The sequence below is a fragment of the Netta rufina genome (genome assembly GCF_964035555.1).
Source record: "Netta rufina genome assembly, chromosome: 1".
In the NCBI taxonomy this organism is placed as follows: Eukaryota; Metazoa; Chordata; class Aves; order Anseriformes; family Anatidae; genus Netta; species Netta rufina.
Window position 1 is genome coordinate 179,066,546 of NC_140123.1, and position 72,089 is coordinate 179,138,634.

Genomic DNA, 72,089 nt, shown 5'->3' on the forward strand with positions numbered 1-72,089 from the left:
TTCCAAAGTAATAATGGACCCAATTATTTATTTGATTTTGTTGATTGGATAATACTTTTAGTACATATATATATATATATATATATATTTGTGTTGTCAAAATAACGATACTGTAGATTCCCACCCTAATCTTAGTGTCATATTTGTCTATCTTTGCAGTTGATACCTTGATACTGAAAAAGCTTGCAGAGACATTATGTAGACATGTTGCTTTTGTCCTCATCAAATGAGTTTTCCTTACAAAGTGTTTTCTAAAATCAGTATATTTTCTATTTATCTACCTATTGAGAGGACAAGGGGTAAGAAAAAGAAAAAAAGAGGGCAGGTTTGCATTAGATATAAGGAAGAAATTATTCACTATAAGGTTGGTCACGCACTGGAACAGGTTGTCCAGATAAGTTGTGGATACCCCTTCCCTGGAAGTGTTCAAAGTCAGGTCAGCCAGCCCCACCCAGTGCTTCGAGCAATCTGGTCTAGTGGAAAGCGTCCCTGCCCACGTAAGGGAGTTAGTTGAAAGTAGATGATCTTCAAGGTGCTTCCCAACTCAGACCATTCCATGATTCTATGGTCACTTAAAAATTACAAGTGTTTGGGATTTGGGGATGTTTGTTGGTGTTTGGTTGTTGATGTAGTTCAGTTTCTTTAGTATTGACAAATTTCATTATAGTAAGAAGAACTTATACAATCAAAGAAATTTAGGGCAGAGAGTCTGTGGGAAGAGTGGCTGAAAAGTTGTGCAAAGGAAAAGGATGTTGGTTGATGCTCACCTGAACATGAGCTGGCAGTGTGACCAGGTGGCCAAGAAGGCCAACAGCATCTTGGCTTGTATCAAAAATAGAGTAGCCAGCAGGACCAAGGATGCACCTCAAGTACTGTGTTCGATTTTGGGCTGTGGAGAGAGAGAAGAATTAGTGGAGCAACATGGAATCAGTTCAAGTTCTTCCAGACCAACGCAAAGAAATCTGTCAGGAGCCAGTTTGATTCCACGGGTATCAGCTGGGTTTTGCTATGATGTTTCTTATTGTTCCCAGCTCTAAAAATGCCTAACAGATTTGCATGAGCTCATTATCCTTGGACTCAGCTAGGTTTGTTCATTCTACCTCTGAGCCACATGAAAAGGAGTCAAACCCTTCCTGACCCCCCCAGGCTAGTGCTGGGAAGGGATGCTCTCACATATCTATCACACCTAACCTGTCATCTGCATTTAGGGCATGGACAAACCACATCCAAAATCCTATCGTCATGGATCCAACTATCTCAAAACAATTTATATACCAACATATTTTACTAAGTTGTCCCTTACTGTTTACATCCTGATACACCCAAAAGACTCAGGTGTGATGGCATCACTTGTTTCTATCAGTCTGCTGTTATTTTTCAGGTGGCATTTCTGTGGGATAGAATATAATCTTCTATCTCTGTGGGCCTTCACCTAGGCAAAAATAGGTGCTTCCCCATCAGGAGGGTAAGTTTCTGACCTTTCAAAACACCCATTGCAATCAATCTTTGACTGCTGCGTCTTTGCCTTTATTTACCTCCTACTGTAGTAAGCACTCCTTATCTTGGCCTCTCAGACAGAAATGTTAGAATTTGCAAGCCTCTAAAGGTACGTTTGCAGTGCTGTGCTCACAATGTGTTTAAACAATCTTAGATTCTGTAACACAGGTTTCACTTTTATTCAGGAACATTTAACCCAGGAATCAGTGTGCTTCAAACGTCTACTTTAAATTGGAAACATGATGCATAGGGTGTGACTTTGAAGGTGATTCCAGTTTTTATCAAGTCAGATGTTTAGTTTAGCACTGTATTACTCTCTGTAAGGGAAACCTAATATGGTACTGTGTAAAACAAATTCAGATACAGTGAAAAAGTATATCAGTGTTCCCAAGATAAGGAAAAGTACAGATTCATGTGCAATATTTGTACTCAGACTTATTTTCTGCCCATGAAATAGCAGTGGGTCAAAAGACAGATAAAATCACTTGAAGTGGGTAGGTCACATTTCCCTCATGATTGTTATCTTCTGTGCAGAAACACCAACTAAAGTTCATGTTATAATGTTACATTGTTATTATGTTTTTGCATGAAAATTGTGTTGTATTAGATAAAGCAAAAAGTACTGAAAAAATCCCTTATTGGATTTCTTACTGTCTGTAACAAGTACATACTGAGGAATGGAGTCCCAAAAAATAAAATAGAATTGTACGTTACAGAAAATTGCTTGTCTGAAACCAGTATGCAGTGTGTTATTTCAACAGAGTTTGCATAGTTGCCATGTCACAGCATAACACATTCTGGAAAACATCAGCCAAGCTGCAGTTTGCATTACATCTCTAGGGGATTTTAGAAAAGCAAAATAAAATTAGATATATAATTTTTTTTTCTTTTGATAGGCCTCTTCACATTAGCTGATAAAAGCATTTGAAAGTAACAATGAAACAAAAATAGAATTAAAATAATTATTTTTATTTTTTAGTAATCTTTAAGGGTATTTAATCAGTAAATTGTAGCCTTATTTTATACATATTTTCTGTATCTAAAAGACCTTCAGAATATTTAAAATTGTAATGCAACAAAATAAAGAACTGGACTATAAACATAGTAATGTACACAGGAAATGCTAATATACATGGATTGAGGATACATTAAATTCACCATAAAATATGACTAACCTATTTCCAATAAGAGACATTAGTAACTCACAAGTGTTGATCTCATTAGCGATTTATAGGGGTTTCCATGTGAGTGAGGAAATCATGTATAATAGTTGCTCATTCTATGACTCTTTTATTCATAGAGCACTTTTAGCAAAGGTTTCCTCCCCAGTTAGAATGAGACTAGGAAAGAAAAAATAGTAAACAGAAGATTTCCAAGAACTTCAATTTCATAGAATCATAGGATCATTAGGGTGGGAAAAGACCTCCAAGATTATCTGGTCCAACCATCCCCCTACCATCAATATCACCCACTAGACCATATCCCTAAGCACCATGTCCAACCTTTCCTTGAACATCATCAGGGACAGTGACTCCACCACCATCCTCAGCAACCCATTCCAATGCCTGACTGCTCTTTCTGGGAAAAAATGTCTCCTAATTTCCAACTTAAACCTCCCCTGGCATAACTTAAGGCCATTCCCTCTAGTCCTATCACTAGTTATCTGTGAGAAGAAGCCTACCCCAGCTCCCCAGAACTTCCTTTCAGGTAGTTGTAGAAAGCAAAAAGGTCTCCCCTGAGCCTCCTCTTCTCCAGACTAAACAACTCAAGTTTCCTCAGCCACTCCTCGTAGGACTTCTGTTCCAGGCCCTTCACCAGCTTCACAGCCCTTCTCTAGACACAATCCGGGGCCTTGATGTCCTTCTTGTAGTGAGGGTCCCAAAGCTGAGCACAGTACTTGAGGTGCATCCTCACCAGAGCAGAGTACAGGAGGATGATCACCTCCCTGGTCCTGCTGGTTACACTATTCCTGATACAAGCCAGGATGTTGTTGGTCTTCTTGGCCACCTGGGCACACTGCTGGCTCATGTTCAGGTGAGCATCGACCAACACTCCCAGATCCTTTTCCTCTGCACAGCTTTCCAGCCACTCTTCCCCAAGCCTGTAGCTCTGCATGGCATTGTTATGGCCAAAATGCAGAACCCAGCAGTTAGCCTGTTGAACCTCATCCAATTGGCTTCTGCCCATCAATCCAACCCGTCCAGGTCCCTCTGCAAATCAGAATCAGAAAGCCTAGCTGGACCCAACAGCCTTCTTGCACAGACAGCAGTGTCTATAATCTCTTCAGCTTTGTGATCGGAGTTTTCATACAACACAGCAGTATTAGCTGCCCATTATTTCATAAGTATAGAAAGCTGTTTCTACTCTGATATGCTTTTGGGCTGAATTAATGTTACTGTGCTTTTAAAAGTCTGACTGAATTGCTATGTAATGGCTTAAAAGAGAGAGGGATTCAAGTACAGAAAAACATCCTAGTTTGCCAAGGTGATTGCAGTGAATTGGTGCCAAACGTTTCAGCTTGGAGGAGGAGAATTTATGGGATTCCACAAAATAAAAAGGCCAAATGAAGTCTAAGGTGCAGTGAAATAAGTACTCTGGTCATGACTGAGTCTACATGTGTGTGTGGTTTCCAAAGAAAATGCTGGGCTCTGTGAGTAGGGGGGAGATCTGCAGAATCGGATATCAGACACCTCCTCAGCCAGCAGCCACCATCAGCCAGGAGAAGCAGGATCATCATTACCCTATGATACTTCATTACTGACTACAAAATTAGGGGGGTTGCAAAGAGCTGAAAGTATGACTACCATCATGTCAAAGAAAAGGAGTCCCAGAATAACTCAGGGGGTCAAAACATTCAAAGTACCTGAGGTCTGCTCCATTCAACCACTACAAATGATCCTTCCCTGCTATTTCAGTCCCTGTAGGACTTCAGCTTTAAAAGACCAATGACTTCTGTCTAGAATCAATGCTGAACTGCATAGTGCTACCTAGCTTTCCATCCTGGGTGCAAATCTATTCTTTTGTCTCAGCAGGGATAAGAGCTGGGGGCATGGCATCTGCCTTGTCCTACCGTGTGGATAGAGAAGCTACACACCTCCTCAGGAATGCGTCATGCTCCAGACTGGGGCAGCCAGGGTGTGGAAGCCTAAAAGGGGTCAGGGTGTGGAACGTAAAACATTTTGGTTACAGGGATCAAAGACATGTTATTATGGTTTATTTTTAGACATGGACAGAGTCATTCTTTCAAAACACACTGGATTAAAGCAGCTCATCACTGTTATCATGTGTAAACATTTTTATTCTAACTCTACAATAAATGTAGGAAGGATGGTTGTAATATTGACTCGAAATAAGAGCCATCATCCTGAAAAGATAGAGGAACACTGGCCTGGAACACAAAGAGATTATTAATGCTTTTAAAAAATATACCACTTGAGCTTGAGTCAATAGCCAGTGAAGCAATTAATAAAGAGCAAGACTAACAATATGTTGGTACCCTCTTTGTGTACAAAATGTGACTGAATAGACATAAAATCCATCCTGCCATTGTCTTACTCTTCCTGTGGTTGTGATGGAAAGGAGATGAATGGATTTAAGAGTGGTTTCCTATACAGTGGAATCTTGTACAGTATCCCATTAACATTGCAGAATAGGGTTGGTACTGCAATGAATTATCTAGACAAGAAGCTCTATATTTTCTTCTCTATCACTCATGCAGGGTATGTGACTAGACTTTCATACAAATTCACCAACTTTTCACAGAAATAAAATGTAAATTCTTTCTCTAGGAAAGTTAGAATCTAGAACATTTAATAATAATAATAATAATAATAATAGTGTAATATAATTTCTCTTTAAGGCCTGTTATGCATTTATTTTTAAAATGTTAGTTTATAATGTTACATTACAAGAAATCTTTCAAATTAGATTGTTGGGATACATGCTGACAGTTGATTTTAGAGGAAACTACTACTGGAAAGGTGGGTCGCCTTGTCCCCATAGCCCCATGTGCATGTTTCCTTCCTCTCTTCATATTGGAACATCTTTTTGTACAGTGAACTGGGTTCAGTTAGTTACATCACTTTTTCTGTCATTCTGGGTAGACACTGATCTGAATGACAATTTATGTCAAGTCTAAGCAGATGGATGCAAACCAAATCAAATTTTCTTTATTCATATTCCAAAGTAGGTTATTAGCTCAGGCATATGTAATTATCCTGTTTCCAAGCCAGAGGTATATTTCAGCACAGATATATATCTGTTTGTACAAACCCTGAAACATTCAGTCCCAAGCAAGTTTTAAAGTTGTTTCAGAATAATAAACTTTAGCTTGAGGTGTTTTGCCAAAGTAAACACAAAATCAAACAGAAGCAGATCTTCCTGATAGCCAGTCTGTACAGTACTGTTCAAACAGATGGAGCACCTGCTGCTGTGAGTCCCAACTTAGAAACTCCATGTGGAAAAGCATAAATGCACGGCAATGTGCATTGCAAGGTAAAACATTTTGGTTACAGGGATAAAAAGAAAAGAACTGCAGCAGTCACATGCCTTGCTGTTCCGAGGACCTTGCTGTATAACCTGAGTGGCAGTCACTCCCTCTTTACTGAAAAGATAGAGACAAAAGAAGAAAAAAGAAAAAAAAATATAGGGTGAAAAAAATATTGGGATGCATGAGTAAAGCCATTCTGAGCTGTCTGGCAGTTCTAAGCAGCTTTTCATTGAATTTGGTCTCATGCGTTGACAGTTTCTTTGTTTACGTTCCAGATTTATTATATTGAAAATGTTGTCCAAATGCTGTTTACATTCAAGAACATGCTTTCTGAATGTGAAGCAGCACTTGTATATTGGAAAAAAGAAAACTAAACACAGATAGAGAACAGTTTCCAGAGCAAAAATATTACTAAGAATAAAGAACTACAAGTGACCAAACAACAGATTACAAGAAGACCTATTCAATGAACACTGAGTTTTCCCAGTACAAATTCTTGCTTAATCTTCCATCAAGTTCTTTTCCATATTATTCCCACTTTTCATAAACTTCATTTTGCATGCTTTAAACGTGATCACAAAGAAAAGGAAATCATATTTTAGAATCTCTGGGAGGCAGGATTAATGAGTGGCTTAACCTCAGTTCCTTTGAATGCGTACTTATTGATCCTCAAAATAACATAAAGAAGTGAATGATGGAGAATTCACTTACTCACTTTGTCTAGCTCACTTCTCTGGTGTGGTGGACTAAAAAGGATTGAGACTAATGGTTCTGAGATTGTGCACGCTAAAAAAACTTGTGCCATTTAACACAGCAGGCATTCTTAGTTTCTTCTTACATTCTTACTTTTAGAGTTTGCAACTATAGGTGTACATATGATATTTTAAAATGCAGAATTTGAATAAATTCAGTTAAAAAAAACGTGCTCACTTTACAAAGTAAAAAGCAATTTTTTCCATTGACAGCTCAGCTTTGCCATGTTGGAAATTTGAAATTCAATTTGTGTTCTTTCTGCCAAATCTAGTACATAAGCATCAGCAGTAACGATTTGGAAACCACATATCTGTACAGTTTTAGCTGTTATTCCTAATGTGACCATAACTATAGCATCTAGGTGGAGTACTGATAGCCTTGTTAAAGATTCATGCACTGCCTGGGACACAGCTCCTTTCTATAGCTACATCAGTGCTGCTGAGCTGCCGAATATAGCATTGTTTGTCTCACTGCAGTGTGACTCACAAGCACATCTCACAGTAAAAAGATAATACTTTTATAAAATAAATTAAATGAATTTCTGAGCAATGCAGTATGCAACAACATTTTGGGAAGTAAAAATAACAATAAAAGAAAAATTTAGCATTTAAACTAACCCTCTGTAAATCTCGTTCTCATTTAGCCTGGCTTATTACAGATTTAGTTGTAATTACAAATATCTAACATCAGACTTTGAAATCAGTGATACAAACTTTAATTTATGTTTTTATATCTTAGTGTAAACTATAATTATTGAAGATTTTTATGACAACTATTCAGTACATGATATTATTTGTCCTAATTTTATGCAAGTCAACATCCTAACTCTAGGAAAGGATCACGCTTGACACAGGTGTAAAAGCAGCAATGGGCTCTTCTGTGCATACACTGTAGATGCAAATTCTGTACTGTGTCATGACCCCCAGTGCCCTGTTGAGTACGGTGTGACTACATCATGTGTGAGACATCACAGCTAATATTTCCAAAAGCAGCTCCTGTGCCCATCCAAAGATGCCTGTCCCATATTCTATTTCAGCCAAGCACCCAAAATCACAAGGCACCTTCACTAACGTGCCAAATGGTATGCCCCTTTCATGACATTTCACTTGCGACCTCCCTGATCATTTTTTCCTATTGGCCAGCTTAAAGTCACATCTTCACCTGATGTTTTGCTTGAAGAGCTTGCATTTCAGCTTATCTAAGCTGCCACAGGAGCTGCTTGGATTCACAAAAGAAATATGCCTGGCCCAGCAGGACATATTGCTTACCATGCTGCTGGTTCCCTTCTACCTCCTGAACTGTAAGGAAAGAAGTGAGCTATGCAAATCTTACCAAGTTTGAATGCTGTGCCTTGTATATCAAGATCTGGTTGTAATCCAGAGAAGAAAATTCTGCTCTTCCCTGAGATGTTACAAACTCTCATCGCTAATAATGCATGTGAAGAAAGGAAATGCACACAGATCTTCCACATGAGATATGCTAGTTATCTATATGAGGACATAAGGCAGAGCTTTGGCAAGAAGAGCCATAGTACTAAACAAACACAAACAGCACACCAAATGTGAGTCTCTCCCCAGCCATAGCATGCAGAAGGTGGGGGCTAATGCATCCCATGCCACACTGCTGCCAGCAGATGCATTTCATATCACATTACTCTAGCCTTGTACAGGTTTTAGTCTGAACCACTGACACCATCACCATCAGGTGTGGCTGATCTCCACGCCTGCTTCTGACCCTTAGGCAATGTCCCTGTGAATTACCTCTTTTCCCTGTTCTGGATGCAGCCACGTGGTTCTGCAGACAGCATGCACAAGCAGACAGCACTGCTGCTGCCAAGCACTTGCCAAGAAGGAAGGCAGACTGTGGGGTGGCTGCTGGTGAGCTGTAGGATGGTAGAGGTGGTAGGAGAAAGCAGTGTTTTGGGCCATAGGGAGGGGAGCAGGTGTGTGTAGTGACTCTGTTGAGGCAGAAAAATGGGATGCAATGGCTGTGCAAAAAGAGCACGTGGGTCTTATCCTGTTGTAGCTCCATTTTTTCCCCATTCTTTGAGAAGTGAACCTCACTTTGGCTCTGAGAATAATTTTATTCTGGGGTTGGTTCAGAGTTGTTTATCCCATGCTTAGTGTAGTCCCACTTTGACTGCAGAAGACAATCCTTATGTTATAGGAGTGTTCTTGTAAGAGTTAAGCTGGTAAAAAACACTAACTTAAAATATTGTGTGTGTTTTTTTTTTCACAATTAAAATAAAAGCTAAATTCATTTTATAGAAATAAAAATGTCTTACATCTTTACCTCCTAATTATAGCTTTAAAGTGCCAAATTCTTTCCAAAATCATTACAAGCCAGTTAGAAGGAGAGTTGAAAAACTGTTTTATCATAATTATACTATTGAAAAGTTTTATAATAAAAAAGCATTTCAGAATTTTCATTTGTGTAAAGTGCCTTGTAGATTTCTCCAGTGTTTTAATTGCACAATAAAACCAAACACCTGTTTGAAATTAGCATACATCCAAACAAGAAAAAAAAGACACATGTTTTTGACAGTGAGAATAATTAACCACTGGAACAGATTATCAAAGGACACAATACATTCTCATTCTTCCTCCTTAAATCAAGAATTGGTCCATTTTTAAAAGACACTGTCTCATCCTGGGATCATTATTTGAAGTGCCATGATCTGTGCTATGCAGGAGATGATAATAATGATGGTCATTTTTTGCCAGAGATGTCAAAGAACATTTTGGCTCCTGGGACACTCACATCCCACATCCCTGAGCTCTGGCTCCTGTCAGCTGCCATCAGCCTGCAATTCCTCTTTCCTGCAGATGAAACAGCCAGCAAGTTTTAGAGATATTTTTCCCCATTTGGCCAGCGTCTCTCACGTTGCCCCTATTATACACACTTCCACCTGGTCTTAAAATCTCTTTACTTGTTAGAATAAAAATAATATAATAAATGCTCTGAAAATGTTTTACAAAAGAAAAAGGTATCCCATATCTTTTATTAAGAGGTAAGAGACCAATTAAAAGGTGATTTAACCACCTTTCATTGATTTCACTACCTTAATACCTTTAAAAACACAGCTGTTACTCCTTAGACTCAAAAATTTGGGCCTTGTTATGCCAAGCATTGCTCAAACACTGAGTTAAAAGCTGTCCAAGGCATGAATAGTTTACATACCTGCTGAAAAGAGCCAGACTCCACTCCAGCGCAGACTTTTCCCCATTTCTACCCTCAATATTATCCCCTGCAGCTCTGGTTGTGGGTGCCAACTGGACCTTCTTCTGTCTTAAACAACCAGAGGGCCCAGGAGCCCAGGGGATCCCCACACTAAATGATAAGAGCCAGCCACCTGAGGATTTGGCCCACAAATCCAACCCACCCTAGTCCCATTCTCCAGGCACTGCAGGAGGATAGATCATAAATAGGGGAGCTATTGCCAGCCTAATCAGTGCTTGCAGGACAGGTAGGGATTGCTGTCTGGAAATTCACCCATGCACAAGGGGATTGTGCTACAATGGTTTCTTTCTGTTTTTCCTCTGCCCTCTCATCTGCTTTTTTCTCATTTCATAGCTCAAAGGAGATGTCTACAGCTCCCAGCAAGTAGCCAGGATCCTCAAAAAATGTCCTTGTTGTGTCTGTGATTTTCTATGGTGTTTTTAATTTCCATTAATTTTCAAGGGATGAATATCCAGCTGTGTTTTTAAGTATCTTGTTATGGGAAAATATTTAGCCCAAAATATGCATATAGAGCACCAGTGATAATAACAAGGAGGTGTTGTCAATACTGTGTAATGAAATATATTATTGCTGTAGAATATAATAAAATCTGTAGCCAAAATTACCTAAAAAGTAATACAGTGTGATTTGTTAGACCTACCAGTCTATGGTGGGCAACATAGACAATCTCCACAGGTCATGTCCAAGGCATGCTGCTTTAAGCATTTTTTCTTCAGCACTGTCCAATGCGTAGATTTTTATGGGAAAGTTGTTCCATTAATACTTTAAAGGAATTAATTATCAATGTGAATTTTCATCAACTTCTTGAGCTACAGAATGACACAATGCAACTTATAATTTATACTTCTTTATTATTTATATGAATTCAATAAGATTTTATAAGCAAAAACCAAGTGAAGAATTTGTCTAAAGTTTATATATTCCAGACTGAGATCTGTGAAATAATTTGGTTTGGATGACTTTAAATCCCTCCAGTAACTTTAAGTCTCCCCAGCCACCTTAAGCATTACTCAGTCAATGTATGAACTATTTCCTCCAAGCAGATGTGGGCTAGTTGTCCCATACTTTAAGACAACCAAAAACCACTTTCCCATCTCAGTAGATCAGAATAACTCTTCACAGGGAGGGCTCACTTGTCACACTGGCAGTGTTTAACAATTTTTGCCCTGCAGGTGAGCAGCCTCATGCTGACCAAGCCTTCATCTATCAGTAATGCACTATTTAAACGTATCTACAGTCACAGCACAGCCTCTGCAGGATCCCTCATGCCAAAATTATAGCAGAAATAATATTCTTTACCATGGATGCTAAATTAGGTGAAAAATATTGTGAAGACAACATGGTAGGCACTTGAAGGACTGTAATTTTTTTTTTTTTATATGGTTAGACAAGTTCTCCCTGAAATTTTGAGCATCTGTAGTACTAGAAGAGTTCCTGTCCTTTTAGGAGAGTAGTTGTTCAATAGAATTGCAGGGCCAGGAGTTTTACTTTGCTGCTTTTGCAGTCACTTCTCTTCAGATTCTCCATGGCAGAGCTTTATCTTTTTGACTGCCAGCACCAGCCTATTTGGCATCTGTCTGATTTGGGTCATGATTTGCTTACCAGTAATGTAAAAGTAATAAATTAAATAATCTTTTTATTTGCATATGATTAATACATTTGTTATATCTTTGAATAAATATTTGTCTTTGTCTTTGTGTTCATCAAAAGTATAAAAAGACAAATGCACTAATCATAAGGTTGAATTGAATGAGAGTACTTGTGGAATATGAATGGTTAAAAGGACATAAGTATTAAAGAACAGGGCACTTAATAAGAAAGTTCTCTTAATTATAGTTCTGATACCAAACAGGAGGCAAAATATTGTCAGGAAAGAAAGAAGGTAGGTATCGAAGCGGAATTGTAACTTTTTATTACTAACTTATTTAAGAGTAACATTCCAAAGTTCTATTCCAAATTGCTATCTCTTCTCATGCACTGAATAGGTTGGATAACATTAGCTTATATCCTATAAAGGTCTCAAGTGTTTAAAAGAAGTATTAGGTGCAGTTTAGTTATGTTAATCCAAAATCAAAATGGTTCATGGCAGCTTTTGACTGTGAAGCAGGATCCATGGTCTGCCCTGGTCAACCCTGTTAGGAGACCTCACATATACCTGATATCTCTTCCTCCCTGTGACCTTGGAGAAGGAAATACAAATGTGCAAGTAGTGGTGGGGCAGCCCAATGCCCCACCTGAAGTTCAGAACAGGGAGTTCACAGGGGATAAGACTGCAGAGTATTGATATCTTGGTATCAGTGGGTAAGACATCTTCCCCACTGTGCCCACTGACCTGTGACTTCTATGTTTCAGAATTTGTCTAGACTCTCCAGATGACTTTCTTTTCAAAACAAGAAAATAAACTATAGTCAGGTTTCTAAGATGTCATTCAGAAGTGCTTCATTTTTCATTGCATTGCATAGAGAACACAAAGGTCTTATACAGATGCCTGGGGTTTCACTCCTCGTTGGTAGCCACCTAAGCCCTTTCCTGGGTCCAGCCCTCTGGCCAGTGAAGCAGACTTGCTCACAAAAATATGACTTAAATATTCCACAAATCAAAGAAATATGAAAATTGTGATGTCTTGTACATGGTAAAATGTGTAGCTTTGCATCCACAAAATAGAAATGGTTTAGCACTGTTTTATTAAGATTAGTATTGATGAGAATACAGTTGTCATTAATTTATAACCTGTGTTTAATAAATTTGTAAGTTCTTTACTTTTGCAGAAGTAAAAGGAATATACATTTATTACATGGCAAGTCATGCTATTGCTTTATGCAATTTCAGACAACACACTTCTAAAAAATCATTATGTTTGCTTCTCAGTCGATACATCTATGCTAAAGATGATGTACAGCTGCAGGTGTAAGTTTGTCCAGATCAGCTAGTCTAAAAGGTCGCAGTAGCAGTTCGTAGTGTTGAGTTTCTTGTACTTTATATCTTGCAATGTTTTACAATTTCAAGACAATGAACAGCTTATTTAAATGTTTCTTTATATCAAATTATATATCATGTAATGAATAAAACAGCATATTACTATACTGGAAATTTACCATGCAAATTAAAATAAGATTGAAGACAAGTGTCTGTGCTCCAGGACATAGGTGACTTAAGAGACTGATAATGGTCACGTGAGTGGGTGTACGTGAAACATGGAAGCAGAATCCCAGCAAAGTGGGCAGTTAGCACGTCCTGGCCACTCCATCCAAACGCTCTGCATTTATGGCAGCCTGTCCCTTTCGCCTCTAAGGCCAATAGAGGCATTGCCTTTACAGCCAGGATCACAACCTTAATCAATTAGCCATCTTTTAATTATGTTTTTGTTATTACTAATATGCTGGAAATGAAAATGAAAAGGCACATCTGGTTTTGTGTCCTTTTCCAAAGTGCAGCATGAGAACAGTGATGTGTTGATCACAAACTCAAATGAACTCAGAAGATAATTTACCTATTTCTGAACCTCTTTCCTCCTCTGGAACAGTACAGACAAGCTTGCTTTCTTTCTCTCTGTCACTCTTCCTTTATTGCCTCTGTCCCTGAACCATTCAACAGCCTAGACTATTCTAAGAACTAAGAAATGTACACAAAAGACCTCCTACTCTTGCCACCTGTCAGTCATGGATCTCAGTTGATCCATAATACTCAGAGGGACAGAAAAGCGTTTAGCTTGTATGAAGGAGCTTGACCAGGGCTTTTCCCCAAAGTGATCACTGTTGCTGTATTTAAAGAGTTCAATCTGCTCCTGGTTGCCCTGGAATAAAGAACTTTAATTAGTAAGATGGCTCCTTCACTATCTATCCTTTGGCAGTTCTCATTCCCCCTTTGGAGTTTTTTGGGAAGTATAGCAGTATGGAGCAGTCTTCTGTCTTGGAGAAGACAGTGCCAGGAACACAAGTACTTGGCAAGCTTAGGCCCAGAAGGATTACACTGGTGGAAAGGAGAAGAAATTTCCACAAAAATACAACCTGTATAGAGGCTCATATGAGACTACTTTTCTGTGATCTACTTGCTATAAAAGATAAGAGGATATGCAAGGCATGTTCGTGCCATGTGGTCCCTTGGAATCTGAATGTCTTTTTACAGCCAAAGAACAAAACTAACCAACAAAAACAAATGAAAAGAAAAAAAAAAGCAAACAAAAAAAAAAAAAAAGAGAGGGGGAAAAAAGAGAAAATCCTAGGTGGCTCAGAACTTTACAAGGCCACACAGGAAGTACAGAAGCTTAATTAGTTAAGATATTTTTGTATTTCGTCACTGAATTTCCTTACATTCTTATAGTCTGATGTGTACCATGTGCTCCTTGTTTACTGCTAATACCCATAGGTGCTTGTCATTGGGGACTGAGATGAGAAAAAGGCTATGAGGTAAGTTTCCCACTCCAGCTCAGCTGGCAGCAGTCCCTTCATGGAGGGTACAGCATCCTGAGAAAGTCTTTTTTTCTGGTCCTCAGAGCCATTCTCTGATCTTAAATCACTGAATATTAACTTCAAGGGCAAGATATAATCCACTGCAATGCTATTAAGTAGTAACTGATAACAGTTACCGAAAGAAGTTAGCATATACTTTCATTTTTAGTACTTTAATCTATATAGCTAATACCATATTTGTCTGTCCAACCTACTCAGAACTTATTAAACTCTCATGTTTTTAGAGAGGCTGTTCAGAAACTTTACAATTATCCATGCTGTTTATTATTTCTTCTTCACTCACCCATGAAATCTAGTTCTCACCTTTCCACCCACTTGTCCTAGTGCCACCTACGCATATGCACACACATACCTTGTATGTACCACCAAGTTATACATACCTCACTCATTAAATGACTCAACTCACCTACTTCATGTCTGTTCAGAACTGAGAAACTATCAGTTCCCTTCAGCCTACCTACCCTGTTTCACAAATATTGTCTTCACTCAGATGTATATCTGAGCTTTTAGTTTTGGTCTGAAATTCCCCCCCTATACCTAAAGACCAGAACTCCGGACTACCACCTCAATTCTGAACCCTCAGCGGCTTCAAGACCTCTTAGGTCAGCAAAGTATCATGAGTTCCCTTATTATCTATGTATCTCTATGGTTTGCTTTGCAGACAGTGCTTTCAGAAAAAAAAAAAAAATACAAGTTTTAGAAAACTTAGCAGAGATCCACAAAAGGACATATAATGTCCTGAAGATATAATCCTGTGTTGGGATTTAGGAGGAATCCACAAATTCCACTTATCTTTTGAGACATTTAAGCATTTTACCAGTCCAGTTACTTGGTCCAATCAGAGGCCTAAACTTAGAGTACAGATACCAGCTCAAGGTGTTCAAAAAGCACAATGGGTTCAGCCACTGGTGATGTTACCCCTTTTTCTATGATACCTTCATGACTTGAACAATTCTCCAGCACTGATTCATGAGGCACTGGTGTAGGCCTGGAAGAATGATTTTATAATCTGAGGAAGAAGAGGACCTAGCTGAGGATATATGAAATCTTGGTGTCAGTTTTGTACTTATTACTTATCTTATTAGAATTTCACATAAAATATTTGAGTTTTTCTAGGAACAAGGATTGTATCCATATGTTCCCTCTTACATGAATGTCCTAGTGCATGCTTTAAGGAGTTAAACTTTTCCTATCCTCAGTCCCAAGTCTCTGGGATTGTTTTCTGCAAAGTGTTCTGTTTTTGAAAGTAGCAGTTTAGGTACCTCACTGCACAAGAAGGCTGCAGGATATGAAACCTGATCTGATAAAAACATTCCCCTTCAGCCCAGAATTAAGTACCTAATCCCTCTGACAGGGCAAGGATGTAAGACCCAGCCCTGCTATCAGGTTCTCCTGTTAGATAACTTAGTCTGCTTCCTTTCCAACACAATATCTATTTTGATTCTCTTAGGTTTGATGACTAGAGAGCTTAGGCATTTACTTCAGCAGTGTATATACCACTCAGGTACCAAAAAATTAGTATAGTGACACAGAAAATTACCATACTAACCTTCCTTTATGGTTCTAGTTCATATTTTGCCCACCTTATTTTTCATTTTCAATATTACATTGACCTTTAGAAGCCTATAGCTTGTTTGTGCAGCCTATCTAGTGTCAAGACAAAAATTACTGATGGATAAGAAGCAACAAGCAATTAACATCAAATATTTTTTAAATTAATGATGTAGTTTGTTCTCACTATCTCCTAGCAAGGTATGTGGATACGGACATTCTTCCCACTCCTTTCCCTGCTGCCCCATATTTCTATTTAAGTAAATTCAATAAATTATATATGCCACAATACAAAAATGTGTTTATTTGTTACATGTACAATTCAGATAATAGTCATGGGACATAATTCCCATGGTATGAGATGTATATACCTCATATACATGTAGCAATACAAGCAAGCTTTTTTCCACTGTATTGTATCAGAGTTGAACCTTTCATGGCCATGGGCCTGTCACAGACAGTCATAACTTCTTTCTGTAGTGTAGCCTGAAGAAATAACTAGAAACTACCAGAAATGAAACTATTGACTATAAATATGTTACTGAGGCCTAGTAGGCAAGCAAAATGAATCACAGCAAAAAAAAAAAACCTACACATTTTACTTATTTCTTCCCTGAAATAAGTAAAAGATGAATATTTTGCCAATGTCATAATGGTGTTGTTTTCATACTACAAACAAAAGTAAGAGGATTTTTAAAAGATATCTTATCAAATGACAAATAATTAAAAAAAAAAAAAAAAGATAAAATTACTTGCTTTGTTGTTTTAAGTACATAGGTACTTAAAAGTTCAGGCACCTGTGTTCACAGATCAGTCTAGAGTCCTATTTTGCAATCATAACGTACGATATGCTGACTAAATATCTTAAACATAGAACATAAAAATCCCATTCCAAATCTGAGAAATGCTAACAGTATTCCACTTGTATGTAGGTGAAATATGCTTATTCTAACATTCAAATATTTACCGTAAATTCCAACTCTGAATGACTGTACCTGTTAAAAAGGCATACCCAGACTAATTTGTTGGACACAGGAATACAGCTATTTTGAGCTAGCTTTCTCTAGAAATTGAAGCAACTTAGCTAAACTTTAGCTAATATTTAGCAACTGGTTTAAATGTATTATGACACATTGTTGAAACCCACTAATTTTTAAAGAATGTCTGTACTAGTATATCCTCTCTATTTATCATCTACATTCTTTTTTTTTCAGATCATACTGATTTTCCTGGGCTCTCCAGAATATTTTTCTGCTGTTCTCTAGACACTGATTCAATCAAACAACTTTCCTCTACCCATACTCCTGGACCGATCAGTTATCCCTGACCTCTTTTATTGCTGTCCAATTAGTTGAGCTGAATCTTTGTCAAACAACCAAATAACTTGGGCTGAAATAAATGAGAAACCACTTTCAACTTCCGTACTACAAACAAAGACTACCACACAAGAGTTCCCGTGGCTCCAGGATATCTTGGCTCCCAGGTCAAAGTGCACAAGAGTCCCAAAGTACGTACTCCTTGGATTCCCCAATATTCAACAAAAATCACAAGCAGGCTTGTCCACTTCCATGATGGCTGGGCTGCTCAGCTCTGCTTGCAATAAGGCCTGTGTCCAAAGTGTTCAAGGTTATTTAGGTCTCTCAGGCATTTGTAGGTCTGACTTAGATTTTTCTAAAAATCAGATCTTTCACGTATTACAGATCTCTTTCAGGACAAAAGCTCTGAGAGAATAAAACTCTCTCAGAATGTGGGCTGCAAATTCTCTAGCCTCAAATGGAAAGCCAATGGTAGCTATAATTTTGGCCAGGGAACTACTTTGAGCTAATTAATTTGAAAAAGTAAGAGCCCACCTATGCATATGGATACTTCCAAGCCCTGGGGACCAGATTCCTCTTGAAAACAATAGTAGTCTCATTGTCAAAGTATATCCTGATGGGTGGAAGGCATAAATTTGGTAAAACTGAAGATATTCAAACACGGATTTTAATCCTGCAGTTTAGTAGACTACATTTACCTAACAGGACAGGAAACAGTTTTGGTCCTCACTCTGAATTTTCTGATTTATTTATTTTTTTTAACGTTATAGGGTAAATTAGTTTGAGAAACACTTTGAACTGGGAACTGAAACTAAAGATTCTTTCTTCTGGTCTGTTTTTTAAAACTATTAGACTATGATTTTTCTTGTGTTCTTGGTCTCTCAGGCCCCAGGGGTCTGGTACTCGACTGCAAAGTGACAATTTCAGCATGACAGATGCAGGGTGCTTTCTGCACCTTTTTAACCCTCCAACTGAGAACTTTGACCCTGTCAGAATATATTAGGCACTACCTGAGAGTTCCCAATGTACTGGGAAGTGAAGTAACACCAAAGTTCTCTACCCTAGTGAGGTTTAAATGCTGAACCACTTAGACCAGGGACCTGTCAAACTGCAGAGAGCAACCGCCAAAAGTAAGGGAATGTCATGCTCTTTTAAAAAGTGCCTAGGTTCATCATAAAAAGGCTAGATTCTTTCAGTGTTTGTGGTCTCCAGGTAAAGAAGAGTTTGAGATCATTATTTTGGACTTACACAGATTCAACCTCAATCCTGCTTTAACTCTAAGCCTAAGCTTTTTATTGGATCTAGCTCCTAATACCTATTGAATTAATTTCTTTATCTCAATGAGCATTTGGCTTCTATATGCCTTTGAAGATCTAGACTAGTATTACAGACTTCTGCATACCCCCTCAGTGCCTCCAGCCCATCACTAAAACTCATTTATGGATTGCTATCAAGAGTTGTCAAGGCATCCAGCTGTCAGCATGCACATCAGCAACAGATCACCCACACATTTGCTCACTCCCACTGAATGCATCATTCCCACAAAGTTCCAAAATTTTACTTTGCCTTGAGAACAAGAATGTCAAGGTCCCTCCTGTAACAGAGTGTCCTAACATCCTGAAACATGTCAATAAGTTTTAAACCAACTTTAAAAGATTTGTTGCAGAGCTAACAACTAAATAACTTGATTATTATGGAGCTTCAGCCAAGTATTACAACCAAACCTTTCACAGTCAAAGTGATATTTCACACTGGCAATAATTTCACACTGGCAGTATTGAGCCAAGGAGAAGAAAGAAAAAAAAAAAAAGAAAAAAAAAAAGGGAAAAAAAAAAAAGGCTTAAAACATCCCTTTTCTTCTTAAATTCTAGGTTTCCAGTAACATACAGCCTTGGTGTTTGTTTTAATATAGAGCCTATCATAGCATTTGTGGCCGTCATCTGGAAAATGGCTGTACTGCAACATAACCTGTCCATCCTTTCCTCCCTGACAAACTTTGGGCATGACCCTGTATGAGAGACCAGTGATGTTGGAGCAGTGGAGTCTCTGGCATACCTGCAGTAAACAGGAGCCTACAGGATGCCTGCTGTGTGAGGTCTGTTTCTCTGGGCTCTTCTTAGGGCAGACACCAGGCTTTTAGTCTCACCTAAATCACACTAAACACCAGGGCTGTTTCCTGAATTTTCTCTTGGTGCATGATTATCTTTAGGTAACAAGCCATAGAAAAAAGCAATAAGCCTAATTCAGACATGCTCAGTCATAGCACTCCTTTGTAAAATTTATTTAATGATTTTTAGATATGCTCAAACAACACTGGTGAAAAAAAAATATCATTCAAAGCATTTGCCTGGAATAACACTCAGTTCAGTGAAATTCTCAATTGTGTTACACAATCGTCATTTACAAATAAAACAAAAATATTTGTGCAAGTGCATGAATTGTAAGAGGCCTCTGGCTGTGACCTTCTATCTCTTCAGGGTGGAAAACATGTCCATTCCTCTACACAGGTATATCCAGAAAGTTTCATGATGTAACTAGAGTCTAACTTTACAGTTTTCAAACAGGGGTATCAATGTAGCACTAAGTCAAAAGCACAAAATAAAAATCTGGAAGAAGAAAATAACCTATCAGCAGATGTCATATTTCTTAGAGTATTGCTTAATTACACTAACAGATTATCAGCTGCAATATCAGTAGCAAAATACTGAGTTAGTTATTACACCTTTCCCTGTGTTATGTACTCCTTAGGAAAAAAAAAAAAAATCCCAGAAAAAAACGAAGCTTTACTGCAAAAGAAATTAATGCAAGAAAATGGTGTTTTTAAGTACTAAAGAGATATGAAGCATTGCCTCTTCATAGCCTGCTAAGGAGCAACAGCTGTACTTCATTTTAAGTTGACGTGCTTCAGATCTCATATTCATGTAGGTATTTAATGATCCAAACATAATGGTCCTATATAGTATAATTACTTATATGAAGGCTCAACTTCATATGTAATCTTTTTTAAAAGATGCTTCAGTGGAAACCTTGCTTTGGTTCTAACAATGAATAAGCTCTTTAGCAGTGAAAATGTTTTGGAGGAATTGGAGAATATTGACCATGGATCCTGAGCACAGCTGACAATCAAAGAATGTTATTCTTTCTTGACAGACTCCTTGCTTCTTCCTCCTTCCCAGTATAACCAATACAAGGAGAACAGGTAGAGTGCAAGACAAACCATCAAATCATAGTGATAGAGCGTTGCAGCAAACACAAGAAAGAAAAAGAAATAAAAGATTTTGTAACCAATATGTTTTAAACCTGGAGATTCATTAGGCAGCATATGTCCTTCACTTTTCTGGTCAGAAATATCTGCAGAATTAGAAACATGCTGCTTTTCATTCTGTGAGTCATCAAGCCAATTTCGTATTTTCTCCTCAGTTATTAAATGGTCAGAATCAGAGCCCTTCCTGCCAAGTTCTTTGGTAGGCTCACTAATTGAAATTTCTGGCCTCAATGACTTCTCTTGTTTGAATTCTGCTTGATGGAAACATTGACCTATATTCTTCCCTCTTTCTTCCCTAGAAATGGCCATGTCTGAAGTGGAAGGTACTTCTTTTCTTCCAGCTTCAGAAGAGAGGTTTTTGTTAATACATGTCATTTCATTTGGTAGACTTAAATCACATCCTGACTCAGCAAAAACCTTTTCAATTACTTTGAAATCAGAGTGAATATATGGATGGCCCATGTCTCCTGCCACAGTGAACCCTTCAGAAGATGCCACTGAAGAGCTTTTATAGTGGTAACTGGGCATAGCGTTTGTACCAGAGGGTGACATTTTTGTTTCAGCTTTAGCATGCAGATAGGAAGGTGTTCCAAGGTAGCTTTCTTCCCTATAGAGCTCTTCCACTTCCTCACCATATAGGTGTTTTTGGGTGCTCAAGGAACATTTAGATACTTCTTCTGAATATAAACCCTGCCCCAAGCCATCTTTCTTTCCCATAGCAGAAGCCTTTATGGCTTCTCCTACAGGTAGAATATTGCCAATGTCTGATTTTGCTTTGGCACGTTTTTCCCTGCTATTGCATACAGACATCATTTCTCTTTGCAGTGTTTCATGTACGCGTGCATTATAAGTATCTAAAACTGATTCCTTTTCAAATTCGGTGTCATATAATACACCCACTGTGTTGAGTTGACAAAGAGCATAATGTGAACCATCATTTCTCCCTTCATGTGTATCAAACGCTGTTTCCTTTTCCTCTGTGGGCCTGTCACTTAGTACGGTCTCTTGAGGTAGCTTAGCAATTACTGCTTTTTCACTGGCAGACATTTTTTCTGGAGCACTTTCTGATGTTGTTTTAATTATATAAGCTGTACCTGCCTCTGCTTTCCCTGTAATACCATGCTCAGAGACAAGAGACTTTTCACAACTCTCTGTCTCTTGGCAGGTAAACAGCTCTTCTGTGTAAGCCATACTCTGAGACCTCGCATCACCCCCCGCTTCCCACCGAACCCCACTATCTGCTTTTTTCCACACCTGTCCTGTGGCATTTGCTTCACTTTCCTTCCCTATAAGTCTTACATTATTTCTGTTGTCTGACTTTCCTCTGTCTTTTAACCTTGTGAATCCTCTTTGTTCCTGAATGTCTTCAGCTCTGCTCTCATCCCCCAGGGAGCAGGCCCTGGGATCTGCTTGCTTAGGCCCGGGTGCATGCCTGTTGTCTTCAGCAGACAGGGATGATGTGTTGAAGGTTTTAGTAGAATGTTTTCTGTGTGATTTGAAAAACTTGGGTGCTTCTTCCTCCCCGATTAGTGCTAAGTCTGCTACTTCAATGACTTTCTTCTCCTTCTCTGTATCAGTGCTATAGTTCTTTTCTGACATTTCACCAGCTCCTTTTGTGTGTGTGTATTGGCTTTTTGTGGAATCTATTGAGCCATCAGCATTTGCAAAAGTGTCGGCATATAAATCTCCTTTTAAATGTACCCGAACTTTGCTTTCAATCATCTTGATTTTTCCTTCATTTTTGTCAGTGGCTGACAACAATGAATCCAGAGTTTGGTGAGTCGTTTGCGGCGCCTGGTGCTCTGGAGCTGGATTAGCATTGCCATCCAGCGTTTCTGTTATGCACGTATTTAATTGCAGGGATTCATCATGCACTGAAGAAATGGTTTCTGGTCTCATTTCACAGGTCTCTTTTGAGGTATCAGCAGCATCCTCACTGATGAATAACCTCTCCATCATCTTACTTCCTGAGGCACTATCTGTTTCACCTCTTGAAATATCTGTGTGGCTTTCTCCTTGTCGGCTTGAGATAGTAGCCACAGTATCGATAGCCTCATTCTGCTTTGCTCCAGGAAAATATTTTGCTGATGAAAGGGTATCACTGGTACCAGTATGATCCCAAGACTGCTTTCTGCTGTTTGCTGAGCCAGCAGTGACTTCCTTTCCTAATGGCTGACTATTACAATCTCTTATGGAATAGTTAGCATTATCTTTTAATTCTTTTCCTATCTCTTGTGAAGTATTTTCAGATGAGGAACCGATAGGCACAGGGTGCCTCAGCAAGTCACTGCTTCTTTCTCTACTGGTTAGCTTTTTCTCCAATCTTTCAGTTTCACTTGGAAAATTAACTGGTTCTGTTGTGTCTAAATTCCTTTCATCTCTGGTAGAGGTACCTTTAGCTCCTGTGAAGTGCTGATTTAGCTGAAACAATAGAATAGAAAAGAATGATCAAAAAGCGCTTTACAAAAATATGCCAAATGAATGAGGCAGGATTTTGTTATTGAAAGTTTTGTTTTCAGTAACAAAGCTTTTATGGAAACGTGTTCCAAACCATTTGCAAAATTTGCATTGTATGTATTTTTTAACATAGGTAATGAGCTTTATAGTGGTGTTGAAAGGAGCAGGAAATAAAATAGAATTCAGAACCCTCTCTCTTTATTCATGAGTTCAGTAAGCTGCTAGTGCATTTTATACAAATTAAATCTGAAGAGAATTTTCCCTTAAAGGGAAGTTAATTCATTCTCTGCACATTCAGTTCTAGGTTTGGGGAGAGGGAGGCATTGGAGGGGGGAGGACTGGCGCTTAAATGAGGGCATTGATACAGTACATCAAAGCCTGGTAATGTACAGTATTGTCCAGTAAAACAAAGACATATTTCACACTGACAAATACTGTAAGGATTATCTTTGCTTCATTTCTCTCAGGGACCATTTTATAGGCTTCAACCAGTCTGTTTTTAGACAATCTAGTAAGACATGAGTTGGAAATGAGATTAGCAAAGTAAAAGGCCAGAAACTAATCACTCTCCCTCCCAGCTTCCATATACCATATTGTATTATTCAGTTATGCCTGCTTGTCATTACACTCTCTTCTCACTTTAGCATAGTCACAGTGATAGCACTAGCTGATCAATTAGAGGCTAGCTTCTTGGGCACCCCTTTATGCATTTGCACTTGCTGTAGATACCCCCATTACAGTTTCTCTTATTAATATGTTTTCTGCAAAGCCTCTGCAAACTATTAATAGCAAAACGTCACTCAAAGAAAAGTGAGGGAGCTAATGTCTCTGCAAATTCTGTTTTAATGACCCTCTGCCAACCGGTGCTCAAGTGTATTTGAGTTCTTCGGTGATGCCAACTGTCAGGATTTAACAGTGAGATGCCTGTGTTTTTTTCCCCTCCTCATAACTGACATTTGCATGATCTCAATAATTATATGCAAATCTTACGATTTCCCCTTCTTCTCACATAAGGCTCATGTTACTTGTCAACTGCACAGCTGTCTTGTGAGCCAATGCCTGTGCGTTTCAAAGATTTGGTTGTATTTCCATCTATTATAAGCCTTCATTGTTTAATTCATTAAAGAGCGCATAGTGCAAATTAACATCTAAATTATAGCTCCCCCTTCATTTATTGTACAGACAATCCTGGCAATTGATAAACAAACGGTTATATTTGATCCTGCTTTCTGTAACAGAGTGGACTGAGAACAACAAGGGATTTTAGAGGTCCTCCTTTTTTATGTTTCATCATAAAAGAAAAAGAGAGAGAGAGATAGACAGAGAGACAGAGAGAGAGAGACTGACTTTCAGGCAGTGAGATGTCCCACAATAGGCAACAATTTGGAACTTTCTTTTTTTGAGAAAAGGCAAGAAAAATATATTCATATAAGGCAAATTTATTCTCTATATATCAATAAGGAAAAGAAGAAAAAAAAAGAAAAAGAAAAAAAGAATGGTTCTCATCTTCCTCTCCTGATTCAACATTCACATTTTCACAGGTGATAGCTATTATAATCTATGATTATGAATCTATGCACCCAAATGATATGAGCTGAGAACAGACACTGAGAATAATAGGTTGCTGTATGTGTCTCATTTATTGCCATTTTTTTCTTTCATACTGAAAAATGCAAGCCAAACCACACACATGCACACACACAAATCCAAATAGATTGAATGCTCACTGAGTGTGAAATTTATTATAACAAATGTAATGCCAAATACTGACATAGAAAAATCTGTTATATAAAATATATATATATATATGTATGTATTTTGTTCATATAGCACATTACATAGGTATCTGTTGAAAAAAAATAAAAGGCTAACAGTACCATAAATAAAAGTATTATACCAAATATAAAGCATTTGTGTAAGAATATACCCATCCTAGATACTAGGATGAGAGATCTTTGAAATATTAGTCGTCTAATTCCTTCAAACTGTCACTTAGAGCCTCTGGTAAAGAAGTAAAAGGGAGAAGTCATTAATTTAAGACCAGAAAAAGTTGATGCACTATGCTGAAATCAAAGCACCTTCTATTGTTGAATCAGTTAGAGATTCAATGAAAGTACAGACCAAGGCTTTACATTTGTAAATTAGTACATCAGTCAGCTCTGTTAAAAGGGGGCATTTCACCAGCTTTGAAGAGTAAATGGATTCATATCATTTAAAACTGTAGATATAATTGTATAACACTTACCAGCAACTCTAATTCTTTTTCATCATCTTCATGATCACCCTGGTTGTATTCTGCATTTTTATCTTTTATATTTTCATTAGGTGGATCAGTCTCTTTGTCTTCTGCTTGCGAATAAACAATCTCTGGGATGCTTTTGTCTGAAGAGTTAACAAAAACATACTTGAATAATTTCCATGGGATTGTTTGTTACAGTATGTTTTTAATTAACAAGGGCAGTAAGGAAAACTAATTAAACCAGGTGTTGTACCTGAAGTTCTTGAATTATTCCATATGTCATCATCAGACGTTGCCAATATTTCTTCTTTGCTGTTAAACAAAAATAAACTTATTGTGTTATTCTGTAAAAAAAAAAAAAAATTTTTTTTTTAAATGTTCTAATTCCTCTTAGACTCAGCTATAAAGACAGATGGTTAATTACACAACATTTTAAAAGCAGTTTGAAATTCTGAAGATAACTGCTTTATCAAATGTAGCTTTTTTGAATGACCCAATATTAAGTCTTGGTCAAAGAAAGAATTGGCCAAGAAAATGAAAATGTGATGACCTTCAGATTACATTGCAAAGCTGATGGGTTTTCCCAGGCCTTTTCTGAGAAAGCAGCACAAAGGTGATTAGATGGGTCAGTGACAAGAGAGAGTAACTTTGAGGTCAGACAAGGGTCTGGAAGGATGTATGTGCTTAGGAGACTGGGCCTCTCTCTTGCTTATATTTTTCAAATATTTGTATACAGAGATTTCTGGAAAAAAAGTTATCTTTTTTTACCTGAAATAAATCAAAAGATTCTCACTGCATGCATGCAGTATAAATCCTGTTGCTAAGCTATGGCTGGCCGATAGGAATGAATTCTGCTTCCCTGCAGCTGGTGCAATTTTTGCTGTTGCTTTTCTGGCTGTGAAAATAAAGGCCAGGTCCAATACAACAAACACCTACAGAAAGATGTTGAGTGTCTGCTGTCTTCATCGGTATCAATGCAATGAAAGTGATAGCAGTTGGAGTTGTGTGCTTATAGGGATGTAACCTTTAGTATAATGGGGGGAAAATCTAAAAAGAATGTCACTTATGTAAAATGTAAATTATTATATCACTCTTAATGCTTTCTTTATGAGGTAGATTTTTTTTTTCCTGTAGGTCTTAATTTATACATTTTTCAACCAGCCGTCCACCTGTGTTACTGAAAATTACTTTCTAATTTTCAAATATTAATCTTTTCCCTTTCTATTTTATTCTAGGTTCTTTCATTCAAATTGATATAACATTAACTCTGCCACCTAAAATGCTTAATTCAGAAGGAGGTTTCTAAATTTGTACTTCATTAAAAGAACCTAGACATCGGCTGTCACCAACTTTTTAAAATACAGCCTTTCCAGGGATTGCCAGGCAAAAGCAGACAGAACATCCTTCCAGCTTAGCATCTGATCTCTGATACTGGCCATGATCAGGTACTTCACGGAAAGATGTAAAGTTCTTGTAGAAAAAGACATGGGATAAACTGCATTGCCCTATAAAATATCCTCTTGGGTTTTTGTTGTTAGAGGTTGTCCTTGAGACACAAGATTTAACACTCTTTCAACAGTTCTTTTTCACCATTAATTGTGATAATGCTGAATATTCTTGATATGCATATGAATGTCATGTCATTTTTGAGTTCTGCTAAATGCATAGCCTCCGCAAATATCTCATTCTCCTACTCACACCAAGTTGTACTTTCCTCTGCCAACAGTTGCTATAATCAGAATAATCTGCATTTCTTCCTGAAAAGGCTGGCAGAGCAAGGCCTTTATTTTCAGGAAATCTGTGGGTTTTTTTAAGGTAAACTATCACTCTTTAATATTTATTCATCTTTTTATTTTTATTTTTATTTTTGTGATATTCAAATGCTTCTCTTAGTGTTACACCTAGTCCCCAGTTTCATTCTGCCTCTTTGCATCTTTTTCAGCCACCTGTCTCCATAAGCCTAGACAAGTAAGTTGTGGGTTGACTATGAGATAGATTCATACAAGAGCTTAGGTACAAATGTAGGTATCTACAAAAGCAAAATTAGGAGCCAAAACTCTGTATAACGCATGAGCTGAGTTAGTCACACAAAAATAATGATCCTGAACCACATAGACATGAAAAAAAAAGGTTTTCAAAGTCTTTATTTGAATACAACTGGCCTCATGCAGCTTTCAGCTACGTAGACATAACTCTCAGGAAGCAGGGATGGCATCTTTTTCTGCTAGAAAGGGCCCTCACTTGCTCCTTAAAGACATGGAGTTTGGCCCACTCTTGTCCTTCAAGAAGCACTCCCACAAGAAGGGATTCCCCTATCTGATGTAATAGTCTACTGGCAGCTGGAGCTTACATACAAGATGCAGTGGCACATTCGGCTTCTATCACAGCCTGAGGAGATTAAAAACACTGCACACACATCCAAAATCCAAACTGCCAGGGTGTAGACCTTTTTGTGAGAAACTGGACGTCAGATTTGCCAACTGCTCTTGAAGCTGGATGTACTATCCTGACTCGTTACCTTATTTCTCATTACATGGAAAAAAAAAAAAAAAAAAAATCTGGATTGTATTCCTAGCCTCCTGCATTCCTTTTCCATTAATATGTTTGGTTTCTGTGTTTCTGGTGTCACAAAATTTTTTTGTGTAAATATAGACACAGTCTTTGAATAAGGTTGTTAAAAAGGAACACCTCTTTTCTGAACATTTAAATGTATAAGAATAAAGCTGCTTTAAGCTGTATGCTTATAGACATATGCCAGAATGGGTTTTATCTCATCTAGCCTTAGTTTTCTAAACACCTGTGTTCAGGCAAATGTGTACTTTACCCATATCATCACTGATGAGAGACCAACACTTCTGAGGAGAGATTCTTTCCCTCTGTCTTGGACATCACCAGTGAGATTGTGAGAAATAAAGTTGAGTTTTTGCAAAAGAAGGTGCTTTTGCAATGTAAAATTCCACTAACCTTGCATATTCAAAAGTGATTGTGCAGGCATGACAGTAGCATAGCAGTGGGGAGTATGTTAAGAAGATAAGGAGAAGGTCCCACTGTCCCAAAATAAGGAGGGTAGCTAAGAAAAACAGGATGAGCAGTGCAAAATCAGTAAATACAAAAATCACAAGCCCTGTAGTCACGAGAGAAGAAGGAAGAAAAGAAGAAAAGGAGAAAATAATGTTTGGTCAAATAAAATTGTACATATATGGTATGGGTGTTGAGTATGTTGTGAACCTATAGTACTCAGTCAATGAGGAAATGGGAGAAATCAGGTGTTGGGCAATAAGAATATAAGGTTATGATAAACTTTTACCATGCGCTCCTGCTTGCAGGACGCTTGCCATTGCAGTTATGAATAAAATTCTTCTAAAATTCTTCTGCTTCACAGAAGACCCTGTCTGAAAAAATTATTGAGATTTTTCTCACAAGATAAAAAGAAATATCCTTTGAAGGAGCTTTTCTGCCTCTGGAAAAGACTGCAGTGACTGCCTTAGACTGGAACCATATGTTTTAGGTAACAAAAATTAGCTGAAGTGAATCCCACAGTGTGACTTCAAATTCAAACTGGAACATAGCTAATGAGTTTTAGCAGCTGGACTGTACCATACCATGTGTGACCTGAGCAACCCAGTTTTTCTTCTGTTGTGACTAGTGCTGTGTTTGTCCTTAACTCTTATTCTGGTAGCATATAGAGCCCTGGTTCACAAGTTTCTTTTCATAGCTGCAACAAAGGTTATAAATATCAACAATAATACAGCCTTACAGCCTGGATCCACAGCAAAAGACAAGAGCGCACCACTTCAGGACTTCTAACATGACTTGTTTCACCTGCTTGTTGCACTGAATTTTATAAAGATTGTAAGTCTGTAGCCCATAATTTGTACACCACTGTCCTGCCAATGCCTGGCTGAAAGGAAATGCAGTGGAGGAAATTCAGTATTTTCCTTATTTTACTTCTAGATCAGAAATATTTATCTTCAGGTAATTATCCTAGTGGGAAATCTGAAATTATCCGAAATTGAGGATGTTAACACTACTGTCTTTGAGGATCACAATGTACATAAAACAATAGCAATTTAACAGCACTTCTTTAATCTAAGAATTTGTATGAAGATGTTGAGTCTATAGGTTGGTATAATCACAGAACAATCTCAGAAATACAAGTGCAACTTAAAGAGAGAAATATTTCCCCAAAGTCCATAAATATTAGCCACTTTAACAAGCAGTGACAGTTAGATGGGATAAAATCTCTACTACCAAATATTTAATTATTTGACAATAATATGGAACATATTTGTCTAGTTACAGTTTTTTCTCTGTAGTTTTTGAAAAGCACCTAAATCACAATTAGAATTCCATGAGCAGATGTTTTTTTCTTAATTGTTATAATTCATCTTTTATTTTCTAAGTTAATTATTTCACTGTGGTTTGGGAGGATCTAAATGTATGTACATTGTGTATTGAGAGACACAACATTTGTGTTCAGTTTTAAAATCTTTTTATTTTTAAGTGAAACCAGATATTCTGATAAAAAATCAGGCTAGAAAAAATAATGATATCAGCCAGTGCAGTTCCCCTCCAAAATAAATACCTTTGTACCTGTAGAAGCTCAGTTGTTTTTTCTCCTTCGGGTGAATGGAATACATCTTCATAAAGTATATCAGGAACTTAAGAATTTCTACCAGCTTCAAAAAATACTTATGCTCATATGATTCATTCTTGATGGAACTACCATTCACTTGGACTGAGTGATAAAAAGAAAGCAGGAATGAGAATAGGTTATCACTATAATTTCACATTTAGAGAGAACAAATGAAAAAATCAAGGACTAGTTAGTAGAACTGAGAGGACTGAAAAAGTGATGGACATTATGAAAAGTTGATGAACATTATATGGAGTTCAGAAGTCTCAAAGTTGCTCTGTTTGCATCCCAAACAAACAAAAAGATAAACTTGAGCCATGAAGATGATCACCTAAAGATGTGAAGATTAGGTAGAGAATGTATGAGTGAATAGGAAAAAAAAAAAAAAAAAGTTAATAAAAAGTATTGTTTTGACTTCAGAAAGTGTTGGGATACAGTAGGATACATCAAGGCTTTGGAATTGACCTTTTTGAGTCAAATAGGATTTTTTTTTAGAAGTAAGTTTTGATTAAGATTTCAGAATCTATGTACAACTCTCCAATCAAAAGACTGAAAATGTTCTACCCCACTGCTGCTAATGGGGCAGAACCTCATTCAGAAGAACATGATGATTAGGGTATAATTGATGGGAACACGGACTTAGAAAACTATATTATTTAATTCAGTCTGTGAGCAGAACTCGTTTAAATATGTTCCAATTAAGAGAAGCAGGTAATCTCCAACCCCAAATACTGACAGACCCAAAAGAGGAAAAAAAAAAAAAAAAAAAAAAAAAAGAGAAGTTGAAATTCTTTGCTATTCAAATCCATCAGATTGGTACTGATACTATTGTAACAGTATTGGAAGACTAGGAAAAGTAGTAGCTATATCAAAGAAAAAGGAGAGAAGTAGTGTCTGGGCAACTATAGACCCAGGTATCTCCAAAAAGTTTTCACAATAGACTTAGAATAAAACTAAAAAGGAGAGAATAAATACAGAGAAACGGCAAATGACATAAAAATGCCAGACTCACCTGATAATATCTGTCTTTGATAAGATTACTGTATTTCCCTTGTCTAAAAATCAGTTATCTGATCTATCTGGACTTCATTAAAGCATTTGTTATGCAGCCACCTGGGAAATTTATTAATTAAACTGGAGAGGAGGGAGATCAGAGCAGGAGCTCAGAGGTGGGAGAGAGGCTTGATGCCAAGCAGGGCCCTGCAAGACAGGCTGTGCTGAGCTGGCAGACATCACCCTGGAATTTGAGAGGACCGGCCGTGTGATCACTCAGTCATTTTATTACAGACCACGGCACAAAAGTCAAAGTTAAATTAAATCTGTGGCAGATAGGAAGTTGGGAGACATCACCAACGCAGGAGAGGATTGAAAGAAATGGGTGGCCTGGAGGATAAGAATAATAGATAAGGGACGCAATTCAAAATTATAAAGTGCTGGGTTATATGTTTAGGGACTAGAAATAGTTTCTGCTACAAAATGAGGGTTCACAAATTGGAAGAAACAGACGAATAAGAAAAATCTGAGATTGTTTTTGTCAGACAACATTTCCAAGCCAACATTTCTAACTGTGAGCTGGCTGTGACAACACAGTGAGCAGGGTTCTGCAGTAATATGTCAGAGAGTAATATGTCCCAGTAACGAAAGATTTCCAGGAAATGCTCATGTCCAAGCACCAGGCACTAGTAAGAACTCCTTACCAGTTCAAGAATTTCAAGAAAGATTATTTCAGACTGGAACAGGTGCAGAAGAGAACTACAAGAAGACAAGCGGGATGAAAATCATAACCAAGGAGGCAAACAGTATTTCTATTTTTAGTTTAGCAAAATATAGAAAAGAGAGGAGAAATAAATGTCCTCTATTTAAATAGCAGAGAGGTAAATACTGAGAGGGCAAAAAAGATATTAAACAACAAGACTGTTAATATATTAATAGAAAGAATTGCCAAGAACATTTGTTGTGGAAACTTAAAAGATTTGTAAGCATTAGAAAAGCATATCCTGGACCAATTTTTCAGTGCAAGTACCAGATGCAAGCAATTGAGAAGGTAGGAAACAACTGAAGGTAGGAAGCAATTGAGTGGTAAGGAAACACACTTTTGTGAATGGGCTTGTACACCATGTTTCCCAGGGGATAAGACTTCATGGTCCCCTAGTCCCAGTCCAGCTCTATACTATGCACTCCTTCATAGCTATATGCCCTGAGAGTTAGTGCTCATTTCATCAGAACAGCAGGTGCTTTGGTCTGGGCTACATTAGGATTGGGCCTATAGCCAGGAGCTACTAATCTCTTCATAATGGGTGGAGTTGTTATAGCTTGTCATGGTTTTAATTCACACAAATATTTGGCAGAAATTGTGTCTGTATGTTTGTATAACCTGCCACACAGTTTGCATTGTTCTGTGTTACATCCATTTATGTTGTACCTTTACACTTAAATTACAAGATATTTATTTTACAGAATATGAAAGAAAACTAACATTGTCAGAATATAGAGTATGGAAAGATAAAATGTTACCTGTCAATTTCTTTAAATTAATGTAACAATAAAAAATTTATACTATCTTATATTTAAATGTGGAAATATTTTATTCAGTCTGAAATTTAAGGAGGTATGGTGATGTTAAGATATTTAAAATTATATTTCTCAAATAATCAGTTATATATAAGAGAGAAAAATTGGGGATATTATTTTATTTTAAAATCCAGATAAGATTAGACCATCACAGAATCTTTCATGCTTCTGGATTTTACTTCAAGGCGTACTCATCAAAATGATCCTTCTGAAGCAGAGCTGAAGCTAAAATAAGAGGACTTGGCAAGACTTAAAAGTTAACTATACAGTAATTCTGTTTTAATATCAGGTCTAATTTCTAAACCTAAGAGAAGCCTAATGTACTATCTATATTCAATGCAATTTGTCCTTTTATATCTAGCCAGGCTTGCTAAAGATTTATTCCACTGTGATGTAAACAACATATGAGATTCTTGAAAAGAAGTAGTTAAATGTGTTGGTAATATTTTATTGAGAACCAGAAGAGGAAAAAGCAAATCCATGAAAGTAAGTGGTTAGGTTTGAGATGTCATTGGAGACCAACAGTGATCCTGCAGAACTGTAATCCCTCAGAGCTAAAGAGAAGAGGAAGGATTGAGGAGGGATGGTCTGTTGGTTTGGCTTGGTTTGTGTTGTATTAGAAGCAGAATGAAGTAGAAAATGAAATAGCTACATTTGTATTAAAAAAAAAAAAAAAAAAAAAGAGCAATGAAAAATATTTTTAAAATTTTATGTGTGTATGGAAAGCATAAAGACTGCAAGATGTTTGAAGGAATTAGGTTAAAATAGCAGTTCTGAGTTTCTTCACATCAGGATTTTTCACATGTAATTCTCAGCATCAGTTGTATCATAGGCAATGTCATTCAAAACCCACAAGCTCATAACAAAAACAAATTTCTAAAGAAGAATTAATTTGGAAAAGAAGTAGGAAGACTAAGTATGCATGAAGTTCTTAACAGAGCTTTAATATTCTATATATTTGTTTGTATGACACAGTAGAGTAAAAATTCTCTCTCTTTTTTTTTTTTTTTTAACTGATATAAACCCTGTAAACTTTTGGCTTACTGGACAATTACATTTAAAACCTTACTCTATTATTGGCCTTAAAATACCAGTGCAACAGAGGAGAAAATAATAACAAAACCAAATCATGCCGAGAAGAAAATGCTTTATTTGTAAGTAAAAACATAAGCTTGATTCTAGTCTCTTTATGGTGAGACTACCACTGAAGGTACATTCCAACCACCCTTTGGGATCTAGATGAAAATCATGTCCTGGCCTGTCTGTCTATGTACAACTTGTGAAAGGGTTTTAAGATCCACCAAGAATCTCAGTATGTGGATCTCTGAAGTGTGCACTTTCGAGTGGTGGGATCTCCATAATTATTTCAGTTCTATTTCCCTCACTGACTATATGAAGCAAGTATTTAATGAGTAAAGATAAACTCATTCCTTGTCTCCATAAGGCTCAGTCCAAAATTCACCACAGGGACAAGTCTCCTACTGATTAAGATTCATGACCGTGTTATCAATTGTTGAAGTTACAGTCTTATAATACAACCTCTCGAGGATTTCTTATCACACGTTTCCAACATCCTATAAATACTAGTCCCAAGCTCTGGTGCTGCCAGAGAATTCACAGCATAGCTCAAGAAGGGGAGGCACCACCTTGGCTTGAAGCCACCTTTGTGCTCCCTGGGGCCTGGCTTCACTGTGCCTAAGCAAAAGCCGAGGCTGTCAGATGGCATGGAGATGACAGGGAGGCTGAGGATTACCTTCCCATGCCTGTTGCTACACCAGTGTAAGAGGGTATTTACCTTATTTCTACTCTAGATAATTTCTAACCCAGGAGGCTGTGCCTGTTGGAGATCTGCCAAACAGCCTTTCCATAGCACAGTGCTTCACCTGTTATTTCCAGGCACCTGAAAGTCCAGAGACCAAAAAATGCCTGCAGCAGAGCTGCACGCAGCAGGGTATCCTCATGTGCAACAACCTCTCTGTGGTGGAGAGGAGTCCTGAAGTGCTCTGCTTCCAAGGAGCAGACAATACCATGCCTGGTAGCTGCACCTGGCAGTGCTGGCCACATTGGAACCAGCCAGGCTGGTGGGCAGCAGGACCTGGCCTCATTCTCCAGGTCTGCCTGCAAGTTGTACCTACCCAGGACTTGAGCTCCCTGCAGCTAAACAGAAAGAGTCTTGATAAAGCTAAGGAGATAAATCATTGTTATTGCAGGAACTGGTGCTTATATCTCGTTTGTTTACCTGAACATTTTGTCTAAATGAAGGCAGAATATTATTTTTATGAACGGTATGCTCTCATTTGGAATTGACACTAATGAATGCAAGGCCCTTTCCCCCTCTTGTTTGTACCATCAAATTAATTAGCTCTATTGTGACATCAGTATTTTTCTCAAGCAGTTCAAGGCTTGAGCATTTTCCTTTCTTTTTCTAAAGGGCATCTTCAGTGCCCTTTATCTACCATAAGAATCATGCATCACTTGTATTTTTCACAACTAATGCTGTTTATTATAAAAACTGATTGTGATGTGAAGATTGTTATACTGTGTGGCAAATTGCCCAAACAATTACTGTAAATGCACGAGCCATAAACTGTACTGCCAAGGACACTGGTAGGTTAGCTCCTATAAAAGAAACAATTAGAGTCTGAGGTGAAAATAATAGAGATGAGATGACAGTTATTGAAAAGGCAGAACATCCAGTTTAATGTTGTAAATATAGGTTTGTGGATTACACTGATGGTTTTAAAGTGTTCATGGCTTATTGAATGGAATAGAATATTACATACTTTAGAATGGGACCATAATTATTATTCCTTTTTAATTGTGATGTCTGATGCATTTGTGAGTAGTTGTTGAGAACATCCTCACATTATACTGATCCTAGTTCTAAATTATCATCCTGCTCCAAGGGTTTTCTCTCTCTCTTATTTTTATTTCTTTTTTTCCACTTTTTTAGCATTTTGTTGTTCGGGGTCTGTTCTGAACAGAGTATTTTCTCTTGAGGAACTTAGAGTGCTTAGAGGGTTACAGCAATAATTATTTCAGTTTCAGCCTACACACTTCACTGCTTTAAATCATCATTAGAAGTTTCATCCCTCAGCAACTCCTGCTGAGACTGTCTCAAACTCCTAAAAACCATTAGATAAGAATAGCTTATCTTTGTAACATTTTGTATATAAAGGTATTGATAAGAATTTGCTAGAAATTAAGGGAATATATTTTTCCTGAGGAATCATCTAAATACAGAATAAGACTTTTTTTTTTTTTCCTATGATTACTAAAGAATTTCAATCATTCAAGCAAGATTTGCATCAAATAAAGATTAGGGTGCAGTAAAAAAGATGTGCACTGTATAAGAAGACACATTGCAATAGACATTGGTAAATATTAAGAAAATATAAGAAAAGAAACATTACTACCTGAGAAAATTAAAGGGTCCTCTGCTTTTTTAAGAGAGGACATAGGGATAAAATTCAAATATTGTTCCCTATGGAGAGTGATAGCCAACTGGACAATTATGATTGACCAAGAAGGCAGAAAACCTGGGCATGCACAATCAAAACTGGACAGAGTGTCTGTCTTTGGTTTGTGAGGAGAGGACAAAGTGAGCAGCAGAACAAAGACAGCAAACAGCAAAAGGCAGTCAGTGTCAACACTGCAGCATATATGATCTCTGAAGTACCAAATCCATTAGTAGGGGAAAAAAAATCAGTTAAAGTGGCTCTGAAAGAAAGTTGCAAGAGACTAAGTGCTCAGCTGTACCACCTTTCAGGGAAATGTTCTAAGTAATTTTAAGGCTTTTACTTATTGTTAAGAAGGGCTGATCTTAATGGTTGTGCTCAACTTAGGAGCATCACAGCCATGCCATATAGTGATCAAATGATACTGAAGCTCAGCTAACACTATTTCTTATTTCTGGTCTTTTAGTTCACTCTGCTAACACACATCTGAATTTCTACTTACACGACTACTCCACTTAAAAATATGGCTGCTTCCTACCTAAGAGTTTTCAACTTCAGGTGATTCCACATTGTAGAGATGCTATGTGTGCTGGAGCCACAAAGTTTCTATTTCATGTCAGTGCAATGTGCATGTGCCACCTGTGGCAGTACCATTGCTTTTTATTTGTGTTTACATTTTTAAAAAAAGCATTTGAAAAACAGAAGCACAACAAGAAAATAATTTAAACAATGTGGAAAATGATTGTTTAAAGTACATTGTTAGATTCTAAATAATTGAGACCACACAGAAAAAGTTACAGAAATTAAAGCAAAAACTGGAAGAAAAAAAAAAAAAAAAAAGTATGAACAGACATAAATGAATGGCCATGTGAACATTAAGTGGAAATTACTGAATAGTTTTTAAAAAATATTATGCTGTTACCAGTGATCCTATTAGAATGAAGCTGTATGTAAAATCAGAACCCTTATTACAAATCTAGGCGGCATTGATTTTCTTATATGACCTTCAACTACCAGAAGAGTTAGAGAAGGCTCCATCTAGTCCTTAGTAAATAGGTGTCACCAAACAAATGGGACTGACACTAATTAGCTCCCTTGTTGATAGTCAGGACACAGAGGATAGAGGCATGGAGACAGTGACCCGCTCATCATTAGAGTGGTAGATGAGGATATTTGCACACTGGCACAACAATGGAGACCAGCACAAGAAACTACCATTTTGAAACTATGCTGTGAACAGAAGACTGCATTATCAGGAGTGTCAGTTTAGCAACTTTCACAAGCAGTTTGCACAAAAATAGAGTCTAAAAGAACCTCTATTTAAGTGTTTGAAATCTGAGAAAGAGAATATTAACTTGTTTTATTCCCCTACCTGGAAAATACAGGAAATACCTGTTAGTTTGGGTCATCTCATGACCCAAAAAAAGGGCTGAAACCAGAAAAGAGCAAAAGCTGGGCCTGCAAAAGGACAAATAAAAGACTGTCAGTAGTTTCTAAACAAGGAGAAATTCGAAAGGAAGTTTGGAAAGTGGAGTGGAAAAAGATGCTAAGAATAAGCAGTATATAGTATGATGATTAATAGTATCGAGGGGAACAATTGATCAAGAGAGCAGCTGTGAGGGAATTTGAGTGTTTTTTTTCTGAAAAGATAATTCCCAGCAGGGTTCAGGCAATGTTTGTAATAAACCTATTTTTATTAAGATTATTGGATTGGTGCTATCCAGGGGATTATATTTTCCAATTACTAATATTTTCATTTTTCAGTCCTAGTTTATGATTGAAGCAGGGACATAGGTGGCACAGAACAAAATGCATTGGCCTGGTTTGGGATGAGAATAATCACTGCCTCAAAGCAAACAGAGTCCCAAGAAATTAGTCTTTATTTTCTAGCTCATTAAAAAAGACCTTGAGTTTTAATGCCAAAACATTCATACATTTATTTATTTTTTTTAATACAGATGCATATCTGTCTTTTTGAAGATTTTAGTGCCTGTGTGCCTGAAATGGGAGCACAATCCAATTTGATGCCAGGTTCTAACCTTTAACATAGCCTTGTCTATCCCCAAATCTCATTATTACAGATACGAAGAACACACACATGCAAAGAAAAAAAAAAAAAAAAAGCAAAAAAAAAAAAATCAGAAGTCTCAAATTAATCCAAAACTATGAACTATGAACTAAGTAACTATGAAAAGGCACATTGCAACTTTTGCCAGGCTTTCTTATAGCCCTGTCATGATATTGTGGTACATTATTATGATATCTACATAAAAATGTTGAAAAGGAAATGGGTCAGAAGTCTTGTTACTTCACTGTTTTGTGCATAGAAGTGTTAGAAAGCTGCTAAAGTCCCTTGACAGATTGGGCTAGCTACTTCAGCAACAAGTTTTTTAGGGAAAGATTCCCTTGGAAAAGGCTAGAAGATCTATCAACAACTCCATTGTGAATTAGTGGTGCAACACCTTACTGCTGGGGTGCCTGTCTCCAGGAGTCAAGTTTCCTAAGGACTAAGCTCAGTCTGAGGTCAGAGGAGAACTTTGGTTGCTATTTTTTCTGGAAGGGACATGGTCAAATATCAAAATGATGTTGTAGAAAGGAGTTGGGGGTGGAGGGTTTTTGTCCTTCTCTTGCTTTTTATTCCCACTGTTTTAAAAGACATAAGGAGAGAAAAGCAAGTACCATCAACTGGTCTTGCAGTTCTTCCAAACTGGACCTATTTTGGGTAGATCTGAGAAGAAAAAGTCCTTAGGCTCTGTGGCACTTGGTCTTTCCCTGGAACTCAGCTGCTCAGCTGGAGGAAAAAAAAAAAAAAAAAAAAAAAAAAAAAAAGGAACAGTCCTCTACCAGCATGTCAGGGGACAGTCATTTCCTAGAGGCTGACTGCAGTATGCTGAGGCACGTACACAGGAAGATGACAGATGCCTCAGAGATAGACAGATGGCAGTCAGGTGAGACTAAAGCACAGATACCAGAAGAACAGAATGGGTGACCACAAAAATCCCTAGGCAGTCATTCTCAAGAGAGAACAGATCTAGTCTAAAATTTGGAAAACACTTCTAAACTCAGCAAATATCTTAATAGTTTGAGATTTCCAAGTGTTATCACCATGAGAAGAGACATTTATAACTTTTCCCCCATACACGATCTTATTCTTACGTAGCCAGAAGGTCATTTTGTGATACATATCAATATTTCTCACATGGTTTGTCAATGTTCAAAATGGTTGCACATGTGCAAAATGATTTAGCAATTTGAACACTTTGTATATTTCTATGAATATTTCTATGAAGAAAATCTAATCAAAAAAAAAAACCCTCAGGGATACTGGTGCAAGTTTACTGGAGTAACTGGGGAGAGAGAAAGACTGACAAACTCTGAAGCTATCACAACATGAAAGGCTTGAACATCTTATACTACTAGGAGCCATAAATGTTATTGCAGGAACAACTACTACTTGTCAATGAAAAATTTAAAGGCAAATTCACTTGGTGCACCCAAGTGCAAGATAAGAAAAAAACTACCAGCTTTACCTAGTTCACATGGACTCCTAACAGTAGCACTACATTCAATTGCATATTTCAGTGCTCTTCAGTGCTCTTTAGAGCTGTTATTAGTAACCAGCAGTAATAAATCTTTGGGTTTAGTGTCAGAGTATCAGCTGGCTCTACAGATCAGGAGAAGGAGAGCAGAGAGACAGCCAGAAAACCAAGCCCCCCATTATGCCTTGGCATATCAACTAATATTTTTGTGTGTGTCACTGAAGGCCTAGGGATCAAATAACCACTTCTAACATATTCCCTCAGTGTTTAAAAGGTCTTAGCTCTTCCTTTGCCATGAGGTAGGGACTTCATTTAGGTTAAAAAGTATTTGTTTGGACATATTTTTCTATTTTATGTAACTGAGAAAATAAACCATCAACAGTTTATGTTAACAATATGATAGACAATCGGTTCTCTGGAGTTACACTGTCAGTGAGTCAATTGCTTCAATTTTCAGAGCTGCAGAGCTGTGGCTGGATCATAGCTTAAAGTTCCTAATCAGAATAAACAGCTCAGATGACATAGTGAATACATGGATTAAAAATGCCTCTAGTGCTCTCAGTTAATGTCTCACTGACTTTAAACATCTTTTCAGGACTAACATTTAGCCAAGTCAAGATGAATGTAATAGAACATATTTTTATAAATTAACATTTATAAATTGCAATAACTGGACAGTGGACAGGAGACAGAATATTGAAATATTCCTTACTAGCTCGGGTCAATTTGCTAAACAGGTACCTAACTAAACAAAAGAGTCATTAAACAATAGAATACAGGAGCAATGCATTTTTATTTGTCCAAAGGTATGTCACAAGTATGGTTAGCAACTGTCTATTTGATATGTGCATGCCATTTTCATCCATAAATTCCACCCGTTTTTTTGGCATTTCTGTGATAGCTTTCAAAACCTTATGCCATTAGCTTAGATGTCTATCCTTAGGGTCTTTAAGATATTTCATATTTAAAATGCTAAGAGTGTCTGGATTTTTGAAATATTGTGATTAGACAAATAGGAAAAAAAAGAAAGAAAAAAAAATTAAACCACTGAGTGTAGTACCTGTCCAAGTAGGGTTGTTCCCTGCAGAATATTTTTAAGTGGTTTATCTTAGCTTATTTTAATTGACTTTGGAGAGTAAGGCTATAGCAATTTCCTTAGAAGATAACTACCATCACTATTAAGAAACAGTTCCTAACATTCAACCTTAGTTCCACAGCTTGTTTTTACCTCACTTGTCTGAAAATTATATTTTAGACCACCTTAAATTGTCTCACCAGTAAACACACTCTTGAAGTACCTGGAGAAGTGTTATTTGGATGGCTACCTACTTCAACTGTCAAAGACTGGCATTGACCAGGAGGCAGGAGAAGGGCTGGGAATACCAGATTAGAGTCAGCAGCAGGGGAGTGCTGCTTTTAGCTGGCTCCCTGTGAATGGATAGGTTCTGTAGCAGCTGCTCTGCTGGTAAAAACAGTGACTGCAATCACTTGCTAATAATAGCAATAAACTTTAGTCAAATCCCATATCTGTATGCTGATCAAGGTGTAACTTGTGACTTGAGATGCCAGAAACAACCTTGAGATTAAATGATAGTACACAAAGAAGACGTATGTTTTAACACCTTTTCAGCTCTCCTTTTCCCTTTCTGATTATGATGTGAAATAATCAGAAGAACAAGGATTAAAAGGGAATATAATTTAAATGTCATATTTTAAATGGACCATCTGGGAATAATACAGTTTTTCCTCCTAGCAAAGTATATGCAAAACTAAACATCTTCCTCAGAAGTCCTCATTTTTTAAATGGTTTGTGGGAAAGACCAAGAGGAGGTGATGCAGAACTGCATTTATCAGCACAACTAGGCTTAGGTTTGCGATCCACCTGTGGAAGACTGAGCACGCTGCAGTCCTGCCAGGATGTACCACAGAATCACATAACTACTGAAGTTGGAAAGGACCTCTGGAGGTCATCTGGTCCACCACTCCTTCTCAGTCAGGGCCACCTAGAGCAGGTTGCCCAGAACAGCCTGTGAAGATCTCCAAGGATGGAGACTCCACAACCTCTCTGGACAACCTGTACAGTGCTCAGTCACCCACAGAGGAAAGAAGTTCTTCCTGATGCTCAGAGAGAACATTCTGTGTTCCAGTTTGTGCCCATCGCCTGTTCTTTCACTGGGCACTACTGAAAAGAGTCTGGCTCCATTCTCTTTGCTTTCTACTTTCAGATAATTATACACACAGATAAGATCCCCCTGAGCCAACTCTTTTTCAGGATGAACCAGCCTCTCCCAGCCTCTCCCAGCCTTTCCTTATTGGGAGAAATGTCCCAATCCCTTTATCGTCTTCATAGCCCTTCTTTGGTCTCTTCAGTATGTTCATGTCATTCTTGTACTGGGGAGACCAGAGCTGGACACAGGTGTGTCCTCACTAATGCTGAGTAAAGGGAAGGAACGTCTCCCTCCACCTGTTGGCTATACTTTGCTTAACACAGCCCACGACACCATTGGCTTTCTTTGTGGCAAGGGGACATTTTTGGTTCACGTGTCTTCAGCAACGTATTTCCTTTGCCTTCCATCAGAAAGTGGATGAGGCTGGAGATGAAGACAGGAAAGTACTCATGCACAGAAGAAATTAACTGACAATTACTATTATTATTACTAAGTAATATTATCATTACTATTATTCTATTTCACAATTACTATTATTATATATTTAATCTGATGAAAATTAGCATTGGTGACCTGCAGACCATATTTTTTTTAATCTCTTCCTTCTCATCACACATTTTACATAGAGCAGCTCTTGTATGAGACATCACCTATTTTGTGTTCTAAGGAGGCATCATGGAGGGAAATAAATCGATGTACTACCATTCAAAGAAAAGTATGTCCAGCAATTACCAGAGAAACACAGGACCAACATCATTTCAGAGTGATACATTTGTGGGCTTAGAGAGTTAAGAGTGGGATAACTAACAGTTATGACAAACATATTAGCTTCCCTTTCCTTGTCAGAGGACAGGAGTCCGAATACATTTTAGCCTTTTGAGAAACATTTCTCATTCTTATCAGACATTTTCCTCGTGTTGCTGTTCCAATTGCTCTCTTGACAGATGGCAAATCAGGACCAAGCACAGAAATAAGGTGCAGCCTCACCAGTGACTGGCCACAGGGGGGGGAAAGGTTTGCAGGTCGTTATCACTGCGCCGTGCACCATGATCTACGGGATTTTGCCTCATGCAACACACAACCAGTCCCTGTCTCATCAGACCGATGCAGGAGCCTGGGGTCCACAACAAAATCACGTGGTCCAAACCTGAGGACCAGGAGAAATTTGTGTTCAGAATCGTTATCCATGTCCCAAAATCAAAAGTCAAACAAAAAGAGGAAAAACTGGAGCTGATACAATTCAATTATGTTTTTCTTGATGTTGATGTGTTTGTATATATGATAGAAATGAGGACTGTTTTCTGACAGAAGCTCTCTCTTTTTTTTTTTTTTTCTTTTTCCAGTGGCAACCTTCACATTTTTAGGAGCCAATTTTTCCCCCAAATATATGAGTTAAATGCACACTTCCAGGTTGACTAAAAGATAAAGTAATTAATTCAGACACTATTGTTTCAAACTATACTTTGTTTCTATGAATCTTCAAGTTTTTTGAAAAACAACAAAAATTATTAAAATTTATATTGGAGAGAATTTTTGCATGGAGAAATACAGTTGGAAGCAAATATTTTATGAAAGTTTGGGAGAAGACTATTTTTTCTTGTCTAGGCATAGAAGCAAAAGCATATAAAACATGGAATGAATAGGCATGTGGTTTTGATCATCTAAATCTAGATAGTTTTCAACATTAATTATTCTATGCAGCTTTGCCTTTTGCTACCATTTTTTTCAGGTGTGATTTTTGAGGGTTGAGTCCATTTTGATTTTATTTTTTCATAATGATGTCAGAAGCCATCTCATTGGCCTTATTCACACGACTTTGTCCTGGTTCATATTCTTAAGGGTAACATGATACAGTCATATTGTGTTTCCTCAGTAACTTCCTCTGAAAGTGTATATTATTCCTTTCACTTAACTAACGCAAATAATCCTCACTAATGACATTTAATGAGCCACACAAGTATGCCCTAGAGTGGATCAGACTATGTGCTTAAAAAACATAATTCTTTAACAGTCCTATTTTTTAACTGAAAAGGTAAATTGCACATTTAAGAGAAAGTATAAATACCTTTAAGCCAAGATTTAAAAATTAAAATGATAACAGGTTTCTCAATTTGAACTAGGGGCTTAAATAAATGCCCTTTTTAAATATCATTGTATTTAGGTTGTTATAAAGGAATCATCAATTTAAGACGTCCAGTTTGTAGACATAGATAACAATATTACTTACCTGTGTGATCCATAGGTAAAATTGTTACTAATTCTCTGTATATCTGTTTGCATTGCTGCAGTTTCTAGGACAACCTAGTTATGGTCCAGGACCCCACTTTGCTCTATATACATGCGGCACAGCACATACACACTCTGTAGAGTTTATAATTTGAGCATGAAACAAGAGGAGAAAGAGAGAAAAAGGGGGGAAGGGGGGAGGTCTTTTTGAGGAGAGCAAGGAAAGACAGCGCTGCTCAACATGATATGAAGTAGTCACAGCACATCATCAGCCTCACTTTGCCAATTTTGGGGGGTTTGTTTTTCTTGCAATTTTTTATAGACATCAAAGCAAAGGAGTTTTAATGAGGGTCTGAAGGAGAATAATGAGGTACTTTTGCAGATGTCTGCAGGGTGTTCCTCCTCACTCAAAGGGGCAACATGTACAAAGACACTTTGAAAAACAAGTGAGCAATGGAGGTTGGCATCTTAGTTCTTTTGAAACGAAAGGCCCTGATGCTGACCTCATTTACACTGGTGAAAGCTGTAACTCCTGTGAAGTCAATGAAGTCCCTGTAGCATAAAATTGGTCCTGGATTACAATCTGCCAGCACTGGCTTTCAGAAGCCATAGAGACCACTGAAACTGTATTCCAGAAATACTTATAACACATTTTTTTCATTTAATGTAAGGACTCTTTACGTCCTTCTGCCACTAAAAAGTGTCTTGAAAGTGCATGTAGGTAACTGCCAAAAATGTGTATGCGATCTTAATGTAAACAAAAACCTGATCACTTTGTTTTTAATGTCAGAAATTGTTGTGTGTACATCTGCATACATGAACAAATACGTATGTGTTTGCATACATATGTATGCTTACATATGTATATATATACACATTTATGTGTGCACACAGACACACACATATATACATATATGCATTCTGGTACGTACTGTTATGGAAGGATACAACTTTCCATCTCTGATAAGGGACAAGGTAATTTGATGTTAGGAAGTAGACGTTATCTTCTTTCAATTTTTTAGTATATGTTTGTGGCTGAGATATCTATAATATATTCAGCATATACATGCAAAAGAGCATTCCCCAGATTAAATGTTTCTACAGTTTATACTAACACTAGATATATCACTTCAGGGTTTTCAGGGAATTACACTGGTTTTTGTCACTTAACATCAACTGCCCAGTTGTATCTAAATTTACAGGTCAGTCCCAAACACAGCTGGAAGCCCAGGGTTCCCTAAATTAAGACTCAGCTCTCCATATCCATCTCCTCCTTGTAGGCTACCTGAACTCAGCCTGAAATCACACTGCCTGCATATGCCTGTGCTATCTGATATCAAGGCCCTTCTACAGAATACCTCAGGCTATCTTATTTACCCAGAATGAGTCATGTGACACTTCTTGAAGGACAGATACAACGTACAGAACCAGGCACAAATGTCAGGATCTGACCACACAGCAGGTAAATGCATTAAACCCTCTGCTCTTACGTACAAGAACATTCCCTGTGGAAGCACCAGGTCTGGCCCAAAAGACCCTTGCCAGGAGAGCTCTCTGGACTGTCTATGAACTGGACCTTGGGTTATCCCTGGGGCCTGCTCTTACACCATGTTTGTGGCGCAGGCACTAAGTTGTATTTCACACATCCCCTCACAGGACTCATGCACTTATTGCTGCCAGATGCTCTCAGCTACAGGAGAAGACAGAACAGAGAGGCTCTGCTATGGGAAGCCTTGGAGGATTCCCTTCACATTAAGCTCCAGCCACTGCCACAGGTTTGTTCCCTCTTCTCCACCAGTTCTGTTCAGTGGAAGAGTGTAGGCAGTTAAAACCTGGGAAATCAAAGAGCACCATCTTACTTGGCAAGAAAACAGGAAGTAAAAAATCAAGATGAATTCAGTTCAGGGATTTAAGTATTGCAGAGGATGCTGCAGGTAAAATATAGATTCGGTTCTGCAGAATTTCTATGGATTTAGAGGAAGTTTACTAAACAAAACCTGAGAATTAGATTTACACAGGTAACATTGTTTTACTTACAGAAACAAAGGGAGTTAAAAACAGAGTAGGAAGCTAAAAGTTACTGTTCCTGCTTCTCTCTTCATATGGGGTTAAGCTATAAGTTAACTACTGTCACTTTATAATCAACAGAATACTTGGCTATGTTTAATCAGAACAATGTATATTGAATACATTGTATTGTTTTTATTATGTTACCAATTCTGCCTTATAAATCATTATTAATTTCACCAGTTGTGAAAACATCAAACAATGGTAGGGAGAAGGATTTGTTACTCTAAGATGCACCTTGCAGAACAGCCCAGCCAATCGCAGAAAAGTTTGTACCAGCTATTCTAATTGCAACAGGACCCTTCCCTGAGTTACCAGCTTCCTGACTGTTGCCATTCCTGTTTTAGTAGCTGCACGTAGAGAATGAAATATGAAATAAATTATGTGAAAATCCAGGATTTTCTTTTTCTTTTTAATTCTTGTTGACTTACCAAGGGACTGAATGTGAAATGCTTTAACCATACAGCTACTTCAGTCTAGAGCAAAGTAGGCTCACCAGACTACTGATGTCAGCTCAGTTTATATGCTACAGAGATCAAAATCAGTACACAGCACATAATTTGTAGACCCTCACATTACTTTTCATATAAGAGGCATGCATGTCATATATTAAAACTATGATGTTTGATTCCAACCGACTGTTTGCAGAAAACTACTGTCTGATATATGCAAGAGCTTTATTGAAAGTAAGTTTTGGTCTGATTTATTACATAAACAATAACAATCAACATGGGAATCTTGGCTTCAGCAAGTTAGAAAGTTAGAATTAACCAGCTATTTTGTAAGTTAACAAAAGGGAAGATGAAACCTCACCTGCTTGGTGTTGTCTTTAAGCAGCCTTTAAGATGTCTATCAGTAGTTTCTCTGTGTGGTTTATTATCCAGCTTGGACACATTTTCTTTCTTGTGACAAATCAGAGTGTAGTTTTTGTCATCGTTGTTTGCCCAGAAAGTACCAATCGATGTCTCATATCGTATACAGAACTCCACTTTGGCTCCATCTCTCTGATAAGGAGGCACTAAAGAAATCTTAAAGCAGAACTGGTCAGTTTCACTGCCACAAGAATTAGGCATGAATTCTGCTAAGATATCGTAATAACTGACCCAGTCATCCAGTGTCATTCGAACATATACCTGCTTTTCAAAAGATACATTGAGGACTCTTATAATACCGTTCATACAGGTAATTCCAGGCAGGAACACAATTGACTCCAGCAGTACTTTCTGCTCTCGCACTTTTTGCAAAAGTTCTTCTTGGGAAGCAGGTAATGTAAACAGCTGAGATAAAAAAAATTCCTCCTGAGGGAACACTTCATCTTCTAAGTCATTATTTTGTGCTGGATTTGGAACTTCCCATGTATCAAACTCTTTAACAGACACAAGATCAAACCCAAATGCATCAGCAAATGAAACTTTTCTTGCAATGGTGGTGGGGGTATCTGCCTCCTCTTCCTCTGAAGAAGCAGAATTCCGCCTTCGGGGAAGTGGAGAGAAACGATGTTTAATGTCAGGTTTAACATCTTCATCTTCAGAAGAGAAATCATTCACAGTAGGGACTTCTAATAAGTTAGCCTTGCTAACCCTACTAGGTCCTTCAAAAGACTCCATTGGGCTCTCTGATATAAACTGAAAGAGAACTGTACAACTAGTAACAGCTGATATTTGAGACACTGTGATTTAAAACAAGGATTAATGTTACAGTTGACATTGCAAAAGGGAGTCAGGCCTATTAATAGATGCTATGGTGTGTTAGCTATGTTTGTCTGTTCTCCATCTGATAGTATTAGGAGTTATAATTTCAATGATACATTTCAAATATTGCATTCCCTATTTTTATGTGGCTCTGTGTGCTATGAAGAAAAATAATACTTAAAATCTAACTGGACAAACAGCTATCTTTAGATGATCATCTTATGTTACACAACATAAGATTGCACAACAAACTGATCACGTTCCACAAATAAGGAGCTATTAATCTCTGATTAGCATGTATCAGGTAAATAATTTCTATATTTTCAATTATTCCTGTATATGTTTTGAAGGCCTCTTTTTTTGCAGTGTTTTAAGGCCTATAAGTACAATGCCACATTCTTCCTTGACCTCAAACCATGCTAAATCAGTGGGACAGATCCTAGGACTATATCAGCTATTTCTAGCTAGGATCAGACATCAAAACTTAAATGAACCAGGAATGCTATAAAACATCAAAGTGAGTACACTGGAGATGAACTTGTAATACACCATTGTAAATATGACTGAATTCACGACTAATCATATTATGAAATTATCTAGTGCTAGACTGCATATAGCATCATCCAGCCAAATGGAGAGAAAAGCACGTCACAAAATTAACTTGTGCAGCCAACCCTGAAACACAAACCCTGTGCCACGCAGCTATAAACAGGAGGACGAAACACACTTCACTGTTTAATTGGTTTCAACCTTTGTACCGGGTACCTTCCCATGATATCAAACGAAACTCTCAATCAACTTAATCAGTTAACATTTGGTTTCTACTTTTACGGCATGCCATGCATGGAAAAATGCAGTGTTTGCGGGGCAAAGATCATGAAATTAAAATGACACATTTTTGCTTCATATTACTTAACCTAGTTTTCTTGAGTTTCTCTAAAAGGGCAAACCTGCACTCTAACCTAATGGTGTAGTACAAGCTAATAAATATGACAGGGCTTGCTTTGAATTAAACAATCCAGAGACTGACAGCGTTGGTGGCATCATCATGGATCTTGGACCAGGCCAGAAATCTAATTCAATATTTGGACTTTCAAATGGCTCGGCTCTTGCTGGCTGTCTTGAATTCTTTCTCCTGTTGTTACAGGTAATTTTTGTCCTACACCAAGAGAGCACCTCCAGGTCTTTCTAATGCTTCTCTGCCTTAATCTCTGGAGAGCTGTTCCACAAGACACAAAGGAGAGATTCATAAGATAGCTTTCCATAAACTAAATAAATCCTATCACAGCCTGTAAATTTCTGGAATATTATTGATATTGAACCAGCACTGGAAAATGCTGTATTTTTCAACAAGGGCTAGCAGTGAAAGCATTGAAGACTTATTTTTTAAAGACAGATGGTAGTGCTATCCAGCCACGTATTTATGAGGGCCTAAGAAGGGAGTGAGATCTCCAGAGCTCCTCTCATGCAAGAGTCCAAGCTTTCACTCACTGAAATCCCAGAAGCATTGCTTCTACCTGCTCCTATGTACTGCCTTGCACACAGCTGCACAGCTGACTTAATATATGGATATTTTGGCTTTGCACCATGCAAATAAGGTGCAGTTTGGAAAATGAGGCTTCTTGCTCTAATGGCGACTTTATTTCTTCTATCAATATAATCTAAGAAAATATTACAGTAGTAATTATGCAAACAAGGAGAACTTATTTATTATTCCTAAAAGATACACCTATTTCTGTTTCAATAACACCAAGCTGAGTGGTCCAGCTGATGTGACAGAAGAAAGGGATGCCATCCAAAGGGACTTGTACAAGCTTGAGAAGTGGGCCCATGTGAACCTAATGAGGTTCAACAGGTCCAAGTCTAAGGTGCTACACCTGGGTCAGGGCAATCCCAGGCAGGAGTACAGACTGGGAGAAGAACTCATTAATGCAGGGAAGGACTTGGGGGTTCTGGTGGACAAAAAGCTCAACATAGGCCAGCAGTGTGCACTTGCAGCCCAGAATGTCAACTGAATCCTGGACTGCATCAGCAGAGGCATGGCCAGCAGGGCAAGGGAGGTGATTGTGCCCCTCTGCTCTGCCCTTGTGAGGCCCCAGTTGGAGTGCTGCTTCCAGGTCTGGGGCCCCCAGCACAAGAAGGATGTGCTGTTAGATCCTGTCCAGAGAAGGGCTACAAAGATGATCAGAGGCTGGAGCACATCTCCTGTGAAGACGGGCAGAGAGAGCAGGGGTTGCTCAGCCTGAAGAAGAGAAGACTCTGTGGAGACCTCATTGGAGCCTTTCAGTACTTAAAGGGGGCTTATAAAATAGAATAGGGACTTTTTACACAGGCAAATAGTGATATGAAAAGGTGAACAGTTTTAAACTAAAAGAGGGGAGATTTAGAATGGATGTTAGGAGGAAATTCTTCACTCAGAGAGTGGTGAGGCACTAGAACATGTTGCCCGGAGAAATCGTGGATGTCTGGATCTCTGGATCTCTGGGGATGTTCAAAGCCAGGCTGGGGTTTTGAGCAACCTGGTCTAGTGGAAGGTGTCCCTGCCCATGGCAGGGGGGTTGGAACTAGATGATCCTTAAGGTCCCTTCCAACCCAAGCCATTCTATGACTCAGTTACTTTTTCTTTTGTTAATTTATTTTTTAACACAAGAAATGGTGATGACTTTAATCAGCACAGAGAAGTCTGTGAACCTGTAACTGCCTTGTCATTCATTGAGTTCAACTCCCTTACTTCTATTCTGGGTGTAAAGAAACAAGGCAGCTGGGAACCAAAGTGTAATTTAGCAGTTTGGCCTAAGTGATACCACTGAGTCACAAAATCTTAAGTCTTGTGCCCTTATCTAGTGAGAGAAGGAACATGTATTCAGTAAGGCCAGTTAAATAAATAAATAAATAAATAAATAAGGAAAAACACTGTATAAGAAATAAACAGCGAAATAAGAGAAGGTAAAGATTTTTTCCTTGTACCAGAGAGAAATCTCAATGGTTATAAGGGTGGAGGCCAAGAAACATAGCTGAGAATGGAAGAAAGCCACAATTATGTGGAAAGCAATTTCCTATCCACAAGCCTCATCTTCTTCAGTGCAGAGGGGTGGAGATTTATGCCTCTTCCTCCACCTGATCCAGGATTTGCCTGGGCAGTTTATGCTCAGTTGGACCTTTTACAAGGGTTTCAACCATGTACAAGTTACATGGTTTCAACCAGGTACACCAAAGCAAGTATAATTACACATATAGGAATTGCATTAACATTCTAAAAATAATTGTAATGAAAAATAATATCTTTTTTGTTCTCTGCATCTTACAATATGGTGCCCAAAAACCTCTTAATCAGACTATAGAGTAAGTATTTCCTTTCATACTTTAATTAAACAAATAACAGAGCACAAAAAGCAATAGCCAAATAGACCTTTAATCAAAAAATAGTTGCTCCTGCCTATGTTTTTGGTATGTCTATTATTAGCACTGGCCAGCTGATCTTTCTTGGCCTTATCTGGAAGGAGAGAGAATATACCTTTCTGTGTCAACTGAAATACAATTATGTTTTAAGCATCAGCTAAAGATGAGCAGTATAAAATCTGGTTCCACTTGGCTTCCTAACAGTGTACTCCCTAGTGCCCTAGGAAACTGTACTTCTTCAGCTGAGAGTATGAGATGTATTACTTACTTCTCTTCTATTAAATAAATCTATTAGGATGAGGCATAAAAACATTTTCTCCTTGCAGAGAACACTATTCCAGCTGACTGTTGAATGGTCAAAAGTGCTGAACAAGAGGTAGATGAGCTAGAAGAAGAAAAGAAAGATTTAAAAGGTTATATCCTTTAGGAAAAAAAAAAAAAAAAAAAAAAAGGAAAAAAAAAAAACATTGCTGGCATATTGTGAGAGGCATTTTGAAACAGCAATTCATTCTCAAAGTAATAAGGAAGTACTTTTAAGGAAATATGTTTTCAAAGAAGTAAGAAAAAAAAATGTCATTTAAGAAATATATTCTGTCTAAATTCCACAATTGAAGCTAAATATCAGTAATAAAGGCTAAGTGAGGACAAATGCTACCCTCAATTGTTTTCTGATCTTTGCTATGGATTGCATGGACTTTCAGAATGTTTTTACAAAACTTTGTCCTATGACTTTGAACTGACTGCAGCTGGTATCAACTTTATTAATTTGTGGCCCAGAGAAGAAACCAGCTCACTCTTGAAAAGTCATGTTATTTTCACAGTGTCAAGTGGAAAAATTGCAATCTCTGTAAGAATATAAATACATATGCATATATAAAGAATATTAGTATTATTTTAAGGGGATAGCCTCCATTCATACAATTACAGCTAAATCACTGACAAAACCCTTGTTAACTTAGACTGATGAAAGAGAACAAAATACGGACAAAGGAAAAGACAATCAAGACAAACTTTGCACAGTGAAAATTCAGAACAGATTATATTACTGTAACAGAATTTCCAGATACAGTGGTTTCCAGGTTCATATTTTCAAGAACATTTAATTTATGACAAATCATAAAGAAAAGTAATTTGATAAAGCAATTTGATATTTTTATACTGTTTTGTGGGAAAGCTGAGATTTCTAAGTATGCAATGTTTTATTAACATTGTAAAGAATGCAGTAAAGAAATGCTGCTTTAATAAGGTATTTGTTGATATTTGAAGAAGAATCTGCTTCCCCAGGTTGGAGAAAGTCTGTATAAGAAGAGTAGACAGTATGTTTTCTCTGTCTTTGATTCTTCTTTTCAGATAAAACTGGATATTGAGCAAGTGAGGGTAGTTCTAATGTCAAAGCTTTGCAGACATTTCAGGCAGTGACAAGACTCCCACAAAGGATAAGGATAAAACAGGGAATTTGCCTTACATTTTTTGTAAGAAACCTTGATTTTAGGAGAGATTTTCACCCTTTCCCTTTTAAAGATAGAACTCAGGGGAAAACAAAATTAATTCCAGAAATAACACAGAGAAAGGAGAAACAAACAATATACCCAGAAGCATGGGATGATTTTTTTTTTGCAGGTATATACAAAAAAAATAAAATAAAATAAAATAAAATAAAATAAAATAAAATAAAATAAAATAAAATAAAATAAAATAAAATAAAATAATAAAATCTTTACATTGGAGATCAGGGCTTTCAGCCCCTCATAAAGTCTTTCTTTTGTTCACCTTTTTATCTTTCATTCCCTGTAGAATTGTTCTTTCCTTATATTATCTACTGAAAGGACTGTTCATCTGTTCGTGTATGGAGCCCTTTCCTACATATTTTTTCTTCTTGCTTAGGATTGAGTTCAACTTCTATGCTTTTGATTTTTGAGTCTTTACTGCACTTGAATTTCTGAACACTTCAGTCTGGCTCCCTTTAATAACCTCATTTTCCTCAGTTTCTGAAAGCTTGTCTTTAAATCTGAAAACCTTAATAATATAGTTTTGCTTATTCTTGATGTAATTAGAGTATTTGTAAGCCCTCAATGTCTGGTCTTCATGTCTAATCCTTCTCTAAAATTCTCTCCATTTATAAAGTGGGTACTAAAATAGCAGAACACGTGTTTGATTTTGTGCTTGTTAGAAATGTAGGGGAAAAAATAGGTAGTCCTTGTCACAGTGAGGCATTTGTTCTTCAGTCTGCAACTGCTCCATAAAGACCCATATCGCAGCAGAAATCACAAAATAATTTATAGGAAATCCAGTATTTTGAATTGAATGAAATCAAACATTTGATGTTATTATTGTAGGAACCCCTTCAGGCCTAATCTGATTACAGTTGCAGCAACAGAAATAGGGTGATCAAACAGTCAAAAGTGCCAAGTCACAAGCTCTGGAGCTAATTAGCCTCAACAGCTCTGCCATGAGCTGGCAACTGTTCAGCTGCAAATAAGAGAGGAGGAGAACAAAATGGATAAAAAACCTACAAGAAGGTTATGAAAAGCCACCAGTATGATGGAAAGATATTGGCGACTTATGGATGTGCCAGGCAGAAAATTTCTAGCAGGGATAGAACAGGGCAAATGAATGCCTTCAGAAGAAGACATTCCTGAGACCAGTATGAACAACAGCATTGCATTCTGAGTCTTGTTTTCTGATCTAAAAAGATTGTGGCTACCAACTGAATCATAGGCTGGTGGATTTGAGAACCTCAGAAAAAGCTTGCAAGTGTACAATCAAGATAATCAACTAAGATGTGAATGCTGAGGTCTAGGGTAATAGGATTGGTTTAATGTGTGGTCTAATCCCTCTCTTTTTGCCTGAATAAGCACTTCAGACTCTGATGGATGTTCCCCAGGGGTCGTTGCTGGGTCCAGTCTTGCTCAACATCTTCATCAACAACTTTGATGAGGGAATAGTGTCCGCCCTCAGCAAGTCTGCTGACGACACAAAGCTGGGAGGAGTGGCTGACACGCCAGAAGGCTGTGCTGCCATTCAGTGAGACCTGGACAGGCTGGAGGGATGGACAGGAAGAAACCAAACGAAGTTAAATAAGAGTCCTGCACCTGGGAAGGGACAACCCGAAGTATCAGTACAGGCTGGGGGGTGACCTGCTGGAGAGGAGCTCTGAGGAGAAGGACCAGGGGGTCCTGGTGGACGACAGGTTGACCATGAGCCAGCAGTGTGCCCTTGTGGCCAAGAGGGACAATGGGATACTGGTGTGTGTGCATTAAAAGGAACGTGGCCAGCAGGTCAAGGGAGATGATCCTCCCCCTCTACTCTGCCCTGGTCAGGCCTCACCTGGAGTACTGTCTCCAGTTCTGGGCTCCCTGGTACAAAAAAAGACAGGGATCTCCTGGAAAGAGTCCATCGGAGATGGGCAAAGATGATGTGGGGTCTGGAACATCTTCCCTATGAGAGAAGGCTGAGAGACCTGGGTCTGTTCAGCCTGGAGAAAAGAAGACTGAGGGGGGATCTCATAAATGTGTATAAACGCCTGAGGTGTGGGAGACAGAGGGATTTGGCCAACCTCTTTTCAGTGGTTTGTGGGGACAGGACAAGAGGTAATGGCCACAAGATGGAGCACAGGAAGTTCCGCACCAACATGCAAAAGAACTTCACGGTGAAGGCGACAGAGCACTGGAACAGGCTGCCCAGGGAGGTTGTGGAATATCTTCTTCTCTGGAAATATTCAAGGACTGTCTGGCCGCCTACCTTGGCAGCCGGCTCTAAGGAACCTGCTTTGGCAGGGGGGTTGGACCCAATGATCTCTCGAGGTCCCTTGCAACCTCTTCAATTCTGTGATTCAGTGATTCTGAATAACATCAACTTCATTTTCATAAGACTGAATCTTCAAGGCTGCTGTTGATGCCTTGAAACTCTGATCTCATTTGAGAATACATATCATACACATCAAAAGTGACCCAAAAGAATACAATACCAGAGAGAAAAATTGAGGAGCAAGTTTGTCTTTCAAAGCTTTCAAAGCTTTCAAAGCCATTTTGTTTTGTTTTGCTTTAGAACATATTTAAACATGTTTAATTAATTTCCTTGACTAATCACATTAGATGATTATGTTGTCCTTAATAGTGTCAAAGCTCAGGACTCTGAGGGCTATGTCAAAGTTCAAGTGATAGTTCAAGCATTGGGAGTCCCAGGGCACAGTACTCTCTTGCTCTGAGTAGTACTTGCTCCCTCAAGTGGTTTCTTGGGTCAGTAGGAGCAGTCACATGCATACTCAGCTTGAAAACTAGTTGCACAGTTGGGAACAGAAAGTTAAGAAAATAAATGGGGAGTAATTTGGTTTTGTGTGTGTGTGTATTTCATTCAATTTCACCAAGAATAGGTATCCTGTAGCTACCAAATTTGATAGCAAGTGTCACGCAGTACTTTCTTTTAGGGCGTAAAGCAAATGTTTATTGTACTAAATACAACATGCTTGACTAGGTGTACAACACAGGAACCAACATGTTGATTTCAATTTGTTCTGCATATCAGTGGAGGGTCTAATCCTTTCACAACGCTATCTAGCCACAACCATTTTTTCATTAATCATTATGTTTCAATGGGGAACACTGAAGGGTGTTTTCTCAGATTATACTGAAGTAAAAGGCTAACGTCATGGTCTGTTTATCTTCATACTTAACATAGTATAATTATTTTATATTTTTTTCATTCAGCTAGGACTCGTACCTTGACTTTTGTAAACATTGGCAGTTCTGTTTTCATTGTTAAGGATGTTGACTTAACAAAGTATAAAATAGGAATCTGGGTACGTGAGAGCAGCATATTTAAAGTCCTGCTTCCTTTTCTCCCGCTGCTCATATTCAGCAGACCAATATTCAACTGACTACTTGCAGTAAAATATCAGAACATTTGAAATAAAATAAATGCTATACTTCATGCTGCTATAATGACTGAAGACCTTTCTCAAAATAATGAAGGAAGTCCATCCATCCATACTGTAGGAGGAGAAGAAAGAAAAGTGGTTCAGAGGATTCCACCACGAATTTCCAGCTCTCATATATGCACCAAAAATGGTCTTTCTGTGCAAATGGATGAAGGAAGATTTCTGGAAAAACCACCCCTGTCTTACATAGCCTTAATTGCAAAGGCAATTCTTTCTTCCCCTACAAATAAATTGAATTTAGCTGCTATCTACAAGTATATTGAAGATAACTTTCCTTTCTACAGGAACAAAAGTCAAGGCTGGAGAAACAGTGTAAGGCACAACCTTTCACTAAATGATTGTTTCATCAAAGTGGGGAGATGTGAGGATGGCAAGGGAAACTACTGGAGTATCCACCCATCAAACTTAAATGACTTTGTTCATGGGGACTTCAGGCAACATCGACGGTCACGAAAGCGAGGACGTCAAAAGGAGCTAGAGCATTGCCTTACTGTGAATAATTTCATGCCATGGGGACATTATCCCTCCTACCCAGCACCAAGTTTGTTTTACCAAACACATTATTTTCTGGATCCTCTTTGGAAAATATTGTATGCTGACAGACTGCAGTTTATGCCAGAATACCAAAAATGGAATGCAAACAGTGATTTAATCATGGGGAAGTTTTTACCTCCACTACAGCCTAATAAACGACAGAGCATTTCTGTGGACTGGTTTTATGGATCTCCTTCTACTTCAGCAATGCAGCAGAATATTTTCCTAAATATTCAACAGACATTGCCTAATTCTGTTTTCTTCTCTTCTTAGAAGCTGCAGTGAAGTTAAGCATTCAGACACATCTGTAAGTACTAGAAAGTACTTGAAGTGCAGTAACTTCATGGGCAGCTTTGTTTGGGACCCTGTCAAGACACAATATATTAATATATATTGCACAGTTTTGAATGTTCGTATATGTTTGAAGACAGCAAATGTGCTTACTCAGTCATGTAAGCCAGTGATTACCAATGATTGCTACCTAAGAGTATTAGCTTTGAAACGATAGCAATTAATACTGGTTTTAATAATTCTACTAGTCAATGACAGTGCATAGATTATGAAGTATGAGTAAATCCATTAGCACTAATTGCCCAATAAAATTATTTTTAAATTGTTCTGTATTAATCATATTGTTGTATACTGCAGCTCTATTAGTTTCAAATTAGATTGTATGCATGCATATGTATAACTATATGATCAAACATGCACACCCATACATTACATTTATATCATATCAAATAGGAAGCATTAATACTTTTTTCCTTTGTCAGTTGTGAATGTCTTGGAAATGCTACCTGTAACCTATCACACTGTTGGAAATACTAAGTGAGTTATTCTTCTAATCTTTTAATTTTATACATTGTCTGGGACTCACTTGGCACTATTATTTCCAACATATTGTATTGATCCAAGAATCATTATACATTTATATATTTTTATCAATTAAATGTATACTTGCTTCTTTTTGAATAAATGTTCAGATCAATAAATATTTCAAGTGAAATAGGATTGCAATATTATTTTTAATATGTATTTAAGTTCAAGTCTGGTTCTCAAATGCATGGCCACATGTCAATTAACCTGCTTAAATGATTAGTTAATGACAGCATGACTAATTACTACTTTGCCCATTAGTTGGGTACAATCCATTTAAGAAATTTTCATTCTTCAGATAATGTCAACTATGTGAAATTGCTCAAGCTTATATCTATGCTTTTAGTTTACATAGTCATATATATTGACTTGGGTGCTTACATAGTTGTAGAGTATATGATGATATAAAGCACTCACTTAAATATATTTGTTTTATGTATATATCTACCCAGCAACCTCATTGTAACAGGAAAATTATATTAAACTGGACATTTTAAAGCACAGAAAGTAGTTTTATACTTAAGGCTGCTTGAGATGCATGTTGAAAGGACTTATATTATATGGAAGTTCACTACTTTGATTAAAGGTGCTTCTAGTTTTATGGATGGTTATTTTATTTTCAGTTGCTTAACATATGGCTGTATTTTAAAACATTTGCCTTCAGCTGATTTTGTTTCTGTTTCCTTTTTTCTTTATTTCCTTTTCTAAATTTCATCTGAAATGTTTCAATTCTTTGAGAACTACATGGGCAATGAGAGTGGAAATGAGCAGACTCATGGGCATGTATTATAGGAGCAGCACAGAAAAATTGCTAATGGAGAACTTTTTAATCAGGAAAGTATAGCAATCATTCCAGTGAAAATATCCAGCTTTTGCTAAGTTATAAACTTTCAGAAAATCTTGCTTTGAAATATTTGTTCACTGAAAATGTGAATTTGAGTAGTAAATTTTTAAAATCTCTGTTGTGAGGATGTCATACAGAGCCCTAACATGTGTACAAAACTTGAGACTTGGAAAATGACTGGGGAAGGTGGAGTTCAGGGGTGGCCAGCTAGCAAGACTGGACTGAGGAAAGGAAGGAAATAACTGGTGTTGAGACAATGAGCCTAGATTCACTGAGCAGGGAGGCAGGACCTCTGAGAAGTCTGAGGAATACAAACTGTGAATGCCAGGCAATTTTAATCAGATGAAAATGAAAGCTAGTGATAAGAAAAGTCAGGGCAGGTTTAAGGAGTAGCAGGTGAAAAGTCTCTGCCTACTAGTTCATATGCTAGGATGCCTGGGATGGAATGTAATACTTAATTCTTTAGCTGTCAGCAAATTACTTTAAAATTACACAAGACAACAAGCTACTCCTGTTCTCACTTGCTCCATTAGCTCACTTGGCAAAAGCTTGTGAAGCGCACCTGAGGATATTCCTAGAAGGACACAATGCCATTTAACTTAATTTTCCATGCTAAACAACACTTGGAGGAGAGGAATGAGCATATAACATAGTAATTTGCTTTGAACTAATGTGGCCTGTTGCTTAACAGGACATCCTTTAAGCTTAGAATAACCTAATTAGTTTGTTTTGGAAAGAGAACTGCATTTTACCACATTAGTGATGGTGATGGAACTGAAGCATGTATTAAACCATACACATGCTTCCAGATCTGTGCCCCAGTTTCCTGTGGAAATGCAATACAAGGAATTTACGTGCAAACATTCTTCTGACTAGATGCTCAGGTCTTATTTGAAAATCACTTTGAAATAGTTTTCATACCACTAGTAGTACACATACCGTAGCCTGGGAACTCCCATCTTAGATATTTCCAGTCTGATTATGTAGTTATCAGTATACTTTCTTACGTTTTTTTGTTTGTTTGTTTGTTTTGTTTTGTTTTTTCCAATTTGTTTTAAATTTTGCTTCTTTGTATAGCACCTGCATGCCCCAGTGGAGGAAGATTCTACTCATGTAATGAACAACTATTTTTTTCTCCCCATCATTCAATGTGTATCTGTGGCTTACATACTGTGCATAGTTTAAACACTGACCTAGAGACAAAATATCCATTCACTATTTTTTTTATTATCTTTCAAAGCCATAACACAATCCACTTTTAAATGCCCTGAGAGATGAGGAGTGTCTTGAAACATAGACTTAAAAAGACTGAGGTCAAATGTACATGCTCGCTTTGGACATCACATTTGTGAAATCATTGTATAACACTCAAATGCTCAAAGCCCAGCTCCCAGTGCCCTGGTTTTTAGCTCTGAGTGTTCAGAACGTTTGCAATGAACTCAAGCAACAAGGAAACCAGACCATCTGTGAAAAGTTTGATTTAGCTTGTCCAGAAATATTGTAACAGATGAAAGAGAGGAATTCATCTCTTCAAGGTAAACTTCAACTGCTATAAAGTAGACAATCATTTTTCTTCCTGGAATCCCTAACCCAGTTTGCTAAATACCTTCCAAGTTCCTCAACAAAACCCAGTATTTCTTCATTATGCAATTCTAATTCATCAACAAAATAGATCTACTTTGGATATTAAATAAGGCAAGAAAAAATAGACTTTTCATATAATTAAAGACCATACAGTAATGCCTTCAACTGAGGTAAGGGCCAAGTTAGGAAAGCACAATTTAGACAAGATGCCAATTTCTTTCCCTAGCCTGTGAAAGCCTGACATTGTGATCTTAATAATGTTTTTCATCACAGCTGAAGGGGTAGGGTTAGTATGTCATATTGTGATGAAAATGTCAAAGTACTAATTTGCAAACAACCTGAATTCAAAATTTAAAAGCAATGAGAAACAAATCAAGTTATATATTTTACATGAATTCCAAAACCCAAATTCCACTTAGCATATAAAAATACATAATTTTCTGATTTTGATCACCCTACAATTAGAGAGGACATTAAATTTCTGATACAGGAAATTACCATTTAATGAGAAGACAGAAATGTTCTTGAAAATTAAATGGATGAATTATACGCTTGTGCAGGAATGTCTGCGGCAGTACGTGGTGTAAAAGACTCCCTTAGAAGTGAAAACAACAGTTACAAATGCTGTATTACAGAAAATATTATATTAACACAGTATTCAAAAATTACATATTGTCAACTTCAGCATTCTCCAGCTGAAATGCATTACCGAGGTTGATAAAAATGTCAGGAAATCATAATCTCAGCATTTTGACTATTGTCACCTCTGTTCTGCCCATAAATAAGACAGAGGTCATCTTTTTAAAGCTGATCTACTTTGAGAGTACACAGATGAAATGCCAGTATACGACATAAATAGCTGGAATGGAGGTCACATATGCTCTCATAAATAAATAGTGCAATTTCTCTCTTCTTTTTTGCACTAAAGAAAGTGACTTCTGCATAATGGAGTTATGTTTGAATCATATATTTCCTAACATTTTCAATAAACTGCATCTTAATGATGACTGGTAAAAAAACTAGGCCTGAGCATAAGAACCTTTTATTAACAACAGTTTATGGGTAATCATATCAAGGCAAATAATAACATTCATTTTGCAGTTGATCTTCACCAGCTTATATATTTATTTTAAAAGTTCAGTAATGTATCTAAGCCTATAAAGCCCAGAAAGTTAGCATAAAGTTTAATTTATGATACATTTGCTGTGCAGCACAACTTACGTCTCTTAGACTTATCTTCTTTCATATGGAAAATAACCATAACCTGCCCAGAGGCACAAACAAAAGCTCTGTAGAAAAAGAAGCCTCTAAACTGTATAGCCACTCACACCTATGCACCGTAATTTATGCTCACCCAGCAGTTATCCATTTCTTGCACTCCCTGAAACAGTTCATGGAAGACAATTCCCCTTTGGAGGCTGCAAAGCACAAACACTTCTTCCAGCCTGGTGGGGCTTGGATACATATCCATGATGGTATGTCAGGTTTGGCCTATAGGGACACCATGTCGGGGAAAAAAAAAAAAAAAGGAAATATTGAAAGTCTCTTGGAGAGTCAGTGAGTGTAAGCTCAAATTGTGAGAATACTCCAATCACAATTAACTAGATGGTATCTCACTATAGGACACAGCTGTGGTTGATTCGTAGAATCATAGAATCATTAAGGTTGGAAAAGACTTTCAAGATCATCTGGTCCAGCCATCACCCTACTACCAAGGTCACCCACTAAATCATGGTCATCCCTAAGCAACATGTCCAGCCTTTCCTTAAACACCCCCAGGGATGGTGACTCTACCACCTCTGTGGGTAACCTGTTCCAATGACTGGCTATTCTTTCTGAGAAGAAATGTTTCCTAATTTCCAACCTGAATCTCCCTGGTGCAACTTGAGGCCATTCTCTCTAGTCCTGTCACTAGTTATCTGTGAGAAGAGGCCAAGCCCCAGCTCCCCACAGCTTCCTTGTTGGAGAGAGCAACAAGGTCACCTCTGAGCTTCTTCTTCTCCAAACTATACAATCCCACTTCCCTCAGCTGTTCCTCATAGGACTTCTGTTCCAGGCCCTTCACCAGCTCTGTAGCCCTTCTCTGGACACACTCCAGGGCCTCAACGTCCTTCTTGTAGTGAGGGGCCCAAAGCTGAACTCAGTACTCAAGGTGCGGCCTCACCAGAGCAGAGTACAGGAGGATGATCACCTCCCTGGTCCTGCTGGCTGCACTATTCCTGACACAAGCCAAGATGCTGTCGTCCTTCTTGGCCACCTGGGTACACTGCTGGCTCATGCTCAGGCAAACATTGATTAGCACCACCAGATCTTCCTCTGCATAGCTCTCAAGCCACTCTCCCCCAAGCCTGTAGTGCTGCATGGGGGTGTTTTGGCCAAAGTGCAAGAACCAACACTTAGCCATATTGAACTTCATCCCATTGGCCTCTGCCAATCAACCCATCCTGTCCAGGTCCATCTGCAGGGCCTTCCTACCTTCCATCAGATCAACACTTCCCCCCAGCTTGGTGTCATTTAAATGTGCTCTCCTGTACCTAAATCATTGAATTTCTCTGAAGTGTAACTTTAACTAGAACCTTCCCGAGTTTATCTTATCCGGCCTGGGTATGTTACCAATATGCAACAATTGTAACATCCATTATCTATATTATATGCCAAACAGTGATAATTGCTTACAAATATAATTCCATCCTTGTTATTAAGGTATGGGTTTCTGCCAAATGGGTCATGTGGACATAGCTTAAAATGCATAATTTTTGTACTATAAACCGAGCTTTGAACCTTTTTCTCAACATGGACTTGCTTGGACCAGGTGCATCCAAGCTCCAGAGAAATGCTTGCAGACTTTATTTCTATTGTAAGATTATACCGTACCAGTTTTCCTGTGTGCCTAATAGACTTCTCAGCAGAGTATGTAGTAGATTTGAGTCAACCTCATAGCTCAGCAAACAAAGCCTCAGTTAAAGGACTTGCTCCTGGGAAGTTCTGTTAAATTTTGTCTTCAGATAGAGCTGTCAGCTCTTCAAAAAACCTCTTGGAGCTTTCAACAGTTTCTGTAGCATCTTAGGCAGTTTTAACATTTGATTTAATATTGTGCTTTCAGCACATAGAGCTTACCTCCTTGGGTTCTTTGAAGACAGTGCATGGTTTATACTACACTTGTGACGTGTTAGTCCTTCTAAGTTCTGGCATGCCTGGAGCTGAGAAGGACCATCTTAACAGGTAGAAACAAGCCAAAGTGTTTGGCCAGCTGTTTTTTGTTGTTGTTGTTGTTGTTGTTGTTTGTTTGTTTGTTTGTTTTAATGGCTACCTCTCTGTAAGTAAAAGAATAGAAAGGGAATGGGGACATCCTCAGCATCAGGAAAAAACATCCAATAAGTCTGAAGTTATAGTGAAAAATATCCTGGTAACTGTGCTTCAGACTGAGGCTGGAAACTTATCAACAGCCAGTTGAATGAGCTTCTTTTACAGAGTACTAGGTTCATTTTGAAGAAGGAGACATTAAGCAGTGAATGGCAACAGAACAGCTTCCCCATTTTCATTAGTAAGACAAAAGGCATTAATCTGCCTGCTGGGAAAATGTTTTCATGCTTCCACATAGTCCAAGTGTGTGCAAGAGAAAGCTTTAGTAAATATACAATTCTTAACAAAGTCACAATCACAAGAAGAAGTAAATCCCTAGGTATCAGCTTGTATATATTTGATTTTACAGCCTGAGAGAAGGAAGGGACCCCCAAGGCCACCCAATTTGTAACAGAAGCTGCAGATCTTGAATGTTGTGCAGTACTATGAAATTAAAGAATCCTGACACCCAAGAGCTTTCCCCATGCTGGCTTAGGGAAGTCCAGGTCTCTATGCACAGGAAAGCATGGTTCCTCTTTCACAGAATTACTCTACTGACACAACAGAATTTTGAACATGAGAAATAGAAATAACAACTGGATTTCACCCTAAATAAAGTGATTTAACATGTAATTTGAGCAGTTTGCAATTTGCTGTTGTAGAAGCCAATTCCACAGCAAGTCTAAAAGGAAATAATTAGTGCTACAGCATTCTACTCTGAGCAATACTCTAGTCTTCTAGTGTTGATGTTGACAGATATGTATGCATTTTTGTACTGTAAACAGATTAGAATTAACTACATGTGCTCAGACCAGAATTATTAAAAATAAAATATGGTTCCATCTTTTTAAACATGCATATTAAAAATCAAAATATATAACTAGTATACTCCACTGTGCTTTAAAAAAATAAGTCCATATATCAATTAAAATAAAACAATATCTCTATAGGCCAGTATATACAGTTCCACTATGGGAGAAAATTTTATCATCCTTCTTTGTTCCTCTTCCATAAAATACCAAAGCTGTGGATCACAATCCAGTCTGTTCAAGACTTTTAGAATTATTTAGTAATTCTAATACAGAATGCTAGGATTCCTGGTATAATGGTACATGTAAATACCAAGTACAGTAAAAGTATCTAAATAAGCAGCCATTACATACAAACAAAGCAGAATATACTCCAGTCTTCACAGCTTAGATATGGTTCCCCAAATTAAAATAATTTTCTTTCTAACTTTCTAATAGTATTTTCATGGCTATAGTTATTTGTACCACCCGTAAGATAAATTACTGAAATTAGAAGTCGCAAAAGAAAACCATTGTAAGCAGAGATTGTTCTAAATCTGGAGACAGCAGAAGGAGTTTGAGAAAAGTCTGCAGATGTTTTGAAATGGGTTTTGCCTGATAATAGTTTCTAAAAAGGATCATGAAAGTATTTTCACAAAAAAAAAAAAAAAATCTGAACTTCATAGCCCTGAAGTGTTTACAGTGTTAAGAAAAAAGCATGACACATCAACTGAACTATTAGTATACTTGTATGCTTGCGTACTTGTATACTATAGACTATACTGTTAGTATACTTGTACTTTTTTTCAGTACAAGATGCTTCTTAAAGAGTGTAGTAGTGCGTTATTGAAATTGTTTAATATAGAAACACTAACAGACATTTGTGGTATACATGTATGTTTACATGCACACAAGCATGTTTACATATTTACAAATGCTCAAAATATTGTAATTATTAAATTGTTTATAATTTTGTAACAAGTTGAATAACTTTATCTAAGTATGGTTTGAGTAAAAAGCAAATCAATGATGCTCCAGTATTAATATCTGGTATGTTTGCTGCCTCCACTGTTCCTCATATTCATGAAAGAGAAGCTAGACATGTGGAGATAATTATCCCATTATGTTAGTAGTACATTCTCAAAGATGAGATTAAAAACTATAATTCTATTTAATCCCTGTAGCCTGTGACACAATCAAAGAAAGAAGGTAATGAGAATACATCTCACAAAGCAAGAGTAAAAACAATGTCATAAAGGATGCTCCATCAGTTAAAACCTTTACATGTACATCTGATTGCTGCAGACTAGAAAATCATTGTAAAAACCATCAAGCACTGGGTTCACAGAACAGTTCTGAAATGCAAAGCAACAAATTAAACTGCACACAGTAAGTCAGAATCAATCAGTACAAAATTTATGTCATGCTTGAAAGACTTACTAGAATTCATGTAGCAATGCTTCAGTTAGTAGATCTTTTGTTAATTGAGATACAACAATACATACCAAAATTTAGTAAGAAATGGCAGATGTGCTACTAGCTGATAATTACTTTGCAAATCTGAATCAAATAATAGCTTTCTAACAATTAGAGTAATCATAGTAATTTTAAGGGTGGAGAGAACAAGGATGATATCAAGTTTGTGATATAAAAAACTGGAATTAATACTTGAATAATCTCCATCATTAATCAAGAAATAAATCCATCTTGCAAGTGGATTTCTTGAGAGCAGTTAATAACTGCCATCACACTTTCCTGAGCCTGCAATCCAAATATAGATAGAAGAATGACTGATATTAGTTGTCTGAAAGTGACAATTCCCTTCTGAATATCACCAGAACATGTGACCTGTATAGTATGAAGTTTTGAAGTTAAATGATCTTATAAGGAAATAATTCAGCAGCCAGCTTGATGACTACTCTGCATAAGCATAGAGGCTTAGGTAAACCTGATGTATCTTAAAGCTGGGGAAACAATATAATTTTTAGTGTATATCTATTTAAATGTGAAGTCAAAATTTGGGTTCTACTGATTTCAAAGCCTTTAACTGTATTCTTCCTATTTCTAGAAGATTTGAACCTCAGTTTAGAGTAACATGCACTACTCAACAGGCAATGGGATATTCCTCAGGAATGCTGATCTCCCCCCTGAAGCTGTTCCTTCTCCCATTGCCAAGCTATGCAACAAAAGCTCAACCAGATATTATATGTTCTTACAGTCCAAAGGCAAGGAGCAGCTTCCTGCAAGGACAGAAATTTGAAAAGCAATCTCTGCTGCAGCATGTCCTTCACTGTTAGTTCTGAATACACAGTAGATCAGGGACTGGAGAAGAGATCTTCCTCTGCCTCTCAGATGTTTCACAAATGTACTCACAAAGCCAGATGCTCACTCATTCTTGTCCATTTTCTGATTCTCTTCCCTCTTTGCTTGTTTCAGACTGCAATCAAAACAGACCCCTTTGAAGACAATCTTCTAATCTTCCAGGGACCTGAATCTAAGCAACAGAAAATTAAACCACCACCACCACCAATCCTCATCCCTCCCCACTCCTCACCTTCTCCCCCCCCCCCCCCCCCCCAAAAAAAAAAAAATCATGATAAATCTGAAAATACAAACTGGAATTACATTTGTCAAATTATTTTTTTTTCTTTAGGAGCATGATCTTTAACAGATTGATCTTTAACTTTCGGAAGTCAATTCAGATTTTTGTGCTAATGTGAATGACTATGAAGTGCAGTAGAGTTCAGGCCTGACTATATGCAGTGTGCATCCATTCTTTTATGGATTCAATACATGTCCAAGTGCATTTTTTAAATCCATCACCAATGTGCAGCCCAACAAACTCCACAGAGACCAATGACTGTTTGTACATCTGGGGTGTCAAACATTTCAAATAATTAGCCAGGGGAAAATGTATGAATGTGAAAGCAAAGTCCTATCTCTCAGTGACCAGAAGAAATCTATTCATATAGAACAAGAATGGATGAATGAAATTCTGTTGGAAAAACAAGGTGCTTGCTAAACCTTTGGAATTAACAAAGTAATCTGTTAGCAAACAAAAGCAGAGACAAGTTTCCAAGTTCCAACAAGCCAGGCCAATGAATTGTTCCCTAGAATGGCAGTTTGATGTATACATGTGAAAAGCAACTGGAAAGGTTAATTTTTCTAACTGTGCTTCAATAGAATCCTCTCACTTGAAAGATCAAAGAAGAAATATTGCCTAGCACGGCAAGTGGATGTTGCTGTGAATTTATCCTGTGCTTTAAATAGTAGATTACAGGGGACAAATACTGAAAGAAGAAACAAGAATTTAATTCTACCAAAAATAAATAAATAAATAAAAGAAAATTGCTTTTTAAAAGTACGTTATTTTCCCCTGAAAACTGCTATTACATCAGATGCTCTGAAAAGCAAAATTACCCATTTGACTGCAGGATGCCAGGCTTCTCCAAAGTATCTTAAAAAATACCTAAGATGAGTTTACATTGACTCTTTCAAGCAAAGTGCATATGCAAATCTTCATTCTTTGCAAAATAACAGTCCAAGATTTTACTGAAGGGTTTATGTCAGTGATGACACAAAGTCTGGTCCTTGGTGGCTACGTGAGTGAAGACATTTATTTCAAATATTCTTTTATGAATTTTTATGTTCTGTGATTCATAGGAGAAGCAGACTCAATAAAGGGTTTGAAGTACCCACTGTGTAGAACTGTATACTTTCTTAACTGTATGGAAGAGATTTATTCAACATACTCGACTTTTTGGCAAAATATATGATCTGACACTTGAAACAACCCATCTTCTTTTTCCTAAAAGTGCCAACAAAATTACTTTGAATAAAAGGATTCAAAATGCTTTAGCCTTGGTTCAGTGAAGATCAGCTCACAGTTGTTTGTTGTCCCAGCATTTTGGAGATGTTTCAGATCTGGACAGAATCTTGAAATGACACCAAATGATTGCTCCTCTGAAGTTTTGTCACTACTTTGGGTCCATCGTGTCAATGGCACGAGTTGGGAAACTGGAGACAGTGCTCAGAAAAAGTACTAGTTCACAAAACAGTGATCTGCAGCTCTGAAGGAAAAGCTGTATAAGACCTTTAATTAAAGCATGTGCAATCATGCTCTTCAGACCTCTCAGTAGTGACATTCATCTCAAAATGAGATATTTTCAGAGGCAGAAGGCTGGTTGGCAACAGTTTTGAAGGAAGAGGGTGCTAGGTCAATCTTTTTGAGGTTCTGGTTGTGTCTGGGTGAATCAATAGTATTCTGGTATCCAAAATTGTGCCTGATATTGGTGTCCATGATGGAGGCAAGTGACACAAAACCAACAGAAAAGACTGAAGCAGGGGAAACAATCCTTTTGTGTATCAGCTATATCTGAAACAAGATACTGGATGGTGCTGCCATTCTGTGTCAACAGCAGTCTAACTGCTCAGACATGATGAGTCCTTAGCTTTCTCTCAGAACATTTTTTCACCATTTGTTTCAATACAGCTGAAAAAGTAGTTTTATACTATCATAGAGCTGTATGACACTGCAGTGAAAACTTTGCACTGCCATTTTCTTAGCCTTTTCCTCTAAAATGTTTGACTTCTGAACTGACATCTTAATCTTTACTTTTACAAAGTAAGTGAGGAGTTGCAAGATGCCCAAAGAGCTCTCACTGAAAGTACAAATACAGATGTGATACACAGATATGAGCCAGCTCTTGATATCTTCTAGCATCCATGGTGGTGAAGTAGTGAAGATCATTCAGATAAACTGGTTAAGATAGGCTACTAGTATGCATTGAATACATGATCTCAAAAGTCATCAGTGCTAGTTAACTTACTCAAGATGAAATTTCTGATTACTCCAATGGAGTAAAAATACCAGACTTACCTGCTAGCTACATCACTTCAATTACACTTGGTGAATCCAAGTCTGCTTAAATAGATGCGGTCTATACTGCACTGGTAAAGTACACATGTGGATAACCTCCTTCTTTCCCCCAGACTTGCATCTTGTCATTGTTCTCATTCCTTCAAATCTTAGTCACACAATCTGTCAGCAAAGTTTACCATTGCAGTTTGCAGTAGGTTTCTTTGGTCATTGTTAAGCTTTGGAAACAGCTGAATCTCCCACCCGACTGGAAGTTCACTAGATATGTACTGAAGTGTTATTCTAACCTGCAGATACTGGGTTCTGCTAACACCAAGAAATCATTTTCTTTTCACATATTACTTTAAGAATTAGCTTGCAAAACAATGCTGTTGTGAGGGAATTTGAGAAGAGTACTACCAACATCTTTACTAAAAGCTATGTGTCTTCCTGAAAAATGTAGTATGTCTTAAAATGCTTCCCCGGTGTTCCTGTTTGTTAATGAATTAAGTACATGCTGATTTAAGGATACATTTTCTACATACTTACCTCCCATTTTTGTAATTTGCATGTCTAATCTATGTGCAATGCACTGTTAATTTACCCTGTAGTGTTCCCTTGGAATATAATTTGTATGCATATAAAATATCAGTGTAATATCTAGAGATGAAATCCAATGGAAACAGTTTACTGTGAAATCCAATCTTTGTTCCCTCATTTTTCCACTTCACTGACTGTTGCTTTTTTAAAGTACTCCTAGAACAGCTCTCTCTTGCACAGTCTTTCATTATGTTGCATTATTTCTTTATTTGGGAAATAAAACTAAAAAGCTTTTTTATACAACCTAATTTCCTATAATTTTTGGGATGATCTTTAGACAGTTCTTCAGGAGAGAAAATGCTAATCAATTTTATTTCAAACACACATTGAAATTCCACATAAATTGGTGCCAGAGTGCAAATGCTACTCAACTGGGAATGGAGAGGAGAGAAAAGAGAAATATATGCCAACTCTCACTTCAATACAAAGGGTGTGAGATACATTTTATTTGAATCAAATGCTATTTAACAACTTAAGCATCTGGGGCACATCTGATAACTTGGGTAAAATGTATTGATTTCTCTATTGATTTTTCTAATATACCTTCTCTATGAGGGAGCTGTAACTGAAAGTAGCAAGTGACTCAGCTAATGCCAACTCTAAGTAGTGTGGAGATGTACTGATATACAAGATGGGTCGTCACTGAATTCCAAAATACTATGGATCCTCACTTTTCACTTGGAGGAAATACATGGTACCAGTGTCTTTCTTGCATGGCTTGCAGTGTTTGCATTTTGTTTTCAATACGAATCTTTTAATGCACTTTCCTATTGATAAATATATATATATGTCTTTGTTCGTAAACTAAAAATGTACACATGGATTGAGAAGACATAATCTTTATACTACCATATATTTTAACCTTAGGAGTAGAGCCCTTTATGTAAAGGCCTTTTCTTTAGTCTCAAAAGTGATTTGTATGTTGAAATTATACACACAAACATATTAAACATAAGTAACACCTATGAATTTCTGGTCAATTTATTTCCAGAAGTAACTTTGAAATGCTATAACATTTATCACTCTCTCTGAGCAGTTTTCTATAAACAAAGGATAGAGAGGAGCTCTTACACTCTTGAAAACACTAGGAAAAAAACTTTTGCCATTGGGTTCGATGCGATCAGAATTTCCTGGCCACAAATGGAATTTGCCACTGAACTCACTGCAAGTTTTTCTAGGTACTGTTGGATTTAGCCTTAAGAATTCTGTTCCCCACCCCTTCACCCCACTCCGCCGTCCCCCCCCCAAAAAGAAAAAAAAAAAAAAAGAAGAGCCTAACAAATCACTAGGAAAAGCAGCAAGGCAGCCTGGAGTATCACCACTTAGCATTGTAAATATCTGCACACACAAAACAGCTCTTGAAGTATGTTTTCAGCTGTAGGAACCCACATTTTATATTTCTACTCTGAAGATCCAAAAATAGACTCTGTAAGAAAGAGTATTCAAGGCCCCCAGTTGACAACAGTATTTTCTGCAAACTCTAACCATGAAGAGATAGCTGATACTGTGCCTTGACACTAATTGCCAGGAAGGGCAGGAAAGATCTAGGCCAAATAGGTACATGACTGCACCATGAGAAGCTTTTGCTACTCTTTGTAGAAAGGTTTAATAAAAGTAGTGGCCACTCTTCCTTCCCCAGCAAGCATTATGTTTGCTCCTAGCTCCTCCATTGAACTTCATTTGGCCATTTTTTTATTGAAATAAAAAAATTGGCTTGAGGCTCTCCAAATTTGGCTTGAGGCTTCCAGATGAAATACTTATGAGGTGTCACACACTTGATTAACATCAAGACTCTTCCAATTCCAGAAGTCAAAAAGTTTACCCTTAATTTGCTCTGGGTTCTCTGGTTATGTAAGATTCCTGTTATGTCTGTGAAAGTGTTACAAGAAACGCAGCACCCAATGATTCTGGGAGGTGCACCCTGTGAATATCTGGTCTGCAAAAAAGAAGCAGATGGATTTTGGAATAGGAGGGGTGGGAGGGGAATAGAGGGGAGGAGGGAGACATAAGACTTCAACATGCTGCGTTCCAGGGATCGTGAACCACCCCAAATTCCACCCAAAACTGTGACTGCTGGTAGTGGCACATCTGCATGCAGATAGAGAGCGGAACGTTATCTGAGGGCTGCACAATGACCCAATCTGCACTTCAGCTACAGCTGAAGTAAAGCTGAAATCCAATTACCGGCAGCTAGCACATCTCCTCCTCTGGCATTATCAAGACCAGCTCTTCAAAGTTTTATGTAATTCTACACGAAAAACAAAGAATTTTCATGTTAAGTGCTATCGAATCCTGGAAGCTCTCCCTCTGCGTCTCGCACAGCCTCATCCTGGAAACAACACGGCCTCGCTCTGCTGCCTTAATACAGCGAGGAGTAATTAAACACCGGGAACGGGCCGGGGGGGGTGGGCGGCCCCCCTCAGCCCTGCTCCTCCGTGAGCCACGCGGTGGCACCAAAGCGCCGCTCTTTCCCCGCTGCGCGCCCCGCTGCGCGCCCCGCTGCGCGCTGCCAGGGCGCGGCTCGCACCTGGTCAGCTCTTCCCTGCCCCGGTAACAGTTGTTGTTCCCGGAACGTGGGAATATGACGGCAAGTCTTCTGCATCCCCCAAAACGTCACCAGAACCCTCCGTCTCTGAGTGCTGATTCATTTATGTTACAACTGCTATGAAAATAGACAGAAGCTTTTAAGAAATGCT

At 37.8% G+C, this 72,089-nt stretch overlaps 1 protein-coding gene across 1 annotated transcript; it reads right to left on the reverse strand.

The window, feature by feature from the left end:
- Positions 1 to 19,572: 19,572 nt before the first annotated feature.
- PPP1R3A (protein phosphatase 1 regulatory subunit 3A) lies at positions 19,573 to 47,551 on the reverse strand. Its single transcript, XM_084306489.1, has 4 exons — positions 46,755 to 47,551; positions 25,530 to 25,588; positions 25,283 to 25,419; positions 19,573 to 23,001 (listed from the first exon to the last, which is right to left on the reverse strand). Exons 1-4 carry the CDS (start codon positions 47,546 to 47,548, stop codon positions 20,449 to 20,451), a joined length of 3,543 nt encoding a protein of 1,180 aa, XP_084162615.1. The 5' UTR covers positions 47,549 to 47,551; the 3' UTR covers positions 19,573 to 20,448.
- Between the last annotated feature and the right edge of the window lie 24,538 nt (positions 47,552 to 72,089).

What these genes read in the sequence shown, in the direction of transcription:
- PPP1R3A (XM_084306489.1), bottom strand. Translation starts at nt 47,548, where the DNA reads ATGGAGTCTTTTGAAGGACCTAGTAGGGTTAGCAAGGCTAACTTATTA. An exon ending in TTAAAGACAACACCAAGCAG is followed by an intron (nt 25,589 to 46,754) that starts GTGAGGTTTCAT and finishes TTTGTTTAACAG; the next exon opens with CAAAGAAGAAATATTGGCAA. An exon ending in AAAAAGAATTAGAGTTGCTG is followed by an intron (nt 23,002 to 25,282) that starts GTAAGTGTTATA and finishes CTATTGTTTCAG; the next exon opens with CTAAATCAGCACTTCACAGG.